At 42.8% G+C, this 72,089-nt stretch overlaps 1 protein-coding gene across 1 annotated transcript; it reads right to left on the bottom strand.

Moving 5' to 3' along the window:
- Nucleotides 1-13,883: 13,883 nt before the first annotated feature.
- LOC131247077 (uncharacterized) lies at nucleotides 13,884-25,072 on the bottom strand. Its single transcript, XM_058247519.1, has 3 exons — nucleotides 24,703-25,072; nucleotides 14,703-14,764; nucleotides 13,884-14,357 (listed from the first exon to the last, which is right to left on the bottom strand). The coding sequence occupies exons 1-3, from the start codon at nucleotides 25,070-25,072 to the stop codon at nucleotides 13,884-13,886; spliced, it is 906 nt and encodes a 301-aa protein (XP_058103502.1).
- Between the last annotated feature and the right edge of the window lie 47,017 nt (nucleotides 25,073-72,089).

The raw sequence follows: 72,089 nt of genomic DNA, 5'->3' as shown, positions 1-72,089 counted from the left end.
TGGGCCAGTCCGGCCCTTGCCATGGTGTACACAGAGGTCCATTGGCCCTGAAATTTGGTAAGTGGGTCCTAGAATGGGTGGAACATATCTCCACAAAATTTCAAAATTTTTAGACATATATAAATATTTTAATTTATTTAAAGAAATCAATCTGTCCTAAAAATCGGACTGATCTGGACACCGTATTGTAATGGGCCAGTCCAGCCACCACCATGGTGTGTACAGGTGCCCATTGGCCCCAAAATTTTGTAGGTGGGTCCTACCATAAGTGAACCACCTCTCTGTAAAATTTTATGATTTTTGGATACTCATAAATATTTTAATTAAATTAAGAATTTCAATCTGTCCAGGAAGGGATGTTGCTGTCCATGCATTGTTTACCCAATAAGGTGGGCCCAACCTTCATCCAAGAGGGGAAAAATGGAGGTTTAGTATTTTCTTCATAAAATAAGGTAAGGTGGGGTCCATAAAAGTGGCCCATCCTTCAGAGAAACCAAGCTCAAGTGTATGTTTTCCTCCATACATGTGGGTTGGACAGCCCAACAAGGTGGACCGCCCACCCCTATGGGCCTCCTTTTGGGTACCATATCATGGACCATCTGAGGTATGACCCATCACACCTCATGGTGGGGTCCACACCTTCTCATTACACTCCATACTTATAAAGAAAATGATGACAATCATGATCCAAAAATCCATGCCAAAGATTGAACATGACAATCCATGCAACAGTCCAAGTTTTTGGACAGCAATACATGGCTGGACACATCAGCCTATATCTCAATAATCTCAGCCATAAAAAGGGTGTGTGGCCTTCCTCAGTGGGCCCCACATAAGTCCAAATCACATACTAGAACTAGGACACTTGCATGCATTTGATTAAGGTGTCCGATGATCATGGAGTTAGGTGATAAGAGCATCCCACCTTGCTGGATTTTTATTTTTATTTATTTTGGGACATCCAAGGCCCACTATAAATGGGCCACACACACACTATCATCCATACATCAGAGAAAAGAGAAGAAGGAAATAGAGTAATCCGGCCATGGGGGTAGGGCCCCGCCACTAGTGGGCCCTCCCAAGAGTGAATCATACCCATACAACTACATTGATTTTACATGCAACAAAAAATCACTACATGCATGATATATAATTGTTATGGATGGTTGGGATGCCATCCCAACATGATCCTTAGGGTCTAGATGACCTTAAGATGGAGTGGATTATAAAATACATCATGATGGGGTCCATGGAGAATGGCCCCATCATGGATCATGACATGCATGTAGGATGGGCCAAAGGGCCACATCCATGGGATCAAATGGGATCCCCACCATGGATTGGTGGGTCCCATATGATCCATCTAGAAAGAAAAAGATCAAAGGTTAGAAAATAAGATCAACAATTATAATCACCCACCTTGAATCTTCAAGCTACCACCAACACTAGGTACTCCAAGCTCCAAGCTTAAAGGTTCAATGGTCAAGATGAGTTTGTGATGGCTAGATGGAGGAAGAAAGGAAGGGAAAGTTGCTGGAAATTGGGAGAGGGAGGGCTGGAAATTCTTCCATGAAAGAGGAAAATGAGAGAATGAAGGAGGAGAGAGAGAAAGGAAAGGTTGTAGGGGAGTCATCATTACTCTCCCTCCTTGGTTAGAGAAAGAAATCATAACCTATGGTGATACAAACAATGCTTGTTAGGGTAGGTTAGGTGTGGGTAGTGTTTAGGATGGGTAGTGTTTATTCCATGGGAATTGTAGTGTGTGTGGGTGGTGTGCATGGGAACTTGTGCCTGAGAGTGGTCCATATGCTTTTGTACAAAAAGTGGGCCACATGATGAAATGCTCACAACTTTTGATCTATAAGTCGGATGAATGCACAAGACGCGTCGTTGGAATCGCAACGACGATGCGGTCACAATGGTATAGGTCTCAACTCGATCCGAGTCGGGTCTTCATGACTGGGCTCATGGATGACCGCAAACACTATCCAAGGGTCACGGGTCGCCGGGATTCGACCGGTAGGACCGCGGGATCAAGATGGACGGAATGCATACTCACACACACACATGCACACATGCGAACTCGGGTCGGGTCTCACAACCCTCCCCACCAACAAAGAAATTTCGTCCTCGAAATTAAACAATCTTAGACAAAATAAAAGACAAAACACCACCATCATATAGCAATCATCATATAAGGAAGGCAATACAAACAATCATATATCAATCAATCAATCATCAAACAAATGGGGATAACGCTCTCTAATCTCGGCCTCACGTTCCCAAGACGCCTCGGCCTCTGAATGATGACCCCATTGCACCTTCACTAAGGGAATGACCTTGGTCCTGAGGACCTGCTCCTTCCGATCAAGGATATGAATCGGCTACTCAATATAGGAAGCATCCTCACGGACCTCAAGTGGCTGCCAATCAATCACAGGAATAGTGTCCGACCCACATCTCCGCAACATAGAAACATGAAACACGTCGTGGATTGCAGACAACTCAGGAGGTAAGGCAAGCCTATAGGCCACAGCGCCCACGCGCTCGGTAATCTCAAAAGGTCCGATGAATCTCGGGGCAAGCTTGCCCTTCACACCAAAGCGAACCACGCCCTTCATAGGCGAGACCTTGAGATACACCATGTCCCTGACTGCGAACTCGAGGGGTCGACGCCGACGATCAGCAAAACTCTTCTACCGGTTCTAACCTGTGCGCATCCTCTGCCTGATAACATCAATAACCTCTGACGTCTGCAGCACAAGCTCGGGACCTACAAGACGACGCTCTCCAACCTCGGTCCAACAACTAGGAGATCTGCACGGTCTGCCATAAAGTGCTTCAAAAGGAGCCATGCCAATAGTCGCCTGATAGCTGTTATTGTATGCGAACTCGGCAAGGCGCATATGCTCGTCCCAACTGCCCGCAAAGTCGATCACACAAGCCCTGAGCATATCCTCAAGGATTTGGTTGACCCTTTCGGTCTGTCCATCTGTCTGCGGATGATAAGCGGTGCTGAGATGCAAAGTGACCCCCAATGCCTGTTGAAAACTCTTCCAAAATCGAGACGTAAATCGAGTCTCGATCCAAACGATCGAAATCGGGATGCCGTGAAGTCTCACTATCTCCTCAAAGAATATCCTCGCTAACCGGTCCATGGACCAGGAGCACGTTCTGGAATGAAATGAGCCGACTTCGTCGACGATCGACGATAACCCGGATGGTATCGTGACCGCGCCGAGTCCTCGGTAAACTGCGATGAAGTCCATCGATACATGCTCCCACTTCCACTGTGGAACGCAACGACCGCAAGGGACCAGGGGGTCTCGATGATCGGCCTTGACACGTTGGCATGTGTCACACTCGGCCACAAAACTCGCAATCTGGCGTTTCATCCCTGAAGTACCGCCTCCTCATATCACGATACATCTTCGTGGAGCCCGGTGGATAGTAAGTCTCGATCGGTGTGCCTCGGTCATCAAATCATGACGCAACTCGGCACATCCGGGACACACAACCGGCCTCTAAAGCGTAATCCACCATCGGAACCAATCGCCGTTTGACGCTCCACGGATGTGGCTTCGCCGATACTCCGAAGTGACTCGTCCGTCTCGAGCCTCGATCACCCTAGCCACTAAAGAGGGTTGAATCGACAAGCTCGAAAGCTGAACAATGGAAGACTGCAGACCGAACTCAAAGTCAAACTCTAATACATCCTCGAGCATTTGCCACTCACGCACCATCATCTGTACCACCAGGCCTCGTGGCTGACGGCTGAGCGCGTCCGCCACCACATTTGCCTTGCCCGGGTGGTACTGAAGGTCAAAATCATAATCTTTCAGCAACTCCATCCATCGCCTCTGCCGCAAGTTCAACTCAGACTGTGAAAATAGATACTTCAAGCTCTTATGATCCGTAAAGAGCTCGAACCTGACCCCGTATAGATAATGCCTCCACACCTTCAGTGCGAAGACAACTGCTGCGAGCTCCAAATCATGAGTGGGGTAGTTCAGCTCATGGACCTTGAGCTGGCGCGAGGCATACGCCACTGGCTTCCCATGCTGCATCAGTACAGCACCCAAGCCAACTCTGGAGGCATCAGTAAAAACAACAAAACCCTCACTCCCATCAGGAATAGTGAGAACAGGAGCGGACGTGAGGCGGTCCTTCAATTCTGTAAATGCCTTCTCGCAAGCGTCACTCCAGATGAACTCGACGCCCTTCCGCGTCAACCGGGTTAGCGGTGCTGCAATACGGGAAAAACTCTCGATAAACCGTCGGTAATATCCCGCTAGACCAAGGAAGCTGCGAATCTCGGACGCGTTCTTGGGCTGGCCCCACTGACGCACTGCATCAACCTTCGAGGGGTCCACAGCGACACCCTCCCTCGTCACCACGTGACCGAGGAACTTCATCTCCTCCTGCCAAAACTCACACTTCTCCAGCTTCGCATACAGCTGGTGGGCACGGAGGGTCTCAAGCACAATCCGCAGGTGCTCAGCATGGTCTTCTCGAGTCCTCGAATATACAAGAATATCATCAATGAATACCACCACGAATTGATCAAGGAACGGTCGAAAAACCTCATTCATCAGCTGCATGAAGATAGCGGGCGCATTGGTCAGTCTGAATGACATGACCGAAAACTCGAAGTGACCATAATGTGTCCGAAAAGCTCTCTTTAGAATGTCCTACTCTTAGACCTGAATTTGATGGTAACCGGAGCGCAAGTCTTTCTTAGAAAAATACTGTGCACCCTACAAATGATCGAACAAATCATCAATATGGGGAAGTGGGTATCAGTTCTTAATGGTGACTCTATTGAGCTCACGATAGTCCACACAAAGCTGCAACGAACCATCCTTCTTCTCACAAATAATACCGGGGTTCCCTAAGGTGAACTACTAGGATGAATGAAACCTAACTCTCGAAGCTCATCCAACTGCTCCTACAGTTCCCTCAACTCAAACGGTGCCATCTAGTAGGGGGCCTTCGAGATAGGCAAGGTACCGGGCACTAGATCAATCTAAAACTCCACTTGCCGATGCGGCGGCAAACCTAGTATCTCTTGGAATACATCTAGGTACTCACAAACAACTAGCAGTTGCTCGATACACTCCGCCACAGAATCCTCGATGACAGAAGCCAAGAAACTAGATAACGGCTCTCCTCTGGGCTAGGCGATAAACTTGAATACTGACAAGCCTGGAATGTGGAACATGACTGTCCTCGCGGCACAGTCCAAGATGGCATGATACTCTGCAAGCCAGTCCATATGCAGAATAATGTCAAAACTCGACATCGGCATCACGAACAGATCGACAGAAGGAATATCTCGCCTACTAACACCGGGCAAGAAGACAGCGACCGGTCAACATAATAGACTTCCCCATGGGAGTCGAAACGGCCAAAGCTTCGAACATGGACTCGATGGAATACCGGTCAATCGACAAAACCGCTCATCTATAAAAGAATGGGAGGCACTAAATCAAATAAAACATGAGCAATGCAGAAGAAACAAGAAGAATACCTCGACGACTCCACCAGTCGATGACTGCGGGTCCTGGCGACGCCCGTGCGAATAGAAGCGCCCGAGCCGGTAGGGGAAGCAACCCGGAAGACCGAGGGTCCTAAGTCTATTGCTGGGCTGCGATACATACTGGACCTAGGGACCGGACATGCGGATATCCCCTCTGCTGTGCGCGGCCGCCTGCTCTCTCGCGCTGCTTTTGCTGCCTCCGCTGAGGAGGTCTGCTCGGCCGCTCGCTGCCGAGGAGGAGCCCTAGGAGCGGCGGGTGGAAGCTGAGCTCTGCTGCTGCCGAGGAGGACGAGGAGGAGGCAACCGCGATGGCCTCTGCTGCTGAATGGGGAGAGGACACTCACGCCTCCGATGCCCGACTGTCCACAGTCGAAGCATACACCGGAAAAGGGGCCGGAAGATGAAGCGGCCGGTGCCGATGATGATGAAGAAGCTACTAATCAACCGCAGTCGCCGAAATCCGATCCCCCTCCTCCTCTCGCCGACGGAGTTGCCTGAGCCGCGGCCGGTGCCCTCCTCTTCCGGTCTCCACGAACTCTGCTCTCTCGACCTCTGGGTCATAGCCCGATCCTCCTCATAAACCAGTGCCCGATGAACGACCTGGTCAAACGTCTCTAAACAATGCCCTACCACACGATTGCGAAGGGCAGGACGTAAACCAGCCACAAAACGACGAGCCCTCATCTTCTCATCGGTGAGATGAGGAGCAAATCTAGATAAGGCTAAGAAACGGGCCTCATTGAGATACGGTCATATCACCCTGTATTAGGGTCTCAAACTCGATCGCCCCCTGGATCGTGCTCCGGGAAGAACTTCTGGTCGAAACGGACCACGAACTCCTCCCATGTCCAAGCAAACCGAGGCCCGACCATCCTAGATACGGATGACCACCAGTGACGGCCCTAAAGAAGATATGTCGCAAGGGATACTCTTTGACCCGCAGGACACCGAATAGTGTCAAAAATCCTCGCAACCTCAGTGCGACAAGCCTCAGTGGCAGAAGGGTCTGATTCACCACTAAACCTTGGGAGATCATGCTGCCGGAACTCTTGAGCTATTACACTAGCTCATGGTAAATCAGACTGCCCAGAAACCTCAGCGGTAGCTGGCTGAAAGGTCTGCAATGCGGTGGCAACAAGGTGCATCAACTGCTAAAAATGCTCGGCTCCTATAGGTACTGTTGGAAAGGCAGGGGTGGCACTCGCCTCAGGCGGAGGCACGGGTGCGATCGGCGGAACAGGAGTCTCCGAAGCCAGAACTGCAGGCTGAGGAGGGGGGATAGTGAGGGAACTGGAGCAACTGAAGGTACAGTCGTTACGGGCTCAACTGGAGGAATAGGTAGGATCGGGACCTCAGGAATCGGATCCTCAACAACGGAGCCGGATGTGCTCGAGTAGAAGGGGTAACTCGGGCACCTCGTCCCACGTGCACCACGACCACGGGTGCCACGACCACGGAACCCATGACCACGGGCGTCACGTCCACGCGGCATCGACTACAAAATAATGACGACTCAAGGAATCAAGACACTTACAGGCTCAATACGGAGCGAAATGAAGGATCTCGGGACACTACTTGTCCCATGTTCTTAGCAGACCTGCGATGTCATCCTTAGTCTTTCCAGAATTACTTGCTATTCTCTGATACCAACTCCTGTCACGCCCCAAGCTCGATAACCGGACTCACAAGGAACCCGATGGCCGATTTTGGCCGCAACAGCCTCCGTAGTACCCCATTCTCGGCTCCTGAGGTAGGTTCCGATCCTGGGATCCTACAAGGAGGATTTTCATAACAATATAATCACTTCCAATGCGAGCATACTCAAGATCACAGCAAGTACATCTGAGAATAACAAAGGCACACATCACAAAATCCACTAAAAATTTAAACTTTTACAATCATCCAAAAGGTCCAAAAGGACATACATGAGAATAAAAGGAAAAGAGAGAGAAATCAACAACACTGGAGTCCTCACTGCTCAACTCTACTCCATGCTCTGCTACGGCGCCTACCTAGAGTCTCCTGCACGTATCAATCGTGCATAAGCTTATAGAAGCTTAGAGGGTGGTGTAAGTGTGTGACAATGGTGCACGAAGAATAGTAGGAGGTATAAGGAGAGAAGCATAATCAATGAACATATCACTAGTCTTACCAAGGCTTACCATGAATGCGATGCAATAAGTAATGAGTGTCATACCAAGGCAATGTATGAAAGGGGGGCTTGTACAGCCAATGCTAATGCGATGTAAGTGATGTCAATGCTCATAACCATAAGTCAAGTACATTTTCAATCATAGGAAAATCACCGGGGTCCATTACACTGCTGAATGACTGCCGCTCTGCAGATCCCGCACAGTCAAACGAGCGTAAGAGACCTCACTACCCGCCTGTGGACAACTAATCACCAACAAGGCCTGAAGGTAGCGGACCCATTTACGAGCTGGTCAGACTCAGCCTAGCAATGCCTCCTCACACCAGGCAGGTAAGGCCACACCCCTATCCAACCGACTACACGACAGTGGGAGTCGCGGCCTAACGGTATAAGGCCCTCGTGCGCTCATGTATTCCACCCGGTCACGGCGTTGGAGCAGATCCTTGGTACCATGGAAGTTTTGGGAATCTCACCCATGGGCATCCTACGCACCCAGTATGCTCAAGTAATATTTCCGGTGTCCACACATGCGGCCATCCACAAATGTCCCTTTGGAGGCAAGGCCCTGATGAAGCAAGGGCAGTATCCTCATGAAATGCAATGCCAATGCATGAGTCGCACACACAGATCATGCACAAGTTTCAGGCACTCAATGTGCAAAAGGGGAGAAACTTCATCCCTGAATGACCACTATACAATGCAATCAATTCATACAGATGATGCATATGGGTCGCAATGATGTAAGTGTGCTACCTGAGGAATATGAAATCGTCTGTCCCAAGGAGGGTCAAGATCTAGGCACATCGACAGGTATTCTAAGAAGAAGAGAAGCCCTCTAGTGGGAGCCCAGTACTTTGGGATGACCCACAAACTAAGAGAGTCAAAATCCTAAGGAGGAACAGTCCTAGCCAGGCCCAAGGTGGGCCTTTAACCACCTATAAGGGCCTCTATGGGCCTACCTTAGGTCCACCAAGGAGGACATCCAACCTCAACTGGGTCCCAAAAGGTAGCCTACTATATATGTAAAGAAAGGTCCAAGGCACAATCAACCCATGGCCTAGTGGGCCATACACTAAGCCCAAAAACAAAGGCAACCTGGTGGGCCCTTAAGCAAGGTTAGGGCCCAACCATAAGGGTCATAAGTTCATTCATTGTAGTAGGCCTAATGGGCAGCCCATTATCCCAACATATGGGAAATTCTTAAATTTTTAACACATGTAAGTTGGGCCTCACATCTCGGCCCAAGTATGAATTTATTATAGTGGGCAAACAAGGGCCCAACTACTTGAGTATTTGGCCCATAAGGCCCATCACAATGACATGGTAAATATAGGACCCAAGGGTTCAATGGGCCTATCAAAAGTTCCACCAACCAAGGCTATAAGGCCCTTACTTGACTAAGAGACTAGCCCAAGAAGAATCCTATTTGGGATGGGCCTTTAATCATACACTAATTAAGCCCAAAAAATAAAAATTAAGATGATAAGATACTGACATAAATCCTCCTCAAATCTAGTGAGCCATATTGCCCCAAAGAACATCTATAGGCAACAATTATTGGGCTCAATGCCAAATTCCAGCCCACCCAAATTTCTGGGTTGGTTGGAGTTCAGTATTAGAAGTATTTCTTAGTATAATTAATTCTGGATGGCTCACACACATCACTGTGGGCCCCACTAGATGAGAGAGGATATACAATACATATATGAAATGGGCCAGACTGTTAGAATGCAAGCCCAGCAGTAGCCTAAGGAAGGGATGTCCCATGTGTAGGCAGCCCTATGGGCCTGGGGTATATGGCCCAAAAATCCACCTAATGTGTTCTAATTGAATAAAAAGGGGGCAAGTATGATCAATCCCCTAAGGACCCTACATGGATGGGTGGTGGGACATTCAACACATCGAGGTGGGCCCACGAAGCAGGCTAGATGCCCCAGCCTGGGCGTCCCTGCCTAGCAGACCACTTCCAGCCACACCACGGGCAACTCAAATGTATTTTGGATCTGAAATTTTACAGAGTGATACTTCCATAGGTGACCTACACCCCCACAAAATTTCAAGATTTTTGGACACTTAGAAATATTTTAATTTATTTAAATAAAATAGACTGTCCAGAAAATCGGACTGACCTGGACGTCCCAACGTGGTGGGCCAGTCCGGCCCTTGCCATGGTGTACACAGAGGTCCATTGGCCCTGAAATTTGGTAAGTGGGTCCTAGAATGGGTGGAACATATCTCCACAAAATTTCAAAATTTTTAGACATATATAAATATTTTAATTTATTTAAAGAATTCAATCTGTCCTAAAAATCGGACTGATCTGGACACCGTATTGTAATGGGCCAGTCCAGCCACCACCATGGTGTGTAAAGGTGTCCATTGGCCCCAAAATTTTGTAGGTGGGTCTTACCATAAGTGAACCACCTCTCTGTAAAATTTTATGATTTTTGGATACTCATAAATATTTTAATTAAATTAAGAATTTCAATCTGTCCAGGAAGGGATGTTGCTGTCCATGCATTGTTTACCCAATAAGGTGGGCCCAACCTTCATCCAAGAGGGGAAAAATGGAGGTTTAGTATTTTCTTCATAAAATAAGGTAAGGTGGGGTCCATAAAAGTGGCCCATCCTTCAGAGAAACCAAGCTCAAGTGTATGTTTTCCCTCCATACATGTGGGTTGGACAGCCCAACAAGGTGGACCGCCCACCCCTATGGGCCTCCTTTTTGGGTACCATATCATGGACCATCTGAGGTATGACCCATCACACCTCATGGTGGGGTCCACACCTTCTCATTACACTCCATACTTATAAAGAAAATGATGACAATCATGATCCAAAAATCCATGCCAAAGATTGAACATGACAATCCATGCAACAGTCCAAGTTTTTGGACAGCAATACATGGCTGGACACATCAGCCTATATCTCAATAATCTCAGCCATAAAAAGGGTGTGTGGCCTTCCTCAGTGGGCCCCACATAAGTCCAAATCACATACTAGAACTAGGACACTTGCATGCATTTGATTAAGGTGTCCGATGATCATGGAGTTAGGTGATAAGAGCATCCCACCTTGCTGGATTTTTATTTTTATTTATTTTGGGACATCCAAGGCCCACTATAAATGGGCCACACACACACTATCATCCATACATCAGAGAAAAGAGAAGAAGGAAATAGAGTAATCCGGCCATGGGGGTAGGGCCCCGCCACTAGTGGGCCCTCCCAAGAGTGAATCATACCCATACAACTACATTGATTTTACATGCAACAAAAAATCACTACATGCATGATATATAATTGTTATGGATGGTTGGGATGCCATCCCAACATGATCCTTAGGGTCTAGATGACCTTAAGATGGAGTGGATTATAAAATACATCATGATGGGGTCCATGGAGAATGGCCCCATCATGGATCATGACATGCATGTAGGATGGGCCAAAGGGCCACATCCATGGGATCAAATGGGATCCCCACCATGGATTGGTGGGTCCCATATGATCCATCTAGAAAGAAAAAGATCAAAGGTTAGAAAATAAGATCAACAATTATAATCACCCACCTTGAATCTTCAAGCTACCACCAACACTAGGTACTCCAAGCTCCAAGCTTAAAGGTTCAATGGTCAAGATGAGTTTGTGATGGCTAGATGGAGGAAGAAAGGAAGGGAAAGTTGCTGGAAATTGGGAGAGGGAGGGCTGGAAATTCTTCCATGAAAGAGGAAAATGAGAGAATGAAGGAGGAGAGAGAGAAAGGAAAGGTTGTAGGGGAGTCATCATTACTCTCCCTCCTTGGTTAGAGAAAGAAATCATAACCTATGGTGATACAAACAATGCTTGCTAGGGTAGGTTAGGTGTGGGTAGTGTTTAGGATGGGTAGTGTTTATTCCATGGGAATTGTAGTGTGTGTGGGTGGTGTGCATGGGAACTTGTGCCTGAGAGTGGTCCATATGCTTTTGTACAAAAAGTGGGCCACATGATGAAATGCTCACAACTTTTGATCTATAAGTCGGATGAATGCACAAGACGCGTCGTTGGAATCGCAACGACGATGCGGTCACAATGGTATAGGTCTCAACTCGATCCGAGTCGGGTCTTCATGACTGGGCTCACGGATGACCGCAAACACTATCCAAGGGTCACGGGTCGCCGGGATTCGACCGGTAGGACCGCGGGATCAAGATGGACGGAATGCATACTCACACACACACATGCACACATGCGAACTCGGGTCGGGTCTCACAGGCCTTGCCAGGATGGTAAGAGACTTCGAACTTGAAGTCCTTCAGTGTCTCCATCCATCGTCGCTGCCTCATATTCAGGTCCCACTGAGTGAATATGTATCTGAGGCTCTTGTGGTCGCAAAAGAGCTCGAACTCCTCTCCGTAGAGGTAATGCCTCCAGATCTTCAAAGCAAAGATAACGGCAGCTAACTCTAAGTCGTGCGTAGGGAGTTTTCCTCATGTTTCCTCAACTGTCATGACAGGTAAGCAATAACCCTGTCCTTCTGCATCAATACACTGCCCAAACCGACGCGAGACGTGTCCGTGTATATCGTATACTTGACCCCTTACTCTGGCAATACTAGCATAGGGGCGGACGTCAACTTGTCCTTCAGCTCCTGAAAAGCTACTTCTACCTTTTCATTCCAGGCGAACTTTAGATCCTTCCATGTCAACTGGGACCAAGGTCTAGCTATCTTCGAGAAATCCTGAATAAATCGGTGATAGTAACCTGCCAGCCCAAGGAGACTCCTCACCTTAGTAACCGAACCGGGCTACTTCCAGTCCTGAACTGCGGCTACCTTGGTAAGGTCCATAGCTATCCCTTCTCTGGACACCACATGTCCCAGAAACTTGACTTCCTTTTTCCAGAAGTCGCACTTCTTGTACTGTGTAAACAACTGGTTCTTCCTCAAAGTATCCAAGACTGCTCGCAGGTGTTCCTCGTGCTCCTCCTGACTCTTGGAGTATATAAGGATGTCATCAATAAACACGATGACGAATCAAAAAAGGAATGGCCAAAATACCCTGTTCATCAAGTCCATGAACACGGCTGATGCGTTCGTAAGGCCGAACGACATTATGAGAAACTCATAGTGTCCAAAATTGGTCCTGAAAGCCGTCTTCTACACGTCCTCATCCCTGACGCGCAACTGGTGATACCCTGACTGAAAGTCAATCTTCGAGAAATACCTTGCCCCCTTCAATTGATCGAACAGATCGTCTATCCTGGGCAAGGGATATTTGTTCTTCACCATCACTTAGCTCAACCTGCGATAATCAATACACAATCGCAGTGAACCATCCTTCTTCATTACAAATAATACAAGTGCTCCCCATGGAGACACATTAAGTCATATAAAACCAGCATCTAACAGATCATCGATCTGTTTCCTCAGCTCCTCCATCTCGCATGGAGCCATGTGATAGGTCGGAAGTGAAATGGGCGTTGCACTAGGTGCTATATGAACGGTGAAATCAATTTCATGCTGAGGGGATAGTCCAGGTATCTTCTTGAACACGTCTGAGAACTCTTGGACCACAGGAGTGTCCTTAAGCGCTGGACCATGAGTGTCCTCCAGCATGGAAGCATAACAATCATGGCGATAGGGTCAACTGACCTGTATTGGAAAAGTAAAGGTCGTACCCTCTAATCCATAAACTGTCACCACTCTACAATCGCGGTCGATCTCTGCCTTCATCTCTGTGACCCAATCCATATCGAGAATGACATCATGTAGATGTAATGGGGTGACAATCAAGTCGAGGAGCGCTATCCCGCTCCCTACATCTATCGAACACCCCTTCCAGATCCTGGTAGTGTCCGAGAAAGTCCTTGTGGCAGTAAGGATTCTCACCCCAACCATAGGACTAGTTTCCAAACCTAGCCGCTTGACTGTTGCGAACAATATGATAAAGACAGTGGACTCGGTGTCCACTAATACAAAGACTGGAGTACCTTGGATATGAGCTGTAACATCAAAATCCATGGGTGGCAGAGGTGTTGCCTCTGATGCCTTTGCTGTAAGTGAATGCACTCGAGCCTACTGAAAACAATTGGGCTGAGGTGCCATAGGCTATTGATGTGGCCTAGATCGAGATGCAAGGGACCTAAAAGAAGGATGTGCAGGTGCTGTCTATAGGGGTAGAGCCGATAGAGCTAGAGGGCGAGTACGGTCGATTCTTTATGGCGGTGAAAACCCACTATCTCTCATGCGTGTAAAATAGCTCTCTGCAGCATGACCTGGTCTGCCACAATATGTACACGTCACTCCAGGTCGCCTCATCGAAACTGATGGCGCCGCGATCCTAGGAGGTGAGTCGGTACGGGATCTCTTACCAAGGAATGGTCTGCTCGGCAAATCTAGTTGTGGCTTAGGGATCATAGGTCCACGAGAATGTGAAAGTCGATCTCCATCCTGCTCCGCCCGCATAGACATGTGTACTAGCTCAACATAGGAGGGTATGCTAGCATAACACATCTTCGAGCAAATCTCAGGTCGTACGCCCTCTGAAAAATACTGCATCCGCATCTGCGCGTCAGCCAGTACTGTTGTGACGTACCTACCCAACTCTGCAAACCGATGCTCGTACTCTGTCACTGACATGCCCCCCTGTCTGAGGCGCAAGAACTCATTCTCCTTCTCGTGCCGATACGTCTGAGGGTAGTACTTCTCATGGAAGCAGAACTCAAAAGCTGCCCACGTCCATACATAGTTGACTGCAACGGTCCGTAAGATACTATCCCACCACAAGTTGGCCTCCTTTTCAAACATAAAGGTGGCCAACTCGACCTGCTCCTGCTCTGTACAATGTAGCATCCTCAGCATCTTAGAGATGCGGTCTAGCCAATATTCGGCCTCCTCGGGTCTGAAAGAACCCGCAAATGTAGGAGGTCGCAAGCACTGAAATTGCTCAAGAAGGCCACTCATACCCAAATTCCCCGTAGGGTATATAGCAGGTGCAGGTGAGGGCACACCCTCATCCTGAGTAGAAGGCCCTACAGCCTTAGCAGGGCGTACAGATGGTGAAGATGGAGCCGCACTTCCACCCTGAGCTAGGGGCCCTGCAATTGTGCTCAAGAGCTGTTGGTGCATCATCATTATCAACTGCTCCAACCTATCAGTAGGTGGGGCCGACTGAGGCTCATGCTGCGTCGACGAAGACGCACGGTTTTGATCGCGAATCAGTGGTGTGTAATGTGGCGGCCCAACTGTAGGACCAATAGAAGGCCGAGGCTCAGGAATAGCCTCACGAACCGGGCCCAAACTAGGGTCCGTACGACCATCACTCTAGGGTGGGGCCTGGTCCATCGAATCAATAAGTGTAAGGCGTGCCTTACTCCGTATGACCCTGGGTGGCATTCTCTATATGAAAATAGGGTTCACTTACGTAAGAGGTAGCATAGCAATACACAATCCTTTAAGCATTCCACATAACTTCTTAGCGAAAAGAGACCGCATGCATTTCATTTTTTCAAAATTGTCACAATACATGAAATACACATTACATGAATCACGACAGGAAATGCATGAAAGCTATTACAGAGCAAGACTACCAACATAAAGCAACTGCCAAACACAAACACACGATCTACCCACGATGCTACTAAGTTCTTAAACATTAAAACACAAACATTCTAAGACAACAAACCAACAAGCTACGGGGCAACGACTTGGATGACTAGGCATCCGAGTCAGGCGATGGAGGAGGTGCACCCTTATCCTGTAGGCAGCACAGGATAGACTTCAAAGTGCGAGTCACCTTCTTGAACTTGTGTTTCACGAGGCCCCGAATATCCATAATGTCCTGTTGTAGGACAGCCTGACCCTCCTCAAGTCGAGCTATACAGGCATCCCTGGCGGCCTGATCCGTGCCCTGCTCCAGTGCCGTAGGAGGAAAACTCTCACTCGTGTCCTGGGCCTCCACTTCTTCCTCGTCTTGCTCTTCTTCTTCTTCTATTTCAGTCCCACCTTCTTCATTACTCTCTTCCTCTTCGTTCTCAGTCTCATCCTCACTTTCTTCAAGTAGAGCTTGTCGTCGTTGTGGCCCGATGTCCGTCTAATTAAGAGTCGTCTCATTGATGTAACGGACAGGTACCGGCCTTTCTGCCCCAAGTCTGTAGCCAAAATCATGTTCAATCTTACATATGAGTCGGCCAAATGGGAGTGATTCAGTCCTTCTATTCAAACACACGATAAGGACTATCTGTCGCAAGATGTACGTAGGCACACACAGCTTCTCTCCTTACCGCACCTGATATAAGAAATCCACCATCAGGCGCGTGCACTCACTATGGTTGTTCCACCTAGGATAGACATTGAATGTGCAAATATGGTGAAGCAAGCGGAAGTCGTCCGTCATGTTGGTTGCTAAAAGGCTTCTGTTAGGTTGTCATTCAACCAGACAACCACAAAGGAACCGCGTGCAATGATCCCTTTCACGCACACTACTCAGATTCTTCTCACTTGCATGAACCTCACCAAGCGGCACGTTCAGAAGTCGGGATATCAAAGCAACGTCAATTGTGGCCTCCCAATCTCTTTCGTAAGGGATCTTGAACTGCAATGGCTCCAGCGAAGGTTCTCGAATGTGAGCATAGAAAGCTCGGACAGTACCCACATTTGCGCGGTATTCGCCCCCAAATAGCGGACCCCACCTGGCCTCTTCCAGGTGCTCAAATAAGAGATATTCCCCAAATAACCGTGCATCTACATGAGCTTTAGAAAGGACCCTATGGCCCTCATATACTCCATGAGAAAGCTCCTCCAATAAAGTCCTTCCAACGGGAGCCTAGGGATCAAGTTCTCGCTTTGTCTGAAACTCTTAAGTGGCGGTTGTGCTCACGGTGGTGCCTCTGGGCCTCCTTGAACGGGTTGGGCGACTAGGCCCAGCTTTATCAACCGGAGCTCTCTTCTTCCCCATGAAAGAGAGAATGGTGGAAATTGAAAATATGGCCGTAATAAGCTCGAAGAAGGCTATGAAAAATGAAAGAAAAGAGGGAAATGAAAGGAATGATGGGCCTTCCACGAATTTGAGACTCAAAGTAGGGATTTGAGTGATCAAATAGAAAGAAAAGAAAGGAAAATCAGTAATGGAGGTGGGTTTTGAGATGGGTAGACTGAGGGTGCACGAAAATGGAAGAAGAAAGGGTTTGGAGAGGGATTGTTGTGGGGTTTTGAGAGAAATTTCATGAAAAGGAAAGCTTGGAGTGGTAGCTTATGAAGGTAAAATGGTTTAGGAGGGGTTTTAAATGACCAACCATGGAGGAGTGGGCCACACTAGGCCCTAAATACGTCGGCCCGAGCAGGCCCGCTGGGCAGCGAGGGCTCGCCGAATCTGCGAGGGCCTCGCTAGTCTTTGGAGTATCTGGTGAGGGCTCGTCATTTGAGCAAGGTCCTCCTGTCCCCAAAGCTAGAAAATGATGTGGGTCCCACCCTGGGTCCTCCCGAAAATGCCCCGATTGGGCCCCTAGTCTGTTTCAACTCATTTCGGGTCACTTTGAATAGAACCTGGTGCAGATTCAAGTTTACCAGATTTTTATCAACTAGGATGGGATGATACACGGTCTAAACCCATCGATAGATGGTCTAGAAGTGATTTGGGGTCGTTGTATGTGATCAAGAGTGTGCACGGACCCGATCTCGGCGATCGTTTTTAGTAAACTTTCGTTGATTGGTGCAACTGGGAATCCTGCATTATTTCTAGATTTATCTCACCCCCTCTTATACTAAGGTGGCATCAGCATGCATTGTGTGACCATAACCCAAGTCCGGTTTAATCCAAATCATGCTCTGATACAAACTTGTAACGCCCTGAAAATCGGGGGTCGAGTATAAGTCCAACTCCCGAGTTCCAACGCTTCACTTATGCAATATATTTAATGATGATTAAATATTGTCTGTGTTAGTGCATTAATCATGAGTGGGATTATACCAAAATAGTAATTCATACTCCAGATCAATTCACATAACGCAAGCGGAAGACTGGAAAATGTATATAAACGTGTATGAACTAAAAGATCATGATCGGTCTCCATAGTATGAATACATCACTGTGTCATCATATACATGTAATAGTTCAAAATAGTTCAACTACCAAAAATAAACCCTGTAGCCCCGTCGATCCGGAAGGTCTAAGCGAAACCCCCCGAGAACTGCATATATGAGAACTCGTCCTGATCATCATAGAAATCAGGCTCCGCCTCCTGAGTTGCATCATCATCTATAACTAAGACAGAGTCTGGTGGGTGTTCAGAACACCGTCCTAGAATGTGGGAGTGAGTGATCAACTTAGTGGAAAAATAAAGCAAAGGTTAGCATGTTATCAATTCAGTCAAGCAGTAATGATAACACAATACAAGCAAACATCCCTAAGTACTGTGATTAATGCAAGAATGATATGAATAATGATGCATGCCCTCGCCTACGCTCCCTCAGTGACTTTATCTTACGTTCGCGCATGCAACACTGCCATAATGCTTGACCTGCTACGCCAAATGCACGCGTAATGCGGTGCATGAGCATTCTCAAACAATGATCCATTCTAGGGTCATGAATCCTAGTAAATCTCATACGATGATATGGTTTTAGGTCGTTGCAAAGGGCTCGTCACCTTATCAGTGCAGGCCTAGTGTACTCTTGTTGCTACGTAAGGGCTTGTCGCCTCTACGCAGTCTTAGTGTACGCTCGAGGTCACTACAAAGGGCTCATCACCTTATCAGTGTAGGTCGACAGCTCGAATACAGTGTCCCATACCACCGTATTCGGCTCACGAGTCTGGGTTACTCACTAGTCACTACGGGGAGGCTCATCACCCCAGCGTAGGCTAACAACTCGACCACAGTGTCCCATACCATCATGTCCGGCTCATGAGTCTTAGCAGATCGAGGTACCAAGGTTAACGGGGTTTCACTAGTGAGTTTGGTACCTTAGATTCAAGCAGTAGCGTCCATACATTGAGTTAATTGGGTTACTTGACAAGCTCGATTAGTAAGAGCGCACATTGAGTTAATCGACATGAAGTGCGTAAGCACTCCGTGTGGCCTAACCACTGTCGACATCCCAAGTACGGCTCCGATTCATCAATCACGTCCTATGTAGCGAGACAACCTCAGCCACCTATTCAGTGCTTGTTACCGATTGCCTGGACTATTCCATAGTCCCAGACACATTAAATTATAACAGATAATCATACAAGCTAATCAAAACAGTAATGGATCAACAATTCCAATCATACAAGCATGTGACCATTTGATGGATTTCAACTAAAACATGAATTCACACATATACAGTGTCTAAGTAAAGCAGACAAAGAATACAAATTACATGGAGGAAATCATACACATCATTAAGGTAGTTAAGATTCTTATCTCAGCACCCATGTAAAGTACAAATACTACATGCCTGATCATTCAGACATTTCTACAAACACTTAGACTACATATTCCAGCGTACATAGATTTATTTACTTAAAATGCATATTATAGCAAATCCCTTCACATGGGAGTTGTGACACATACAACAATCATGTATTAACAAACATCTATCATAACAAGTATTAATCATGATTCCATGTTCACTCAGACATTTCGACAAACACTTAGTTTACACACTTCAACATATATGATGTACATCGGTCATAACATGTATTTGGGTGGATCCTTTCGCCAAGGAGTTGTTATACATACAACTAGCACAAACACACGACAACAAATCATGGCAAATACTTGTTCATATTTCATACATATACGATACTTTTTACATATACATGGAATACACAAATCTCAATATAGTTCATATATATCAGAAACGTAATAAAAACATCGCATTTTGCATGTGAAATTTCACCCACATCAGTACTAAACCATTAACCAACATTGAAAGCCTTGAAAACCATAACCTATACTTTTATAGTCTGCACCTTTCGCTGGTAGACTTGTAATGAACTCAGTTTAAAGTTAAGTCTTTGTCTACGGCAGATTTGGCAACCTATAGGATAATTAGGTTAGCTATTTGATAAGCTACACTATCAAAAACCCTAGAACAGATTAGGGTTAGGTTTTCTTACCTAAGAACGGAATGGAATTTGCCGGAATAGCGATCCAGTAGTGATGAACAAGCATGGGAAAAAGGCAGGGTAGAACACCAAGAATCTTCTCCAAGTTCTCTCTCACTTTCTCTCTTTACTCTCTTCTCTCTCCTAGGGTTTTTCTCAAATTCGTATGGGATATGAGAGAGGGGGTTTAAGGTCCTTATATAGGCCCAGGTTTGATGGAAATGTCCCTAGGGCCAAGGTATACTTAGGTTATAACCAAATATGGGTCATTCCGGTCCAACGGAGCACTTTTGGTGGCCCCTTTTTCACGTGTGGTCGGACTTAAGATCCCTGACCATGGATCTAAGTCATGCTGAGTTTTTGTTCCCATCGAATTTACAGATCAGCCGTGGTGGACTAGTTTCAGTTCAGTGGTCACGGTAACTCGATCAGGGCCACAAGTACATCGACATGTGAGGGACATTTCTCCTGATCCGAGGGTGTATTTGGGTCAGATTCTGACGGTTTGAATCCTTATATTTGACCCACAAGTGACACGACTCAGATTACTTAAATTCGGATTTTATTTCTAAATATTTTCACGTTTCTCATACTCTTCGTTCCGGGCTCAAGTTGTGCATTTCTAGACACAGTTAGGACTTGATTTCCAAGGGGGTTGTGAAGTCCAGTAATGCGGTCATATCTGTATAGTTTCGGGGTAATCGGACTTTTAACATGTGGTCCAGGTTTGATACGAAGTTTCAAGATGCTCTCGAGAGCAACCAGGTTTAAGGATGGATTTTAGATTTCAGGGTAATGTAACGTCAATGATTCTGCACGTTTTGGGTCTTGAAGATCTTATTTAAAGTGATTAGTGTTAATTTCATAAGCACTCTAGCTTAACACTTGCTAATATTAACCTAATTTCTAAAGGATTTGGTTCTGGGTGATTTCTGTCTGAGGTGGTACTTAGGTCTTTGTACGGATTTTTCCCAAGACATTACAATCTACCCCCCTTAAAGAAAAATTTCATCCTCGAAATTTGTACCTTTTCGTACTCCTCGAGAATCTGAGGGTAGTTCTTTCGAACCTCAGCTTCTGTCTCCCAAGTAGCCTCTTCTTCTGTGTGATGCGTCCACAGCACTTTCACAAGTGGAATAACTTTGCTATGCAATACCTGTTCCTTCCTGTCCAGGATACGCGTCGGTCGCAATACATATGCAGCGTCCTCGTTCAACTGTACCTGCTCCCATCTGATAATGTGGGAAGGATCGGGAACGTACTTCTTCAGCATAGATACATGAAATATGTTATGTACGCCCGCAAGTGGTGTAGGCAAAGCAAGGCGATACGCTACCACTCCCACTCGATCCAGTATCTGGAATGGACCAATGAATCGAGGCATAAGCTTCCCCTTCTTGCCAAACCGAAGGACTCCCTTCATAGGGAAACTCTGAGAAATACGTGGTCTCCGACTTCAAACTCTAGTGGTCGCCACCTCGTATCGGCGTAGCTCTTCTGTCTGCACTGCGCTGTCAGCAGTCGGCACCTGATAATGTTGATCTTCTCTGAGGTTTCCTGTACTAACTCCGGGCCAATCAAACTCTTCTCGCCAACCTCTACCCAGCAATGTGGCACTCTGCACGGGCGCCCATACAGTGCCTCGTAAGGAGCGATGTCAATACTCGCTTGGAAGCTGTTATTATAGGCGAACTCTACATAGGGAAGACAGTCATCCCAACTGTCCTTGAAATACAATACACGGGCCCACAACATATCTTCCAGAATCTGATTCACCCGTTCCGTTTGCCCGTCAGTCTGTGGGTGGAACGCGGTACTGAACTTCAACTTCACACCCATCGCTTCCTAGATATGAGTTCAGAAGATATATGTGAATCTCATGTCTCGATTTGACACGATCTCCAAGGGAACTCCATGCAAACGTACAATCTCCTTGATGTACAATCTGGCCAACTCATCTACAGAGTTTGAAACTCTGATAGGGAGGAAATGAGCCAATTTCGTCAACCAGTCCACGATCACCCAAATGGAATCATAACCCTTACTCGTCTTTAGCAAACCTGAAATGAAATCCACAGAGATGAAGTCCCACTTCCATTCTACTATGGGCATGGGCTGAAGCAAACCAGGAGGTCGGCGATGCTTTTCCTTGACCTGCTGGCACGTGAGACAACGGGACACGTAATCTGCTATGTGAGCCTTCATATTATCCCACCAATACGACCTCTTCATGTCACAATACATCTTCGTGCTGCCTGGATGCATAACCATCCTAGAATCGTGAGCGGCTTCAAGAACTTCCTTCCTCAGGTCAGGGAGGTTCAGGACGCATAGGCGGCCACGGTAACATAAGCCTCCATCTGTACCAATGCTCCATGCTGAGTCCTCATCGCTGTTAGCCTGCCTTCTCATCTTCGCTAACAGCTCATTGTCTGCCTGAGCTGCGATAATCCTGTCATCAATGAGGGGTTGTACTCGAATATGTGCAATGCCCTCATACGGCTCCTCCACAATGAGTTTCTGCTCAAAGTCTCGCACAAACTCTACCATGTCCCACTCTATTATCATCAATGGAGCCGCAAATGCTAATGCCTTCTTGTGGCTCCATGCGTCTGCCACAAGGTTGGCCTTGCCAGGATGGTAAGAGACTTCGAACTTGAAATCCTTCAGTGTCTCCATCCATCGTCCCTGCCTCATATTCAGGTCCCGCTGAGTGAATATGTATCTGAGGTTCTTGTGGTCGCAAGAGAGCTCGAACTCCTCTCCATAGAGGTAATGCCTCCAGATCTTCAAACCAAAGATAATGGTAGCTAACTCCAAGTCGTGCGTAGGGTAGTTTTCCTCATGTTTCCTCAACTGTCGTGATAGGTAAGCAATAACCCTGTCCTTTTGCATCAATACACCGCCTAAACCGATGTGAGACGCGTCCGTGTATATCGTATACTTGACCCCTTGCTCTGGCAATACTAGCACAGGGGTGGACGTCAACTTGTCCTTCAGCTCCTGAAAAGCTACTTTTGCTTTTTCATTCCAGGCGAACTTCAGATCCTTCCGTGTCAACGGGGACAAAGGTCTAGCTATCTTCGAGAAATTTTGAATAAATCGGCGATAGTAACCTGCCAGGCCAAGGAGACTCCTCACCTCAGTAACCGAACCAGGCTGCTTTCAGTCCTGAACTATGACTACCTTGGCAAGGTCCATAGTTATCCCTTCTCTGGACACCACATGTCCTAGAAACTTGACTTCCTCGTTCCAGAAGTCGCACTTCTTGTACTGTGCAAATAACTGGTTCTTCCTCAGAGTATCCAAGACTGCTTGTAGGTGCTCCTCGTGCTCCTCCCGACTCTTGGACTATATAAGGATGTCATCAATAAACACGATGATGAATCAGAAAAGGAATGGCCGAAATATCCTGTTCATCAAGTCCATGAACACGGCTGGTGCGTTTGTAAGGCCGAACGACATTATGAGAAACTCATAATGTCCAAAATTGGTCCTGAAAGCCGTCTTCTGCACGTCCTCATCCCTGACACGCAACTGGTGATACCCTGACTGCAAGTCAATCTTCGAGAAATACCTTGCCCCCTTCAATTAATCGAATAGATCGTCTATCCTAGGCAAGGGATACTTGTTCTTCGCCGTCACTTGGCTCAACTTGTGAGAATCAATACATAATCGCAATGAACCATCCTTCTTCTTTACAAACAATACAGGTGCTCCCCATGGAGACACACTGGGTCGTATAAAACTAGCATCTAACAGATCATCGATCTATTTCCTCAGCTCCTCCATCTCGCATGGAGCCATGCGATAGGTCGAAAGTGAAATGGGCATCGCACTAGGTGCTAAATCAATGGTGAAATCAATTTCGTGCTGAGGGGGTAGTCCAGGTATCTTCCTGAACATGTCTGAGAACTCTTAGACCATAGGATTATCCTCAAGCGCTGGACCATGAGCGTCCTCCAGCATGGAAGCATAACAATCAACGCGATAGGGCCAACTGACCTGTATTGGAAAAGTAAAGGTCGTGCCCTCTGATCCATAAACTGTCACCACTCTACAATCGCAGTCGATCTCTGCCTTCATCTCTATGAGCCAATCCATACCGAGAATGACATCATATAGATGTAATGGGGTGACAATCAAGTCGAGGAGCGCTGTCCCGCTCCCTACATCTATCGAACACCCCTTACAGATCCTGGTAGCATCCAAGAAAGTCCTTGTGGTAGTAAGGATTCTCACCCCAACCATAGGACTAGTTTCCAAGCCTAGCCGCTTGACTGTTGTGCACGATATGATAGAGACAGTGGACCCGGTGTCCACGAATACAAAGACTGGAGTACCTTGGATATGAGCTGTAACATCAAAATCCATGGGTGGCAGAGGTGCTGCCTCTGATGCCTTTGCTGTAAGTGAATGCACTCGAGCCTACTGAAAACAATTGGGCTGAGGTGCCATAGGCTATTGAGGTGGCCTAGATCGAGATGCAGGGGGCCTGAAAGAAGGATGTGCAGGTGCTGTCTATAGGGGTGGAGCCGCAGAGCCTGAGGGTGAGTACGGTCGATTCTCTATGGCGGCGAAAATCCATTATCTCTCATGCATGCAAAATAGCTCTTTGCAGCATGACCTGGTCTGCCACAATACGTACACGTCAGTCCAGGTCGCCTCATTGGAACTGATGGTGCCGCGATCCTAGGAGGTGAGTCGGTACGGGATCTCTTGCCAAGGAATGGTCTGCTCGGCAAATCTGGTCGTGACATAGGGATCATAGGTCCACGAGAACGTGACAGTCGATATCCATCTTGCTCCGCCCGCATAAACATGTGTACTAGCTCAGCATAGGAGGGTATGCTAGCACAACACATCTTCGACCGAATCTCAAGTCGCAAGCCCTCTGAAAAATGCCGCATCCGCATCTGCGTATCAGCAAGTACTATAGGGACTTACCTGCCCAACTCTGTAAATGGTTGCTCGTACTCTGTCCCCCCTCTCTGAGGCACAAGAACTCATTCTCCTTCTCGTGCCGGTACGTTTGGGGGTAGTACTCATGGAAGCGGAACTCAAAAGCTGCCCATGTCCATACATATTCGATTGCAATGGTCCGCAGGATACTATCCCACCACAAGCTGGCCTCCTTTTCAAATATAAAGGTGGCTAACTCGACCTGCTCCGGTTCTGTACAATGTAGCATCCTCAACATCTTAGAGATGCGGTCTAGCCAATATTTGGCCTCCTCGTGTCTGTAAGAACCCGCAAATATAGGAAGCCGCAAGTGCTGGAATCGCTCGAGAAGGCCACTCATACCCAAATTCCCCATAGGGTATATAGCAAGTGCAGGTGAGGGCACACCCTCATCCTAGGCAGAAGGCCCTACAGCCTCAGCAGGGCATACAGATGGTGAAGGTGGAGTCTCACTTCTACCCTGAGCTAGGGCCCCTGCAATCGTGGTCAAGAGCTGTTAGTGCTGCTGGTGCATCATCATCATCAACTGCTCCAACCTATCAGTAGGTGGGGCTGACTGAGGCTCATGCTGTGTCGAAGAAGACGCACGGTTTTAATCGCGAATCAGTGGTGTGTAAGGTGGCGGCCCAACTGTAGGACTAGTAGAAGGCCGAGGCTCAGGAATAGCCTCACAAACCGGGCCCAAACCAGGGTCCATACGACCATCACTCTAGGGAGGGGCCTGGTCCATCGAATCAATAAGTGTAAGGCATGCTGTGCTCCATGTGACCTCAGGTGGCATTCTGTTCACTCCCCAAGTATAGGGTTGTGATGTAGTAATAAACTCGGTAAGACCGAGGTCGAATCCACAGGGACTGATACCTGTACGTTATCTGAAATCAAGTAGAACTAGAACTAGACTAAGATGCGATCTAAATCAAGTAAAACTTAGGGAATAATTTGTGGAATAATTATCTAAAACTTAAGTAATTCAAAGGAAGGAAAACTAGGGATTCAGAGGATCCACTCGTAGAGATCAGGGAGATCCTATGCCAGGATCACAAATTATGAAAATTTACTGAACTGCCATTGATATAGGTTTCAAGAGATGAAAGGTGTATGAATTAGAATGGATTCCATCACCAGACCATGCCCAGGAGACAAAGCAAACAACAGAATTAATCTAATTATCAATCAATCAACATGCCGTGAAGGTCAGGAAGGTATTGTCATCCTACCATGCCCAGGAGACAAAGCAAACAACAGGGCTTCCTGACTTCATAAATATAAAAAGAGGAAAGGAATATTCAAAGCCATTGCAAGCCCATTGTAATTTCAGTCACAACATGCCATTAACAACTAAAAATATTCCCATAAAATTAAGTCAAAAATAATCTCTTCAATCTTAATCAAAGGGCACCAGCAACATCTCTCCCATCAGGCTACAAGCTTCAACCCTTAGCCCTAGCTAAGAGGTTTAGCTACACATGAATGGCTGATTAAAATAAAAAAATAAAAGGGAAAAGAAAAGAATAAGAAGGAAGAAGAGAAAACCCAAGACCGAGCACCCCTTTTTCTTCCCGTTTTCTTCCTTTGTCAAAAACTAAAAAAAAAAACGAGCGCTCCTTCCATGCACAGCAGCAGCAAATGCTCCAGTGCTCTCCTCCTTTTTCCTCTGCCTAGCTCTCCCCTGCCTAGCTCTCCCCCTGTCTCAAAAACTTCACGATAGTTCTCTCCGAATCCCCTTTCTTTGTTTCTCTCTTCTTCTTTTATAGACAACAGAGATGGCCGTGGGTGCATGCTGGAGTCGGTGCGAAAGTTAGAAGAGAACAAGGAGTCACGCACTCCTCTTTCGCAGCGAAACTGCAAACAGCGTGATTTTTGGAGTGATTTCTGGAATAGCGAACCTCCTTACCTTGGAATCTGACTCCATGGTGAGGTTGAAGACCCAGCTTTGTAGTGTTTGGACGGTTCGGATTGGCCATCCGACCCTCTCTATGGATACACAATAGCTCGGAAAATCCGGGTTTTTCCGGATTGCGTAAACAGCGCTTGCGTATTCTTTACGCTGTGACAATGGTGGGGTCCACAATAAGCTTCAAATGAGAAATCCAAGCCATCCACCAGATTCCTCTCGAAATTTCGGTCGGGAAAGAGTGGTCTTTGCCGTCCTTTGACGCGGAATCAGAGAAGAAATCACCCAAACATCAATTTGAACGTTGCAGGGCAGTCCACTTATGGCCTCTGTATCGTGCACGTGTGCTTGCATGGGTCCAAAAGTTTAGCATGGGTTTGAAGAACTCATGGCCCTCTACAAGATGGACGGCCTGGATCATTCACTGGAATGATGTGTGGGGCCCACTAGCATCCGCAAAGCCGTCCGTCCGTCTCGCCGCGTGAAACGGCCACCGCCGTATTTGAAAAGGAGATGCGGGTCAGCGCTGCTGACCCGCGTAGCGTGGTTCGGTGCACGGCCAGTGCCGTGTACATGGTGTACACGCACTGGCCCTGTGGGGTCCATCGTGATGTATATGTAACATCCAATCCGTCCATCATCTTTAGTACTTCCATAAAAGGGGTGAGACCAAAAGTGAAGCATATCAAGATGTCAGGTGGGCCCCATATCATTATTTTGGTAGCTGATCTGTCCGTTGGGCTGCTCCCGCGATGATCCGACGGATGAATTTCGACATGTACGGTTCATTTAGAGTCCTCAGGCCCTGTATAGAGTTTTGACCTGAACGGATAGTGGGAACCCTGTGATCTTTCATTATGAACCAATTTTGGGCCACTTGAACTTCAGTTACTTGATTTTCACGGATCTCCGGTGTGTAAATTCGATGATCTTGGTCCCCTGGGGTCCGTCCCTTGCCTTGGTGTCATCAGAGCGTTAAATCCCAGCTTTAAACACCCTTTCTTAGTCTCAGTTCGTAATTACACCTTGCATCACATACACAGTTAAACCAAGCCGTTAAACAGAGTCATGCTCATAAATCCAGGTAATAAATGGGGTCTGATATGCAATATTTGACCCTCAACACATTCCCTATATGAAAATAGGGTTCACTTACGTAAGAAGTAGCATAGCAATACACAATCCTTTAAGCATTCCACACAACTTCTTAGCAAAAAGAGACCGCATGCATTTCATTTTTTCAAAATTGTCACAATACATGAAATACACATTACATGAATCATGACAGAAAATGCATGAAAGCTATTATAGAGCAAGACTACCAACATAGAGCAATTGCCAAACACAAACACACGATCTACCCACGATGCTACTAAGTTCTTAAACATTGAAACACAAACATTCTAAGACAGCAAACAAACAAGCTACGGGGCAACGACTTGGATGACTAGGCATCCGAGTCAGCGATGGAGGAGGTGCACCCTTATCCTGTAGGCAGCACAGGATAGACTTCAAATTGCGAGTCACCTTCTTAAACTTGTGTTTCACGAGGCCCCGAAGATCCATAATGTCCTGTCATAGGCCAGCCTGACCCTCCTCAAGTCAAGCTATACGGGCATCCCTGGTGGCCTGATTCATGCCCTGCTCCAGTGCCGTAGGAGGAAAACTCTCACTCGTGTCCTAGGTCTCCACTTCTTCCTCGTCTTGCTCTTCATCTTCTTCTATTTCAGTCCCACCTTCTTCATTACTCTCTTCCTCTTCGCTCTCAGTCTCATCCTCACTTTCTTTAAGTAGAGCTTGTCATCGTCATGCCCCGATGTCCATCTGATTAAGAGTCGTCTCATTGATGTAACGGACAGGTACCGGCCTTTTTGCCCTAAGTCTGTAGCCAAACTCATGTGCAATCTTACATATGAGTCGGCCAAATGGGAGTGATTCAGTCCTTCTATTTGAACGTGCGATAAGGACTATCTGTCGCAAGATGTACGTAGGCATACACAACTTCTCTCCTTGCTGCACCTGATATAAGAAATCTACCATCAGGCGCGTGCACTCATTCCGGTTGCTCCACCTAGGATTGACGTTGAATGTGCAAATATGGTGAAGCAAGCGGTAGTCGTCCATCATGTTAGTTGCTAAAAGGCTTCTGTTAGGCTGCCATTCAACCAGACGACCACAAAGGAATCGCGTGCGGCGATCCCTTTCACGCGCACTACTCAGATTCTTCTCACTTGCATGAACCTCGCCAAGCGGCACGTTCAGAAGTCGGGATATCAAAGCAACGTCGATTGTGGCCTCCCGATCTCTTCCGCAAGCAATCTTGAACTGCAATGGCTCCAGAGAAGGTTCTCAAATGTGGGCATAGAAAGCTCGGACAGTACCCACATTTGCATGGTATTCGCCCTGAAAGAGCGGATCCCACCTGGCCTCTTCCAGGCGCTCAAATAAGAGATATTCTCCAAATAGCCGCGCATTTACATGAGCTTCAAAAAGGACCCTACGGCCCTCAAATACTCCATGAGATAGCTCCGCCAACAAAGTCCTTCCAACGGGAGCCTGAGGATCAAGTTCCCGCTTTGTTTGAAACTCTCGAGTGGTGGTTGTGCTCACGGCGGTGCCTCTGGGCCTCCTTGAACGGGTTGGGCGACTAGGCCCGGCTTCATCAACGGGAGCTTTCTTCTTCCCCATGAAAAAGAGAATGGTGGAAATGGAAAATATGGCCGTAATAAGCTTAAATAGGGCCATGGAAAATGAAAGAAAAGATGGAAATAGAAGGAATGATGAGGCTTCCACGAATTTGAGACTCAAAGTAGGGATTTGAGTGCTCAAATAGAAAGAAAAGAAAGGGAAATCCGCAATGAAGGTGGGTTTTGAGATGGGTAGAGTAAGGGTGCACGAAAATGGAAGAAGAAAGGATTTAGAGAGGGATTTTTGTGGGGTTTTAAGAGAAATTTCTTGAAAAGGAAAGCTTAGAGTGGTAACTTTTGAGGGGAAAATGATTTGGTAGGGGTTTTAAACGACCAACCATGGAGGAGTGGGCCACACTAGGCCCTAGATGCGTCGGCCCGAGCAGGCCCACCCGGCCAGGCCCTCTAGGCAGCAAGGGCTCACCATTTGGGTGAGGTCCTCCTGTCCCCAAAGCTAGAAAATGATGTGGGTCCCACCCTGGGTCCCCATGAAAATGTCCTGATTGGGCCCCAAGTCTGTTTCGACTCATTTCGAGTCACTTTGAATAGAACCTGGTACAAATTCAAGTTTACCAGATTTTCATCGGCTGGGATGGGATGATACACGGTCTAAACCCGTCGATGAACGGTCTAGAAGTGATTTGAGGTCGTTGTGTGTGATCAAGAGTGTGCACGGACTCGATCTCGGTGATCGTTTTCAGTAAACTTTCGCCGATTGGTGCAATTGGGAATTCTGCATTGTTTCTAGATTTATCTCGCCCCCTCCTATGCTAAGGTGGCATCAGCGTGCATTGTGTGACCATAACCCAGGTTCGGTTTAATCCAAATCATGCTCTGATACCAACTTGTAACGCTCTGAAAATCAGGGGTCGAGTATAAGTCCAACTCCCTAGTTCCAACGCATCACTTATGCAACATATATAATGATGATTAAATGTTGTCTGTGTTAGTGCATTAATCATGAGTGGGATTATACCAAAACAGTAATTCATACTCCAGATCAATTCACATAACGTAAGCGGAAGACTGGAAAATGTATATAAACGTGTATGAACCAAAAGATCATGATCTGTCTCCAGAGTACGAATACATCACTGAATCATCGTATGCATGTAATAGTTCAAAATAGTTCAACTACAAAAAATAAACCCTGTAGCCCCGTCGATTCGGAAGGTCTAAGCGAAACCCCCGGAGAACTGCATATATGAGAACTCGTCCTGATCATCATAGAAATCAGGCTCCGTCTCCTGAGTCGCATCATCATCTGCAACTAAGACAGAGTCAGGTGGGTGTTCAGAACACCATCCCAGAACATGGGAGTGAGTGATCAACTCAGTGGAAAAATAAAGCAAAGGTTAACATGTTATCAATTCAGTCAAGTAGTAATGATAACGTAATACAAGCAAACATTCCTAAGTACTGTGATTAATACAAGAATGATATGAATAATGATGCATGCCCTCGCCTACGCTCCCTCGGCGACTTCATCTTATGTTCGCGCATGAAACACTGCCACAGTGCTTGACCTGCTACGCCAAACACACACGTAATGCGGTGCATGAGCATGATTACCAAGTTCTTATTAGTCCTTTTCATACAGCAAGATTGGGAAGCTAAGGTACCTCCCTTATATCAATTCCCGAACAATGATTCATTCTAGGGTCGTCAATCCTAGTAAATCTCATACGATGATATGGTTCTAGGTCATTGCAAAGGGCTCGTCACCTTATCAGTGCAGGCCTAGTGTACTCTTGTTGCTACGTAAGGGCTCGTTGCCTCTACGCAGTCTTAGTGTACGCTCGAGGTTACTACAAAGGGCTCGTCACCTTATCAGTGTAGGCCGACAGCTCGAATATAATGTCCCATACCACCGTATTCGGCTCATAAGTCTGGGATACACACTGGTCACTATGGGGAGGCTCGTCACCCCAGCGTAGGACGACAGCTCGACCACGGTGTCCTATACCACCATGTCCGACTCATGAGTCTTAGCGGATCGAGGTACCAAGGTTAACGGGGTTTCACTGGTGAGTTTGGTACCTTAGATTCAAGCAGTAGCATCCATACATGGTGAACATATATCGGGTCAATCGGGTTACTTGACGAGCTCGATTAGCAAGAGCGCACGTTGAGTTAATCGACATGAAGTGCGTAAGCACTCCGTGTGGCTTAACCACTGCCGACATCCCAAGTATGGCTCCGATTCATTGATCACGTCCTATGTGGAGAAACAACCTCAGCCACCTATTCAGTGCCTATTACCGATTGCCTGGACTATTCCGTAGTCCCATACACATTCAATTATAATAGATAATCATACTAGCTAATCAAAACAGTAATGGATCAACAATTCCAATCATACAAGCATGTGAGCATTTAATGGATTTCAACTAAAACATGAAATCACACATATGTAGTGTCTAAGTAAAGCAGACAAAGAATACAAATTACATGGAGGAAATCATACACATCATTAAGGTAGTTGAGATTCTTATCTCAACACCCATGTAAAGTACAAATACTACAAGCCTGATCATTCAGACATGTCTACAAACACTTAGACTACATATTCCAACATACATAGATTTATTTACTTAAAACGCATATTATAGCAAATCCCTTCGCATGGGAGTTGTGACACATACAACAATCATGTATTAACAAACATCTATCATAACAAGTATTAATCATGATTCCATGTTCACTCAGACATTTCGACAAACACTTAGTCTACACACTTCAACATACATGACGTACATCGGTCATAACATGTATTTCGGTGGATCCTTTCGCCAAGGAGTTGTTATACATACAACTAGCACAAACACACGACAACAAATCATGGCAAACACTTATTCATATTTCATACGTATACGATACTTTCTACATATACATGGAATGCACAAATCTCAATATAGTTCATATATATCAGAAATGTAATACAAACATCGCAATTTGCATGTGAAATTTCACCCACATTAGTACTAAACCATTATCCAACATTGAAAGCCTTGAAAACCATAACCTATACTTTTATAGTCCACACCTTTCACCGGTAGACTTGTAATGAACTCAGTTTAAAGTTAAGTCTTTGTCTACGGTAGATTTGGCAACCTATAGGATAAATTAGGTTAGCTATTTGATAACCTACACTATCAAAAACCCTAGAACAGATTAGGGTTAGGTTTTCTTACCTAAGAACGGAATGGAATTTGCCAGAATAGCGATCCAGTAGCGATGAACAAGCACGGGAATAAGGCAGGGTAGAACACCAAGATTCTTCTCCAAGTTCTCTCTCACTTTCTCTCTTTACTCTCTTCTCTCTCCTAGGGTTTTTCTCAAATTCGTATGGGATATGAGAGAGGGGGTTTAAGGTCCTTATATAGGCACAGGTTTGATGGAAATGCCCCCAAGGCCAAGGTATACTTAGGTTATAACCAAATATGGGTCGTTTCGGTCCAACGGAGCACTTCTGGTGGCCCTTTTTCATGTGAGGTCGGACTTAAGATCCCTGACCATGGATCTAGGTCAGGCTGAGTTTTTATTCCGATCGGATTTACAGATCAGCTGTGGCGGACTAGTTTCAATTCAGCGGTCACAGTCACTCGATCAGGGCCACAAGTACATCGACATGTGAGGGATATTTCTCCTGATCCGAGGGTGTATTTGGGTCAGATTCTGACGGTCTGAATCCTTATATTTGACCCGCAAGCGACATGACTCAGATTACTTAAATTCAGATTTTATTTCTAAATATTTTCACGTTTCTCACACTCTTCGCTCCGGGCTCAAGTTGTGCATTTCTAGACACGGTTAGGACTTGATTTCCGAGGGGGTTGTCAAGTCCAGTAATGCGGTCATATCCGTATAGTTTCGGGGTAATCGAATTTTCGACGTGCGGTCCAGGTTCAATATGAAGTTTCAAGATGCTCCCGAGAGCAACCAGGTTTAAGGATGGATTTTAGATTTTAGGGTAATGTAGCGTCAATGATTCTGCACATTTTGGGTCTTACAGATCATATTTAATGTGATTAGTGCTAATTTCATAAGCACTCTAGCTTAGCACTTGCCAATATTAACCTAATTTCTAAAGGATTTAGTTCTGGGTGATTTCTGCCTGAGGTGGTACTCGGGTCTTTGTATGGATTTTTCCCGAGATGTTACAAAAACTCACCTCAAAGAGGGTTTTAACTCAAGAATACAACACCTAAATGAGATATACTAGCAAAGATTTACCAAATACTAGAAGGAAATTGGAAGAAAAACACTTACAACCAAGTTTGAGTGATAGATTAGTCGAGTGAGGCATCGATTAGTAGAGGAAAATAAAGAAAAATGAAATAGAAAAAGTAATTTTTCTGCCTTTTGAAGTGAAATCGCCTGTTCCTTGACTGGTCGAGTATGTACATCAACTGGTCGAAAAATCACAAATTCTGATTTTTTCTTTTTTTCTAAAATAAAATTTTATCATAATTATCATTTTATGTATTTAATAGAAATAAACATAAATAAACAATGTATAAAAAGAAACAAGATATTTATTTAACAATGCACAAACAAATATCATGCTTTAAATTGAAAAATCGATTTCTGTCAAGCGGTTTGGTCAGTATGTCTACAAGCTGCTTCTCAGTTTGAATGTATTCAAGCATGATAGACTCATCTTTAACTAATTCTCGAATATAATGGTATCAAATATCGATATGCTTCATACGAGAATATTGGATTAGATTTTTTGAAATATTAATTGCGTTTGAATTATCGTAGTACAACGTCATTGTATCTTGCATAATTTCATAATCAACTTGCATTCTTTTCATCCAAATTAGCTGAGTACAAGTATTTCTAGCTGCAATGTATTTAACTTCAACTATAAAGAGAGATATTGAATTTTATTTATTGCTAAGCCAAGATACTAAGCAGTTTCCTACGTAGAAATATCCACCACTAGTAGATTTTCTATCATCAATATTTCATGCCCAATCTACATCAGTATATCCGGCAATTTATATAGATGTATCATGTGGATACCAAAGTCCTAAGTTAGCAGAACTTGTAGCATATCTTATTATCCGTTTAACAACTATTAAATGTGATTCCTTAGGATTAAATTGATATCTAGCACATATTCTAACACTAAAAGTAATATCAGGTCTAGTAGCAGTTAAGTATAGAGACTACCAATCATACTTCGATACAGACGACAGTCTACACTTTTACCTGATTCATCCTTTGAGAGTTTAAGAGTCGTACTCATTGGAGTCTCAAACTTTTTTCCATTTTCAAACCCAAACCTTTTTATAAGGTTCAAAGCATATTTGGACTATGAGATGAATATACCATCTTCAAGTTGTTTAACTTATAAACCAATAAAATAGTTTAGTTCACCAACCATACTCATTTCAAACTTAGATTTCATTAGATATGCAAACTCAATAGATAAGTTAGTGCATATAGATCCATAAATGATATCGTTAACATAGATCTGAACTATTAGTATACGATTGTTATATTTCTTGATGAATAAAGTTTTATCTACACTGCCCATAATAAAATTATGACTAAGTAAAAATTTAGTCAATTTTTTGTACCATGCCCGGAAGTTTGTTTCAAACCATAAAGTGCCTTTTTAAGATGTTACACATGATTTGGAAGTTTGGGATCTTCAAACCCCTTTGGTTGTTCAACATATATTTCCCCATGTAAATCATCATTTAGAAATGTACTTTTAACATCCATTTGATAAATTTTAAATTTTTATGGCATGTAATTGAAATAAATAATCTTATGGATTTAAGGCGCGCAATTGGTATAAAGGTTTCATCATAATCAATACCTTTTATTTGAGTGTACCCTTGTATAACCAATCAAGCCTTATATCTGATAATATTACCCATTTCATTAGTTTTATTCTTAAAACTTCATTTGGTTCCAATTACATGTTTATTAGTAATTGTAAGACTCCGTCCATTCCGTACCATTTTCTGTGCCCGTGCATGATGATCGACACCCTTAGCCAAACCTAAACTAGCCATGCATAGTGCACACCCAACTGACTAGAACCTCAAGACTTTGAAATGTATTTCATATCGACCGCCTCATCGCCGCAATCCTGTAGGTACCACCCGTACATCTGTATGATGCTCCGTTAGTGAGATACAATGCGAAGAATCATTAGTGTATCATGTGCGCATAGCGCCATATACTCCATTCCACACATGTGCATAGCACATGCCATGCACACATGCACATGCCACACATGGTTGAGAGAATGTCTACCCATGTGTGTGATGTCACCCTCCCATGACATCCCTTTCTCATGTGCTCCCCAAAGTCAACTTCTCTCCATATCATACCCTATGCATGACATTATCACATCATGCCATCTCATGCCCATTTAATCCACCATTAATTACTAATCATGAATTAATTGTCATAATCCTATCCTAAGCTAACATTAATCACATTAGCCTAACTTAACCAAATTTTTAGCTATTTCTCTACAAATACCCCTCAATCCCTTAGGATTTCACCATTTTTCTACACGAGAGAGAGAGTGATCTTGGTGGGCCATTAACTCCATCAATCCCATATATCTCAACCATCCATCCAATCCATCAAGGTGAGTATAGCCCCTCCACTCTTATGGTTTATTTTCTTTTTGATTATTTAGATGATTAATAGTGGTGATGATTTGATAATAATGACGTGATCAATGGTGTGGATGCATAGGAGAATACATATAAAACGATGATTAATAGTGGTGATGATATGATGATGATAATGATGTGATTAATGGTGTGGATTCATGGGAGAATACATATAAAAAGAATAATAATAAAAATAATTTATTATAGACTTTATGTGAGACCCATTGATAGTGGGCCCCATCAGAATTTTGTAGGCCATCCAAACCATTTGAAGTGTGGCCCATTGGGCTGGCCACAAACTCACACATATACACACGTTCACACACACCACATTTAAATAAATAAATAAATAAAAGAGAGTGGACACTGATTACTGCCAGCATCCAAAGGACGCTGCAGCAAGCAACGTCCATCTGCTTTCAACAAAAAGGGGTTGGGGCTGTTGTGAGACCCTTAACCGTAGTATCCATTTTGTTCCGTCAGGTCCCACAGTCCTATCGGTCAAATTTCGGTGACCCGCGACCTACGGTTTGCATTTGTGATGACCCTTAAGTCTCATCATATAAACTTAACCCGGATCGACTCAAAACTAGTGTCATAGCGACCGCATCGTCACCGCGGTTCCAACGCCATGTCTCGTGCGACAATCCAAGTTATACATCAAAAGATGTAGGCCGTACTTGTTTTGGACCGTAAATCACGATTTGTGGGGCCCACCAAGGTTACACGAAATTCCATGCATGTTTGCATCATACTAGGGGTCATGATTAGCCTAGCTACGATAGGTTAGGGTCCCCTAGGTAGCTAAGTCCTAGCTAGCCCTCCCATCATTAGTTACCTTATCTAGGTAGCCACCTTTTTCTTCTCCCATGCTAGAAAGCCTCTTTTTCGCTAACCAAGGTCTGAAAATCTGACCTTTCCCTCTTCTCTAAAGAGAGAAGAAATCATTCACCCTCTTTTCAAGCAACCCAATGATGGGTTTTGGTAAAAACCCCTTTCTCAAGAAATTCTTCCTACCATTCCTTCCATTCTCTCCTCCTCATCTCTCTCTCTCTCTCCTTCTCTAGCAACCTTGGACGTCCCACCCTTTGGTTAGAATCCAGCCCTCCTTCCACCCAAAAACTCCATCATCCAACCCTCTACTATAGATCTAAGCCTTTGAATCTTGTACTTGGGAGCTTGGAGAATCTCTTAGTGGTGGTACCTTGAAGATTGTTAAGGTGGGTCCTTCTTCTTCTTCCCTTTCTTCTTTTCCTTTTACTACATGCATGGAAGCATGTAGGGCCCACCAATCCATGGTGGAGGCCCTACATGGCTCCTAGGATGAAGGCCATGGGCCTAGATCTTACTCATTCCTTCCATGGTGGGCTGTTCTCCATGGACCCACCATGACATACTTCCTCTTCATTCTAGCATCTCATAGGCCATCTAGGCCTTTGCATGCGTAGTGGGGAAAAGTGTCCCAACCCTCCAACAACTTTTCTTGATGTATAGTAGCTTGCATGTAACATATATACATGGTGGATGGCATGGATTGTAGTGTGGAAGGTCCATTAGTGGCAGGACCTTCCACCAATGGCCAAATCTCTCTCCTTCTCTCTCCCTCTCTCTCCTTCTTCTTCTATTTATTACTGATGATATGTGGCCCACTAAGAAGGTTATTAACATCTCAGATCCATCAGGGAGATGGGACGTCCAAGCCCACCTTGATTGAACATCTAGACCCAATCATGCATGCAAGGTTTGGATGGCCTCTGAAATGGATTTTTCATGGAGGCTTGAGAGCTCTGATGGGTCTAGAATTTTGTAAACTTATCAAGGTGGACCCCACATGAGGAATTAGGGCTATGGACCCCTTGATTTATTTGCATGGGCTGAAATATGGACAGCCTATGTTGCTATCCAGATTTCAAGCCCAGTTGGAGCGTGTGTTTTGGGCTACTGTTTAGATCTATTTACAGGCCTTTTTATCCCAAATTTCTTTAGGGGTTTTGTAGTGTGTGGACCCCACTTTAATGTGGTATAGGGCCCACACCCTACCTTCCATGTTTGAGGCCCATGGGTTGGGCCAAAGATGGCTAACTGTCCAGAAATTTCTAGACAGTTCAGCAATACAGTATGGAGAAAAACACTATAGTCACCTAACTTTCTCGAAGAAGTGGGTGGCCCCACTTGTTGTCCAGATGTAGGGCCACCTTTTCCCCCAATTTTCCAAGGGTTTGAGTGGGTCCAGGGCCACTCCATATGGTCCCAAACATAGGGACAGTTATAATTCTAGCAACATTTCACCAGAGATAGATTATAATTTTGAATTTAATTAAAATACTTTTGGGTATCCAAAAATCACAAAATTTTGTGAAGTTGTGGACCACCCATGGTAGGACACACCTACCAATTTTTGGGGCCAAAGGACCCCGTTGTACACCATGGAAAGGTCTGGACCGGCCCACCACGTTGGGACATCCAGGTCAGACAGAATTTATAAACTGTCTGTTTCATTTAAATTAATTAAAATAATTTTAATTATCTAAAAATTAATAAAATTTTTAAAGGTGTGTCTCACCCATGGAAGGACCACTCTAAAAATTTTCAGGGCCATCGGGATCCTGTACCGTCCGTGGTGCAGCCTGGAGTGGCCCACTAGGCCGAGACGCCCAGGCTGGGGCGTCCAGCCTTGGCTGGCCGTCCAGGCCACCTTGTGGGCCCACCATGATGTATTTTGTTGTCACACCACCCATCCAATATTGGTCCATGTGGAAAATGGCCACCTCTCTCTATAGTTTCTATTTTTGGGGTCCATTTGGGTGAGTTATGGGTTAATTACTCAGGCCCATAAGGCTGCCTACACATGGGATGCCCAGCCCATTGGGCTGCTACTGGACGTCCAGTCCAGCAGCACGGCCCACCTTACTCCCTTCATCTGGTGGACCCCCATGTGACATGTATGGGTCACCAAAAACTAAAATAAATATATAAATTAATTACTTTTGAATTTCGAGCACGCATGATTGTGGGTGGGCTGAAATTTCAGCAATAGGCCCATGGTTGCTGCCCATAAATGAATGTTTTGGGGTAAAATGGTCCACCAAATTTGGGGATATTATTATACATATCTTGCCCTATTTTTATTATATTTTGGACTTAATTAGTACCTACTTAAGGCTCACTTCAATTAGAATTTTATTGGAATAATATTCATAGTTAATTGTTGGGTTTCCTAGGTCCAATGTAATGACACTTTCTTGATAGGCCCCTGATCTTTGGGCCTATATTTAATACACTATTGTGATGATTTTTATGGGACAAAATACTTAAGTAGTTGGGCCTTTTCTTGTCCATTAAATTAAATTCATACTTGGGTCGAGATGTGAGGCCCAACTCACTTGTTTTAAATATAAGGATTTTCCATATGGTTGGAAGAATGGGTTTCCATTAGGCCCACCACAATGAGTGGACTTATGATCTTTATGTTTGGGCCTAAACCTTTTTTGAGGGTCCACCATATTGCCTAAGTGTTATAGCCCCACTAGGCCATGGATTGGTTTAGGCCTTGGGCCTTGATTTGTATTTGGTTAGAGGCGGGGTACCTCTTGGAAACCAGTTGAGGTTGGATGTCCTCTTGGGTGGTCCTAAGGTAGGCCCATGGGTTCTTCTATGGATGGTTAAAGGCCCACCATAGGCCCTAGGCCATTTGTTTAAGGCTCAATATGAATGTATGTGGAACCTACCTTAACGCATGTTTGGTCCAGGCCGTCCTAGCCTTGGATCGCCCGATCATGGAGGCAATCTCTGCCTTGGGTTGCTGCTGGATTCACAATCTAGTAGCAGATGCACTTGATCTTTTCTTGATGTATACACACCCTCCATCTGGTGGGGCCCCTTGTGAATATTATTGGCCTTCATGAGATCATTCCCACTTATTTGACTGATTTCTGGGCTTTCACAGGCCTAGGAAGTTGAGTGGGCCGAACGTCTATCAAGGGGCCTTAAATGTACATTGTTATGGTTGAAACTTTATTGGACGTGGGACCCACCATATTGAAAACTTATGTACATGTTACATGCTTATATTTTATAATCATTGGGCTTAATTAGTGCATTCTTTTGGGTCACCTTTAGTGATCATATGAGGACCCTATCTTAAGATCAGAATTTTGGAACATCCAGTGGGCCCAAAGTGGGCAGGGACGTCCAGCTTGGCCTAACCATACATCGGGCCGACTTCCACCATTTTGATAGACTTGTGGGCTGAGATAAGGATGGTATTGGGCGTTTGGTTGCCCGTTTAAATTGTTAGTTATTGGGCTGATGTAGTGGGGGCCCATTTCATCCAAACTTAAACTTATTTTGGACTATACATTATGTATGCAAGTTAACCACCATGTCCAACTTAATGTATGGAATTCTATGGCCATTGGGAATTGGGCCTTTGGCCTTAATTCCCCTCTTGGGGCCCATGTTGTTGAATGTAGCATTAGACCCTTTTTCTTATGGCCCATTATGAGGGTTATATGTATGTGACCACCTATTTTTATCTTGATTATGGGCCCTGGGCCTTCTATCCATATAGTTCGTGGTTGATATGCCTTTTGGGAAATGGTGGTTAAACGTCCCCATTATAGACCCCCCTCTAGGCCCGGTAGTATCTAAGTGTGATTGGATGCCCATCTTAGACTCTTGTTAGGGCCATTTCTGCATTTTTTAGTCCTATAACTTATATGCTTAGTCTCGTGGACTACCCCAGGTAATTAGGCCTCCACTAGAGGTTGGTTCCTTATGGATACTGTCTAAATACCTAGTCTTGGTCCCTTCTTAGGAGGAATGTACCGCATTGTATATTGCCGCATAACACGTCTAGATTTATCTTCATGGCCCATGTGCTTCATTGTATGCTTAAATGACACCGTGTGTGTGTGTGGTTATGATTGTACCATTGGGCATTGCATGATACCTTCCCCGAGGGACGTAGTATCCCCTCTTGAGCACATTGGATGCTTGGAATTGATGCATGGTTGATTGTGTGATTCATGCATCTGACATTTTATAGCATATGAGAATTATTGCCCTTGCTTCATTAGGGTTGTAGCCTCCACAGATACATCGTGGATGGCCATGTTTGGACACCGAAAATGTTACTTGAGCATATAAGGTGCATAAGATGCCCATGGGTGAAATTTTCAAAACTTCCATAGTACCAAGGATCTGCTCCAGCACCGTGACTGGATAGAAATATGAGCGCACAAGGGCCTTACACCTTTAGGCCACGATTCCCACTATCGTGTAGTCGGTTGGATTGAGGTGTGGCCTAACCTATCTGAGGGAAAGAGGGCAATAGCTAGGCTGAGTCTGACCAGCTCGTGAATGAGTCCGCTACCATTAGGTCTTATTAGTGATTAGCTGTCCACAGGCGGGTAGTGAGGTCTCCTATGCTCGTTTACTATGCGCGTCTATAGAGCGGCAGTCATTCTACAGTGTACTAGACCCCGTTGATTTCCTTATAATGGAAATGTACTTGATATGTAGATTGGATATGAGCACTGACATTACTTCGCATTACATTTGCATCGTCTGTATAAGCCTCATATTGCATCGCCTTGGCATGGCACCCAGTACTCATTACATTACAGTACTCATTGCATTATATAGCCCTGATATGGCTTTCTGCATTATTGTACTGCCTTGGTATAGCTTCTTGCATTCATGATAGCCTTGGTAAGGCTGGTGGTGTTGGCTTTGATCATGTTTCCTTCTTGTATCTCCCATTAATCTTCCGTGTACTATTATCACATACCTTCACCACCCTCTAAGCTTCTATTGATGCATGCAGGAGATTCTAGGTTGGTGTCGTAGCAGCTGAGCATGGATTAGAGTTGCACCGAGAACTCCCCATCCCCCTAGTGTTGCAGATCTTCTTCCTACTTCCTTCATTATCAGATGTATTTCTTTTTAGTTATGTACTTGTAAGAGTTCAAATTTATAGTGGATTTTGTAATATGTCCTTTTGTTATTTCTAAAATTTACTTGTTGTGATCTTAGGTATGCTCGTATTGGAAATGGTTATACGGTTATAGAAATCCTCCTTGTGGGATCCCAAGATCGGAACCTGCCTTAGGAGCCGAGAATGGGGTACTATGAAGGCTGTTACAGCCAGAACCGGCTATCGGGTTCCTTATGAGTCCAGTTACCAAGTCTGGGGTATGACAGTTGTGGGTCCACAATGGGCCCCACCCATAATGTATGTATTTAATCCACGTTGTCCATTCAATTTCCCAGTTCATTTTAGGCATTGAGTCAAAAAATGAAACCAATCTAAATCTCTGGTAGGCCACACCACCAAAAAGACTATTTTAATAGTGATAAACTGTCAGGGCCCACTGTGATGTTTCTGTACATAAAAAAAATACTGAATATGGGGCTTGTTAGATCTGTCCCGGGCCATACAATCCAACAGATGGAGTGGATCGTCATGATGTGGGCCCCACCTATAAAACACCATAAGAAAATAAAAAAAATGAAAAAAAATAATAATAAGAAGTGGGGTGATGCTGTTATTGCCAGCATCTCTGGACACTGCAGCAAGCAGCGTCCTAGCGCCTCAACAGGCAGGGACGGTGGACCCCACCATAGGTCCCTACCATGATGTATTTCCAACATCTACACCATGCATTTGATGGGTCTCCTTTAAAAATGGGTCATCCCCAAAAATCAACCGTACACGGAACTCAGGTGGCCCACACCATAAAAAATATATATATATATATTTAAAGCTGGATAAATCAAGATTTGTGGGTTTGATCATGAGGTTTGTGTTATATCCAAACCGTCCATCCATTTGGCAAGCTTGTCTCAAGGCTTTAGAAAAATAAAATAAAATAAAAAATAAAAAATAAAATAAAACAGATCTATCTATCAAGTGGTCCACACTACAAAAGCAACAGAGGATTGAACGTCTACCATTGGAACCCTTTTTGGGTCATAGAAGTTTTGGACTAACATGAAATTTGTTTTTCCTCTTAATCCAAGTCTTTGTGACCTTCTGAATAGATTGGATGGAAAATAAATGTTATGGTGGGTCCTATGAATGGTTTAATGGTGGAATCATTATCTTCACTACTATTTTAGGTGAGGTGCAGATAATCTTTAGATATGATTCATTTTTTTATTATATTTTTAAATGATCTCTAAAAATAGATGAACGGTGTAGGTATAATAAATACATCACTCTGGGACCCATGTAACTTTGATCTCCTTGAACCGTTCGTACAACTCGAAGCTTAAGTATATAAAATCACTTGTTGGGTCCACCTGAAATTTGAAAGTATCTGAAACTTGGTTTGACCCATCAACTAAGTGGGACACACATAATGGATGGGCTGGATTTATGAACCACATCTCTGTGGGCCCAACAAATGATTATGAATGTTTTAAAGGGGGATAAGGAGGTGCTTCTTTTGATACCCATGTAGGGCCCACCAGACCATGGGGCCCACTATGATGTATTGGCTACATCTAAACCATCTGTCTATTTTAGCGGCACAAGAAACGGTGTTGTTGTAATGTCCGCCATTAAAACCTCCTAGAATTTCACCATGATATGTATGTTAGATCCACACCATCTACCTGCTTTTATAGACCTTATAAATATGGCCCTACCACATCAATAGGATTCACCCACTTGGATGAGCCCAATTTGCCCATAGTTGAAACCTTTGAGGGTCCACTTTGATGTTTAGGAGAGATCCAACCTATCCATTTATGTTGCACAGATTGTGACCCTCCAACGTGGCCAACCTCCTTAGGGTCACTTTAATGTTTATTTGTCACCCAAAATTGAGTGGGCCCACCATGTGGGACTCACTATAAAGTTTATTTGCCAACGAAGTTTATTGGGGGCTGTTGTGTTCCCCACCGTAATGTTTATGTATAGACCCATCTGCTTGCAATACCTCTTGGAAGTAGAACCCACTACATTGTATGAGACAAACCCACGTCATCCAACCATGACTAACTCTTATGTGTATATTATATACCCAAGTAGTTCAACGTAGGGCTCACAGTATCTTATGAGGTATACCTGTGCCTTCCAAACCATTATAGAACTACTATGATAATTATTTGCATATCCAACCTACTAACAACCTAATGAAATATCTATCTTGCAAAGGATATGGTGTAATTCTGAATACAATTAATGCTCGTGATTATGATAGTTATGGATGATATTAGTGATGTTAGTGATTATGGTTAATAGAAGTATGTGATTTAATATCTTGATTAATTTTGTTCCACTTCCTAGCATACTAAATTCATCTACTTAACCATGTTGATATTAATCATACTTATGCACCATGGAATGATGGCATGTGCAAGTTTAATTCAATACATTTGTTTATGTGTAAGATATGTCCTCTTCAGTTTGGTTATATGACCATGGATTGATATAGTTGATAGTGGCACATGATGATTATATGTCATTTTTTTATCTTAAAGGTTAAGCAGACCCCAAACTCATGGCATTATATGCATACCACATGCACTTAAACATATGCCTTATCATAATTGCTTGAATTCATGCATAATCATGACATATATGATGATCAAAGTACCACAATCGTGCCGTATAACATGAGTTGGATCTTGACGACGAAATGTACATCTATGATGATGGCTTGGGTTATCCCTGAAAATGAACGGAACACCGGAAGTGTGGAAATAGTAGGGGATGATGTGCCCCTTGGGTTGAAAGTCCTTAAACCCCTATGTTAGCTAGGGATACCTCACCGTCGGGCCGGGTGGATACATGGGTCATGGATTTGACTCTCATCGATAAGGTCGGGTTGAAAGGAGGTGGGTCTAACCTGCTTAAGGGCTGAGGTGTAAACAGGGACCGGTCTGGCTCACCAGCGAGGAGAACCACAAATGAGGTCCGCTACTAACATACGGGTGAAAGTCCACCGCAGGGCGGGTATGCGAGGTCGATTACTGGTGTCTGGTGCATAAGTGTCGACCACGGTGTTTTCTGAGATATACAATTATGATTTGGCATGACAATACGATGATGATGATGTGATTATGGATGCGTGTAATACGGTTATGGCTGTGGTATAGGAGAAATGAAAATATGACTTGGTGATGCTAGTAGCATTGACTCGGAGTATTACTATGATGCATATGCATTGCATTGGCATTGGCATCATACCTTACATACTACACGCCTTTCACCATACATGATTTTTTCGTGGCATATTTATCTTGCTTGCATGTAGGACACACTGCACACATGTGTGTACTCACTAGGCCTTTTGCCTATGCTCCCTATTTCCCTTTTTTTTCAGAGTAGGAGTAGCTTGGAAGACTTAACTTTCTCGATGCATTGTATCTATTTTTTGATTTAGCTATGTTGACGTTGTGTACCTTTTGGAAAGCATGGTACTTGTAACCATCAGGATTTATAAGGGAGAGTGTTGCTTGCTATTTTGATCATGGATCTTCATGCTTAGGTATTATTAAAAAAAATATATATATATTCAATAAAAAATATCTTCCTTGTGGTGCACCGAACTCGAGACTTGGTGTATGAAAGTCGAGTGCCAGATTCGGGGCATCACGGAAGTTGTCTATCCCTGGATTTAGGGCGTGACAGTATGTCTGGAAACCAAGTACCATACATCATTTCTAAGAAATTGATTTAATTCTTCTTACACGGTAATTATCCAACTTTCATCAGCAAGTACTTCATTTGCATTGGCCGATTCAATTTGGGAAGTGAAGCAGACATAATTAAATATATTTTCTAGTTGTCTTCTTATCTGAACACTAGTACGAGGGTTACCAAGTATTTGATTAGTCGGATGGTCTTTGACTAATCTTATCTCAGTATTAACTGATTTAGATGAAGAGTCAGTTATATCAATTACATTGAATTCATCATCATCTTGATTTGGAGTGGGTGTGATTTGTTGATCGTCTACCACAACATTTATAAATTCTTAAATTACCCCAGTTCTTTTGTTAATAACTCAGTATGCCCGCGTATTTAGTGCATAGCCTAAAAATATTCCCTCATCGCTCTTAGATTCGAATTTTCTCAAAATTTCTCGGTCACGTAATATAAAACATTTGCTTCCAAAAGTTTGAAAAAATTTAATTGTGGGCTTCTTATTAAATCATAATTCATAAGTTGTTTTATTTTTAGCTTTTCTAATGTAAACAAGATTTATGGTATACCATGTAATACTAACAGCTTTAGGTCATAAATTTTTTGTAGACTCATGCTATTTAGCATTACACTACCTATTTCTTGTAGAATTACATTTTTTTTCTTTCAATAATACCATTTTTTTGAGGTGTTTTAGAAGCAGAGAATTCATGTGATATACCATGATCATTGTAATAGTTCTCAAAATTGTTATTCTCAAATTTAGTGCTATAATTACTTCTAATTTTGACCACAGATATCTCTTTCTTAGTTTGGATACGTTTTAAAAATATTCTGACTTCATCAAGAGTATCTAATTTCTCTCTTAAAAAGACTACTCATGTATATCTGGTGTAGTCATCAACAATGACCAAAAAATACTTTTTTCCACCTCTACTATCCGTTCTAGGTGGTCTTACTAAATCTATGCGGAGTAGTTCTAGAGGTTTGGCCGTGGCTAAGGAGTTCACTTTCTTGTGACTACTCCTAATCTGTTTGTTAATTTGACATGCGCCATAGACTTTTTCTATCTTTTTCAGCTTGGGTAAGCCACGTAAGTGATCTCTTTTGCTCAATTTATATAGATCTCTATAGTTAACATGTCCAAGACGTTTATGCCATAGTTCAGTCTCGTTTGTTTGAACCACGAGTTATCAATTATATAGCAATTCTCAGATTTCCTGCGACCATTTAATATTACACTACCCTTCTCATTCATAATCTCACATCTGTGATCAGAAAATTTCACACTATACTTATTATCACAGATCTGAGATATGTTCAAAAGATTATGTTCTAATCCTTCAACATAAAGCACATTTTCAAAAGATTATTTTACAATTGCTTCCATCTCTGAAGGTGACTGAGCCGCCATTTACTTCTTTGATATTTGTGAATATCGCGTTATCACCTGTCATGTATCTTGAACATCCACTATCCAGGTACCATCTTAAGTGGCTAATGGCTTTGAAAGTTGTGTGGGCAATAAGACACTTAACCTTTGGAACCCATTTCATTATGGTTCTAGGTTTAGGAGTATCTCTTGATTTTCACTGTATTTAGGAGTTAGAATTTCTGCTTTTTTCTATTAACTCTAATTTCTTCTAAGTTGGATTTCAAAAGCTCTTTAAGCAAGTCCACAAATTTTCAGCTAAGGGTGATTTATTATTCCTTTGATGTTTATAGCTGATGACATTATTATTTAATTTAGGGACTTGAAAGGTTTTTGAGTTTTTGAAATTATTATGATTTGAATCTCTCAAAGTCTTTCCTTTAGAGTTCGAGGATTCTCCTCTTACAAAGATAGGAGCAGAATCCTTAGATTTCAAAGAATTATATGTTTTTTGTATAACCTAGGCTAGACTTGTCACCACATTACCTCGATGAGTTTAACAATTTTTCAAACTTTTGGTCACCAAGGGCATATTTCCAAGTGTCCACTAAACTTTGAAGGGAAGAAACATCAAGTTTTAGTTTCTCATTTTCTGTTTTGATTTTTTGCAATTCAGAATATTTAAAACTTAAATTAAATTATTTTTTTTCAAAATAATAGGAAAAATGAGATTTTTCTAAAACTGCTTTTTCAAGTTCTTCTTTTAGTTTAGCATATTTTTTCTTTTTGGATTTTCAACTTGACAGCAATTTTACGACTCTCTCTTTATAGGGCATTGTAAGCATCTTGAAGATCATCTTCATTATCATTTTCAGGGTCACTTCTGAGATTTTCATAGTCAGACATATTATAGCTATCTGAAGAAGTGACTCTACGTATAATCGTAAAGGTTTTTAACTCATTTGCATTTTCTTGGTCTGATTCATTAGAAGAACTTTCAGAATCAGATGATTCATCCCAAGTAGCTATCATGCCTTTTCTTTTAGACTTATCTTCTTTAGGACATTTATTAGCCAAGTGCCCATATTCATGACAGTTGAAACATTGACTGTCCTTTGTTTTAGATTTTCAAGAATTAGATTTTCCTTTTCTTTTATTAGATGGTTTTTGAAAATTTGTTCTTTTCTTATTTTTGAAAATTCTATAAAATTTCTTAGCTAAAATTGGCATATCATCTTTATTTTCTTCAACATCAGAATTAGTTTATTTTGAAATAGATTTAGAAGATTTAAGAACAATGGAATTAGCTTTAGGAGCCTTAAAATTCAACTCATAAGTTTGAAGAGAACCAATTAACTCCTCAACATTCATAATATCAGTATCCCTTAATTCCTGTATAGCAGTAACATTAGAATTGAACCTATTAGGAAGAGATCATAGTATTTTTACACAAAAACCTTGCTTTCAGGGATTCCATCTCCTAGACCCCACATGGAATTTACTATGTCATTCAGTTTCATATGGAAGTCCACAAAAGATTCATTTTCTTCCATACGTATCTCCTCAAATCTGGTTGTGAGGATTTGTATTTTTGATTTCTTAACAGTAGTTGTTCCATCATGTGTCATTTCGAGAATGTCCCATGCTTGCTTAGCTATATTGAATGAAATAATTCTTTTGAATTCATCAGGCAATAGAGTGTAAGTTATAGCATTAAGGCTTTAACATTAACACTGTTTTCACTTTTCTGACCAAGAACCATAAATAAAATGCAGTTTCTCTAAAAAAATCAGCTCCATCCTCGGCTACTACTTCAGCCATAGGAGGTTTCCATTTAGTCACAGTGACTTGCCACACACTTTCATCTAAAGATTTTAAAAAAATTATCTTTCTAGCTTTCTAGCATGAATAATTAGAGCCATCAAAAGGAGGTGGCTTGGTAATAGATAAACTATCGAAATTTGACATTATAAACTCTGGATCTTAATTCGATGAGGTTAATCCAAATAAAAATAGATTAATCCTCTCTGATACCACTTGAAACAGAGAGCTTAAGAAGTCCTAGAGGGGGGTGAATAGGACTATGCTAAATAGTCGAATAAAGTGCTAAATAATAAATAAATTAGAGATCTCAATTACCTAAGTATGTTGATTTCAAATGATTCGTATGACAAGCTTCACTTAAAAGTTTTAGGCAGCACAATCTCATTTCATGAATACTTTTAAAATCAAAATCTCAAACTTTACAAGAATAAATAAAAATAAATATTGCAATCATTCATAACATTAACTAAAATGTAAATACAACCATTCACCACATAAAAGATAAAAATATTCACCACAAAACACAGAAAATTATAGTAGTTCGATGTGTCAACAACTATTCTAAAACAACCACACCTACTCCACTCCTAAAATTACTATCCAAGTAATCTTAGCTTTCACTATGAAAAAGGTTTTCTCAGGGTCGCCTTAAAACCTGATACAGTTGTGATTTTACTAGGCTATCACAATCAAACTCCTCACTAAGATTTTAAAGTTATCTCAGACAAAACCTACACTGAGATTTTCTAGCTATCTCAGGAAAACTAAAATAAGAATTGAAGGTATACTTATCTTCATCATAGAAGACGTTTCAGAAGTTGTAGCCGAAGAACCGCTTTTCTTGAATGTCGATTGTTCAATGTTCAGTCAAAAAGACAAGGTCCAGGGTTCTATTGATTTTAATTAAGTTCAAACCAATGGCTACTTGAGTTAATTCTCTTAAATCTCAAAAGAAGAGTAGTATTCACTTTCTTTAGAAATAGAATGAAAGAATCAAAGATTAAGGGAATTAAATAAAATTTATAAAAATAATTTATAAATATCATTCAATAGCTTGCTAATAACTGGAGCTTCTCTCTCTCTCTCTCTCTCTCTCTTGTAGAAGGATTTTAATAATAATAATTGATATTTCAGATTGAGAGAGAACCTCAATTTATAGGCAAAGAGGTTGAATCTTCGACTGGCCCAAGGCAATCTTCGACTAGCCCAAGCAACGAATTTTGTTTTAACGGATTTCAGATTTAGGTGAGATAAGATTTTTCCAATCATCGACTAGTTCGAGGACCAGTTCGACTAGTTGAAGAGCTCTGTTTGACTAATTGAATATGGTCTTCGACTGGTTAAAAATCTCAAAAATCCGAACCGATTTAGTTGCTGGACTTCGAGCCGAAATTCCTTGGGCTGGTCAAAGATCAGTCTTCAACTAGTCGAACAAAAAATTCAACTGGTCAAATTTGCAACTAAAAGTTAATTTTGCTTCGACTTGAACTTAGACTAACCGAGAAAACTCAGACTAGTCAAACCAAACCTTAGGTTGGTCGAATTCCAAGCAAACACAAGTGTAAAAACTTAAATAAATTTTAAAAGCATCTAAACCTAATGTCTTTCTATGGTTTTATACTACCTAAGATATGTGAAATATTTGAACTTCTTTGTCTTGAACTTAATCACTACTTCATCTTGACTTTTAAGCTTAATCTTGTACTTCAATATCAGTTTATCATAAGTTGGATCTTCCCTTGAGAATGTATCAGACTTGAGCTTGATCTTCTCTTGAGAGTGTACTAGACTTGAGCTTGATCTACTCTTGCCTTGAGCTTGATCTTTTCTTGATCTTGAGCTTAATCTTCTCTTGATTAAGGACTGGTCTTGAAGATCTCTTGACAAGTTATTTTGATCATACAAAATTTGAGAACTAAAGAGTGCTTTAATCATTTTCCCACTTATAAGAACAAATGTAGTTTCCTCAAGAGACATCCCGCATTCTTCTTCCACTAACTATTGATAAAGAAGGATAAAAACATCAACACTCTAATAGCCTCCCTACTCCTAGAAAGCATTAACACATTTTAAGTTGATGTCAACTACAAAACTGGCATCACTATGATGTACATATAACATGACATTGTTCCGTGTTTGCAAGCACATACATCCTAAAAAAGGCTTTCAATGATACTTGACCAACAGAGACAACAAAGTTTAAATTGCATCGAATACATTAACTGACCATATATTCCTTTGTAGCAACAAATTCAACTATTCTCATGCACAACTCAGGTCTTTCATTAGCATTTATACACCTACCATCAAGTGTTGTATTGCAATAGTAGTCGCGAGGAGTCTCATTGATAAATACTGCAAAATAAAAATATAATAACATGACACATAACTTGAAATCTTAAATAGAAAATCAATGTATCTAAGTCTAAAATGATTGATATAGCCAAAAAATCTAAATGCATTTTCATCAGGTAGGTTTATATGAAAATAGGGATTTACTAGACATCAAATATATGAAGATAGGGATTTATTGGATGCCGAATATGTGACAAAAGCTAATATTAATAAGCTCATACCCTTTCCTATCATCGTCACTAGCAGATACTGTCACGCCTCAAACTCGAAAGAAGGGCTCACAAAATTTTCCATCGCCAAATCTGACGCCGACAGCCTCCATAGTACCCCATTCTTGGCTCCTGGCACCCATATACCAGGTTCTGATCCTAAGATCCTATAAGGAGGATTTTCAATATGAATTTGTTTCATAATAAACATAACCATAAGCATAGCCCACAAACAACAACCAACAACATCACCGCATATCCACTAAGATAAAAAACTTTAAGTACAATGCATAAAGGAAATACAATAGCAATATCGGAAGCTCCAGAAGACAGTTGTACGCTCCAATCTCAATGCTGTTGTGGCATCCTAACGTCACCTGCATGCAATGATTGTGCATAAGCTTATAGTAGGAAGCTTAGAGGGTGGTGTAAGTGTGTGTGCAAGATAAGTTCCAAGTATGCAATATCAGAGCAATGCGGAAACATGCTAGCGAGTCCATGAATACTATCAGTTGTACCAAGGCTATGCAATGCAAGGCATAATGATATCAACCACACCAAGGCGATGCGATGCAAGGCATGAATGTTATCGGCCACCCCAAGACCATGCGATGCAAGTCCTACATGGCCAATGTCATATGCAATGTGCAATCACAAGCATACCAATCCTCATCTGAATCCACATAATAATACAACTCATCTCTGGAATATCACCAGGGTCTAGTACACTCCAAACCAGATTGCCTCCCTATCGCGCACAACAAGGTGAGTGAAAGAGACCTCACTATCTGCCTGCCAATATTAGGCCCGACTCGTCTATAGTGGACCCATTTCTCGAGCTAGTCAAACTCATCCTAACTTTGCCCCCTCTTCTCAGGCTGGTCAAGTCGCACCCCCTTCCAACCGACCATGAAACAATGGGAAGCGCGACCTCTTGGTATTTGGCACTTGGCGCTCATGCATTCACTTGGTCCAGATGTTAGAGTAACCTCCTGGTACCATAAGGGTTTAGGAAATTTCACCCTAGGACATCTATTGTGCCCCATGTAGAACCAAAATATTTTCAGTGTCCAATCCTGCCATTCACGATATGCCTATGGAGGATATGACCCTGATGTCGCTAGGGCGAATAGTAATCATAACACACAATGCAAGATGCATGAGTCACACCATCCAGTCATGCATCAATCCTACGCATATTGCGCGCTCATGTAGGGTCACTCCGTCTATCAGGGAGTCCCATAAATAATCTGTCCAATGAAATATACTATGATTAATCACTTTTCATAACAAGCATGCGTATGGGCATGTATGATAATGCTATGCTAACACATACTTAGTAATAATCGGCCTATATATATGGTGGGGTCCATAGAAGGACAACAGATCCATAACATGAAGGTCAGTCCTTAACTGTGGATATACCAAATCTGACATCGCAGATCCTACCATCTATGGTAATAATATACTCTTCACATGGCAAGGTTGGGCCTAGGGACAAGGAGTGGGCTTCCTCACCCATTCCGACACGTAGCGAATTGGGCTTCCCAATAGGCCCAATATGCACAAGGTGGGCTCTATGACCTTGGACAAATCTACAAGGCATGATGGAAACACTAGCAATAATGGGGGCCCAACAGTTTGGAGTAAGCCCAATGAGATGTGTCATGTTAATATCCATGGGGGCCCAATGGATTGGGATAGCCCAAGAAGATGGATCATACTAATAATAGTGGGAGCTCATAAATTTGGGTTAGCCCACTAAGAGAAGATGAGAATGGGCTTAACAACGGGCCCTAGGGAGGTTCACAATGTGGACATCTAACCACCATTTGTAAGGCTCGTATCCTAGTCTGTACTGTTCCTTAGACTTCTGTGATCTTTCCTGTCGAATTCTGGCAACCCACAACATGTAATTGGTATTTGCGTGTGACCTTAAGTCGCACCCTGTCAACCTGAGTCAACTTAACTTGAGACTTGTACCTTAGCGACTGCGCCGTCGCCGCAGTTCCAACACCGTGTCTTGCACACCGATGCGATACTCAGGCCAAGAGTTGTGAGCCCGCATTTATTTTAAGGAAAACATTGCGCGTTACAAATCCCAAGAGAATCTCTACCATCTATCACATCAATCAATCAATCACAAGTCAAGTATACAACCCATCCCTCTCTTACAGAAGCCTTCCCCAAAGTCTACTCTCTCTCTCTCCACCCATCCCTTTCTTACACTCACCCATCCCTTTCTTACACACACACCCATCTCCCTCTTACACCACCATCCCTCTCTCCCATCCATCACTCCATCTCATCTCATTCTCCACCATTTTCCCAAGCTACCAAGAGAGAAAAAGACTAAGGAGAGAAAATAGAAAGAACCTAAGATCATGGCTCACTTCCTACCACTAAATCTCACTCTCCAACGCCTCAATCTTCTTCATCCTCCATCTAAGTTAAAGCCAATGAGCTAAGAAAGCCATATAACTAAGAAGATTAGCAATCGATGGGTGTTTTGTAGGGTTAGGATTTTATTTTTTCATAATGGGCCTAGTAGGGCCTACCGATCGATGGTATGATCTCGCTTTGGACCCTGGGTGTGGCCGATGGCCCAACATGATTCATATGATCATCCCATGATGGGCCCATTCTCCATGGACCCCATCATGATGTTTATTTCACCATTATGAAAGGTCATCTAGACCTTGCATTTTATTTGGTGGAAAGAGATCTCCACCGTTGATTTTTATGAATTAAGGCCCACATGATTTAGGACCCATTTTGATGTATATATTATATTTGCATGGCCCACCTAGGGAGGGCTCATAGTGGGAGAGCCCCTCCCCTCCATCGCAGTCTCTCCCTCTCCCTCTCTTTCCCTATTGCTGCCCACCTTGATGAATGGATTAGATCCACACTGTCTGATCATGAGGCCCAACTTGCTGATGCCCATTTTTGGGTAGACCCTAGAGGTAAGAAATCACAAATATTAGTTTGATCCACTGGGTGGGCCAGGATCCACTGTGATATATGCATTTCATTCATACCAACCATTAGAGGAGGCTGCTGGACTAACATCCAGCAGCTGTGGGACCCATGTGATATGTGTTATCCCTACACTGTTCATCCATGGGACCCACTTGCAACACGTGTAGGGACCACCACGATGCAAGTGTTTTATCCAGGCCGCCTGTCCAGGGCCTGGACGCTGGGGCATTTGATCAAATAAAAAACTTATTATTATACAATATTATATTATGGTGAGCCCCATGTGGGACCCACCTGCCATGGATATGGATTAGCTGGGGTACCTTACACAGCTATATACCTACTGTTTTGATGCCAGCAAGCTCTATGGGTCCCACTAGCTATCTAGTTGTTGTGATGACATCAGCAGTTCTATGACCTGGTCATGATGTATGTGATTTATCCATACCGTCCGTCCACCTGACAGTAGGTGGGACCCACCATGATGTAGTGTTGTATCCACACCGTCTAGCTTACTGGACGGTGGGCCCCAGCTATATAAGCTGTTGTTTTATGTCAGCAACCTCTGTGGGTCCGGGCATGAGGTATATGTTTCATCCTAACCGTCCATCTAACGGTGGACCACACTGTGATGTCAGTGTTTTATCCACATCGTCCATTCGCTGGATGGGTGGGACCCACTTTAATGTATGTGTTTTGTAGTCGTCCGTCCCTGTGTGGACCCCAACTATGATGTATGGGTTTTATCCCTACCGTCCATCCGTGTGGGACCCACCCCACACTGCTACACATGTGAAGGTGGGGCCCACTAGATGTATGCATTGTATTTTACACCATCCAATGCTGAACAGTGATAGGTGGGGCCCACTTTAATGTATGTATTTTATATCAATGTCGTCCATTCTTGGACATGCCGTGTGGGGCCGACCGTGATGTATGGATCATATCCACACCATCTGTTTACTGGACGGGTGGGGCCCACCTTTGATTTATGTATTTTATCCACGCCGTCTAGTGGTCTGGATGGTGGGGACCACCGTGATGTATGTGTTTTAGCCATGTTGCCTGTCCGTTTGACGGACGGGCGAGGCCCACCTTTTGATGTGTTGTATATTCATACCGTCAATCCTCGTGGACCCCATGATGTATGTGTTCTTCCAACCTTCCATCTGTATGGACGTCAGCAAGTTCGGTGGGTCCCATCTGATGTAGTGTTTTATCCATCATCCAGTCCATTGGACGTGGACCCCACTATGATTTTTATATTTCATCCACACCGTCCAGCCATTTGGGACGGTGCTGGACACTCATGATGTACGTGTTATATCCATGCCGTCCAAAGGCTGGACACGGGACCCACTGATGTATCTATTTCACTCATATCGTCCATCCATGTAGCCCATGTGATGCAGGGCCCATTGTGATGTATTTGAGGCCCAAATACGAGGCCCATCGTGATGTATTTGAGGCCCATGAGTGAGGCCCATTGTGATGTATATGTGGCCCATTTAGTGAGGCCCATTATGATGTATGAGAGGCCCATTTGGTGAGGCCCAATGTGATGTATATGTGGCCCATGAGTGAGGCGCAATGTGATGTATATGAAGCCCATATGGCGAGGCCCAATGTGATGTATATGTGGCCCTTGAGTGAGGCCCATTGTGATGTATATTAGGCCTTGTGTGAGGCCATGAGCCCACTATATATTCAGCTCTATGAGGGCCACTCCTTGGGAGCAATGTTGGTTAAATGTCCACATTGATGGGCTATGATGGTTAAATATCCACATTGTGACCTTCCCTTGGGCCTTTATTAGGCCCATTCTCATCATTCTGGGTCAACCCAAATCATTGGGCCCATTGATGTTTACATGTCTATCTATTCGTATTGGGATATCCTAAGATGTTGGGCCCCCATTTGTTATTAGTAGGATTATTTCTTTTATCGTAGAGTCCATCTAGGACTTATTTAGGCCCCTTGGGGCATCTAGCAGGGCTATATGATAGTATGGAGAAGGAACCCTTTTCGAATCCTAAGGAATTTAGGTAGGCCACCTAGGCACAATCTTGATGTGAGGAGAGTTCATCATTGTTGTAGATGGAGGGATCCGTGCTATCAGATTTGGTATATCCACAGTTGAGGATTGACCCTTATGTTATGGATCTGTTGTCTATCTATGGACACCTCCTTGTGTATAGGTCGATTATCGATGTCAACTATGAGTACGTGTTAGTATAACATCATGATACAAGCCATTGAGATGGTATGAGGCCCATTATGACTGTATTAGGCTCATTCTCATTTCTCCTTAGTGGGCTAACCCAAATTGATGGGCCCCTATTATTATTAGTATGATCCACCTCACCTTATTAGGCTATCCCAATTCTTTGGGTCCCCATTGATGCTAGTAAAAGTACCTAAACCTGAAAGCCCACTATTAAGCCTATGAGTAGACCATCTAGACCCATCCTGCTTATGAGGAGAAATCGTTATCACCTCTGGCCATAGGTAGAAGAATTTATGGTATTAGATTTGGTATATCCACTGTTGAGGACTGATCCTCATGTTGTGGATTAGATCTACTGTCCTTCTATGGACCTTGCCATATATAAGCCGATTATTGATTACGACTATATTAGTATACGCACTGAGTATGTGTTAGTATAACATTATGATTATATAAGGTCATTGTAAGGTTAACTGTTATATGAGGACCATTGTGGCCTTGTGAGGCCCGTTGTGATTGTATGAGGCCATCGTGATGATATGAGGCCCATTGTGATTGTATGAGACTCATTATGATGGTATGAGATCCATTGTGATGGTACGAGGCACGTTGTGATTGTATGAGGCTCATTGTGATTGTATAAGGTCATTATGATTGTATGAGGCCTAATTGTGATGTAAGAGGCCCATCATATGTGCGAGGACCATTATATGCATGAGGCCCATTGTATGTGTGAGACCCACCATGTGTAGGTGATTATTACACTCCACCCATTCACTTATACGGGCCATGGGCCATCTTATACTGGCCCACTATGATGTATGTGATTGTAATCATGCTTGGTATACTTCATGATACATGCTCATACGCATCATCCGCATGCTTGTATGAGAAGTGATTGAGCAAAGCATGTGCCATTGGGCTGATTGTTTATGAGACTCCCTGAGAAATGGAGTTACCCCACATGCGTGCGTGGTATGTGCAGGTTTGATGCATGACTGGATGGTATGACTCATGCATCTCACATTTTGTGATATGACCATCGTACGCCCTAGCGACATTAGGGTCGTAGCCTCCACAAGAATATCGTGGATGGCCAGATGGGACACCAAAAATCTTTTTCTACATAGGGTGTTATAAATGTCCCTGGGTGAAATTCCCTAAACCCTCTTAGTACCAAAAGACGCTCGAACGTCTAGACCGAGTGGAAATACATGAGCGCATGAGGGCCGTATACCAGTAAGTCGCGTCTCCCACTATGTTGTGGTCGGTTGGAAGGAGATGTGGCCTTACCTGCCCGAGGGAGTAGGTAATGTTAGGCTGAGTCTGACCAGCTCATAAATGGGTCTACTATCAATGAGCCGGTCCGATATTATTAGGTGGATAGTGAGGTCTCTTCCACTTACCCAGTTATACGCTTGATAGGGTGGTAGGTGACGTAGAGTATACTAGACCCCGGTGATGATCCCAAAGATGTATGGTACTAATATATGAAATTTTTGAGCAGGAGATGCATACTCAACATTTTACTCATTTATTCAATCATTCACTATCCACTCGGGCTGGTGGTGCATAACTAATTTGTTATGTGTACCTTCGCAATGGCTAAGATTTCGGTTGGGGCGTATGACCAACCTGAGATCAGGAGTTCACCACATTGAGTCTGGCTATCCAAATTTAGGTATGGGACTGGTTTGGATAGAAGTCCCTTGTGATGGACCCCATACCCTGCGATGCTATGTACTATCATCCCGACTTCACACTCCAGCTTGGTCATTTCATTTGCACAACATATTACATTGCATCCTCAACAAATAGCATTTGGTTTACTATGCTTCTGTTTTGCATAGCTCGAATAAGATTGATGGTATTATGGACTCGCCAAGATTTGCATATTGCATTACATCCACGGCATATGGCATTTGCGTTGCTATGTTTCAACATTTATATGGCCTAGATGAGGTTGATGGTATTTTGTGACTATTTAGAATTGCATATTATATTGCATCCTCGGTATATGATATTTGGCTCACTATGATCTGCATTGCATACTCCGATATTGAATGACTTATAGCCTTGCTAATATTCTGCTTACGCTGATATTTGTACGCTTGACACTTATCTTACACACACACGTACACTACCCTCTAAGCTTTCTATAAGATTATGCACAATAGATGCGTGCAGGTGAAGATAGGATGCAGTCGAGTTAAGGCAGGAGCGTGCGACAGAGCTTCTGGAGCTTTTAACATTTATCTTATATTTTTCCTTCATGTATTACACTCAAGTTTTTTATATTAGTGGATATGTGATGATGATGTTGCCTTTGTTATTTAGGTACACTTGTGGTTACGGTCCTTTATTTACAAAAAAAAATCATATTAAAAATCCTCCTTGTAGGATCCCAGAATTGGAACCTTGCATATGGGCGCTAGGAGTCGAGAATGGGGTACTGCGGAGGCTGTCGACACCGGATTCAGCGATCGGGAATTCTGTGAGCCCTTTTTCTGTGTTTGGGGCTTGACACCATTGCTCTTACAATGTGGACATTTAACTATCATTACTCCCAAGGCTAGGCCCATTTAGAATCAATCCTATAATGGGGGCCCAAGCCTTATTCTAGCCAAGGGATTGATGGGCATCATAATCATTATCACATACATCATGGTGGAATCACTCGTCATAATTAGGCCTCACACAAGGGCCTCATGCACATTATAATGGGCCTTACACAAAGGCCTCTTATACATCATAATGGGCCTCACATAAGGGCCTCATGTACATCACATTGGGCCTCACACAAAGGCCTCATATACGTCACATTGGGCCTCATACACATCACAACTGGGCCTCATGAAACAGCCCATGATCTAATAAAATAGATGGTCCAGAAAAATAGATGGATAGTGTGCTTACAATACGCACATCAAGATGGGTCTTATGCATCACAAAATGGGCCCCACCAGCTGGATACACAATGCATACATCATTCTTGGTTCCACTATCCAGCAGACTAGATGGTGTGGAGTAAAATACATAAATTATGGTGGGATCCATGTCCCACGTGGATGGCATGGATAAAACATGTATAGCATGGTGGGCCCACGTCCAGTAAGCTGGATGTTGAGGGTCAAATATTGCATATTAGACCCCAATTATGACCTGAATTTATGAACATGATACTATTTAACGGCCTATTTTAATCATGTTTGTGTTGCAAGGTGAATTTAGGAGCATAGACTGAAAAAGGGTACTAAAAGCAAGGATTTAATGCTCAGAAGTCACCAAGGCAATGGACGAACCCCAGGGGACCGAGATCGAAGAATTTACACGCCAAAGATTTGAGAAAATCAAGTCCAAGAGGCCTAAAAGTCGTCCTAAATGCAATATCACAAGGTTCCCACCATCCGTTTGGTTCAAAACTTTATATATAGCCTGAGGACCCTAAATTAATGGTACACGTCGAATTTCAGCCATTGGATTTTTGTGAAAGTAGCCCAATGGAGAGAATAGAGGGCGCTAGCCATTAAAGAACATCTTGGTAATCCATAAGCGACCAAGGTTTAAACTTAGGCATTAGAAAGAGTGTGAAATATAATAAGTACTGGTGAAATTTCATCTCATTTGCACGATGCAGTCAGGAGATACGGACGACAGAAGTTATAACAAAAGAGAAGGGCAAATTTGAAATTATAAAGCCCTGTTTACACAACCAGTGTTGCATGTCAAACCCACGTAAGTTCTACGTGTGAGTTTCACTTGGATGTTTTGCAACGTGTGGGCCATAAAGGCTCAGATCTAGTTCATATTCGAGCCCATAACATAAAATAACCCTGTAGCTCTAGTGAATGGAGCGGGTTACTCATCAAACATCACAGTAGACCCCACCTTCGCCCCAATCATTCATGAAACTAAAAATCTACGTAAATGATTTTCCACGAATGGCTAATACAGTCCTCATGTTGGCTAATGTTGTGGCCCACTCAAAGTTCAAATCTACTTCAAACTTGGGGCTATGGTCCTATATAGCGAGCTAAAGTCGGTATAGGGAGTGAATTTTTAGAAAGCCATAGTGGACCCCACCAGATGCCATGGTGAAACACGTACCTTGTTACGATAGCTAGCCAATCACGTGTATCTTATTACGTGATTTTAGTCAAATTCAAACACGAAAAGGCTCATATTAGCAAGGGGTTGTGACTCACTAAAGACTTTAAATTCCTTCATTTTTTAGCTCATGGCCTAACGTGGCCCTACAGAGCCAATGAAGGGAGTGGATTCCTCAAACAATCATTAGGAGTGGACCAAATATCACACCAATCTCGATCGGACTTAAGACATTCTCCCTATTTTCACTATGTAGGAACTAGGTTCCGCAAACTGGACTTGCAAAAGTTTTCGCAAGAAGAGTCTGGAAGCACCGAAAGGTGGAAGCAGGAGGGGGAGCATCGGTTAGGAGAGCAACAACGTGGATAAGCTATCCTCAAGAGTTTTCTTTCTTCCTTCCCTTAGTAACTTTTCTTTGTGTTTTTAAGAGATTTTAGTTCAATCATGTTTACGGTTGCCTAAACCTCTTAGATAGGGTTAAGAGGTGAAGCTTATAGCATGATGGGGTGTTTTTATGGTTTTGATTCATGTTTACAATGTGTTGAGGCACAAAAAATATTTCATTGCATTTGGTCAGAGAATTCCATGGTGTGGATCTTTTCCAGGGTTATTCACTCCGTATTTTGGTAAAAATCAGTCTCCAGGGTATTTTGGGTATTTTGGTAAAAATCAGTCTCCAAGGGTATTTTGGGTATTTTGGTAAAAATCAATCTCTGGGGATATTTTGGGTATTTTGGTAAAAATCAGTCTCCGAGGGTATTTTGGGTATTTTAGTAAAAATCAGTCTCCAGGGCTATTTTGGGTATTTTGGTAAAAATCAGCCTCCGGGGGTATTTTGGCAAAAATCAGTGTTTGGGGGTAGTTTAGGTATTTTGGTAAAAATCAGTGTTCGGGGGTAGTTTAGGTATTTTGGTAAAAATCAGTGTCCAGGGGTAGTTTAGGTATTTCAGTAAAAGGCAGTAAAGAGGGTGGTTTGGTAAAAAAGGGTGCCTAGGTGTCATTTTAATGAATAAGTGGTTGTACACCACCATTTAAAGGAGAGCTTGGGGGACGTTGTTGTTTAAGAAAGGAAGATGGGCATTATGTGAAGGGAAAAGTGGTGGTGATCACCACTACGTAAGAGAGTGGGACCTATAAATACCCCTCCCCATGCCTCATTTCGGAGGTTGGTCAGTTGGTGGGCCAGAAAATGGGAGAGAAGAAAGATAGGAGAGGGTGAGAGGGAGTCCCTACGTGGACCCGCACAACTGAAGTTGCCTGTGCGCAACCGCGCAACTAAAGTTGCTTACGCGCAACCGCGCAATGAAAGTGGAGAGAGGGCCTTGCGCCACTTTTCAAGAAGACCTGAAGAAAGGCCTTTGCGTGGACTGTTGGAATGGAAGTGGGATGGGCGCCACCTTTTGTGGAACCCTGTCTTAAAGATAGGCTCCGATCTCACGCAATTGAAGATGGAGTAAACTCTTAAGCGCCACCTTTCAAGGGGGAATTGTCATGGAGGAAGTCCTTTGCGGGGTTGAGCGCAACATCAAGAAGCACTTGCGCCACTTTTAGAGGAGGGTGCCACCTATTGTGGAATGCTAACCTAAGGTCCTTTGCACGGTGTGGTTCCACGCAACCTCTTTGACAAAAGCCTGGACACCACCTCTTATGCATAACCATGTTTGCAAATATTACATAACCATATGTGTAAATATTGCACAACCATTGCTGTAAGGAAACCTCATGCACCATTTCATGTGGAACTTGTCCTGATGCAAGGCGTCCAAGGCCATTTCATGTGGAACATGTCCTGATGCAAGGCTTCCAATGCCATTTCATGTGGAACATGTCCTGATGCAAGGCTTCCAACACCATTTCATGTGGAACATGTCCTGATGGAAGGCTTCCAACGCCACTTTCTATGGGGGTTGTCCTAAGACAAGCCTTATGTTGTCTTAACGGATATTCCATGTGCCACATCAAGAGAAGTTTGTCCTGAGACAAGCCTGACGTTGTCTTAAAGGAAACTCTATGTGACACCTTGCCTGTGTACTCCTACCCTCAGACAGATTGCTCCACATTTCAAGGAATGATGATGATCGCTCCACATTTCAAGGGATTGTCTCTCCACATTTCATGGGATGATCATCGCTCCAACAGAAAGATGATCAGAATTGATTTCAATGGTCAGATCAAGGAAGAATGAACGGAAAGATGATCAGAATTAATCTTAACAGTCATATCAAGGGTTTCAAGCCCGCACAACCCATCTCCCTTAGAGATGTGATAAAAAAAAAGTATCGAAATGCTACTGAAATTGCCATCAGACTGTTTTATCTTTCATTCATTGCTTTGATTGATTGTACTCTGTTTACAGATCAAGGGAATTCGAGGATGTAAATGAACTCGGAATAAATGTGATCATTGTTCCCTCATTCTTTCTTTATTATCACCGAATAAATCCCTCAAATCAAATGCATTTGTTTTCTTGTCGAAACAAAATAGTGACTCTGCTGGGAATTTTTATTATTCAATGGTAACTTAGAAAATATTTAGAGAACATTTATCACTTTTTGGCGTCTGTATAGATGCCAAAATGGCGACTCTCAGTGGGAACATCCTCCCCTTCATCTCTAAAAACAAAGTACAGTTTTATTTAATCAAAATAACTAACATTCTGTTCTGAATGACAAGTATATCGCAATGACCTTTCTCCCGACTAACATGATTACCTACTTCAAATCTAATAGATTTCCACCAGAAAGCATCAGAGATGATCAAATCAATTGCGATCAAAGACATACAATGCCAGGTAATGTCCAGAGTAGTTTCTACTTCATTAGTAGCGTAACAAGATGATGAAGGATAGATGATAACGTGTTGGCGCACAAAATGTACGAAGTCTCCATCGTGTGTTGATTTTGGGAGATGGGAAGATATCAGAGATAAGGAAGAAAGAAGAGAGAAGATTAAAAAGAAAGGGTACATAAAGAAGAATGAAGCAAAGAGTAGGAATTCATGTGTTTGCATTCGCTCGCGCAAGCTATGACCGATTGTGCGGGGCCACGCAAATGGTAGAGGATGTCGCACGCACCTGCACAACATCGGACTGACAAGTGCATTGAGACCTTTGCGCTGACTCGTGCAAACCATGATTGGTTGTGCAGACCCACACAAAGGGTATAGGGTATTGCGCATACAGGGACAATGGTGATTCAATCAAGCTGATGGAGACGGTTGATTTGATGAAAGGTGGGCCTGTGGTATGCATATCAAGAGTTCATACGTATGGAGGTCTTAAAAAAATGAAACATAGTGATATATGAAAAATGAAGGGTTCGATCTTCTTTTACAAGGAATATCATCCTACCGAGTACGAATAACAGTACATTTGAAGTGTGCAGAAATAGAAAATTCGCCAACAGATATTAATCTGCCTTCACTGGATGAACATGTTACTAAGGGCCCTAATTTTCCAACAGTGACTACCGTGAGCAACAGTAAACCTTGAGGAAAACCTTCAGATGAGAAGTTAGTTCGACTGAATCAAGTGTAGCTCGCCAACAAGTAGACGAATCAATTAATGAATTAACGAATTCATCATCATGACTTGCCAGAGTAGAAGAGCAAGTTAAACTTGCAATTTGAAAAGAGTCAAAGTGAAGCTACTCAACTCTCATATGAATCAGCTATTTGAAAGTCTTAAAAGAGAGGCAGCAGATACTGCCGAAGAAAGAAAGCAAAACAAAGGATTGTCAAAGGTAAAGAGTTGAAATTCTGCTAAAGAGAACATTAACAATTTTACAAATAAGAAAGTAAAAGAAGGGTTTGGACAATTCAAGGACTACTGGAAATATACATTTGAAAAAGACGACATACTCTTTATGATTGTTAGTTATAGAGAAAGTCGAATTGCCATGTCTAAAGTATTAAAGGAAATAAAGAAAAGAAGAAAAGAAGAACATGTAAGAAGAAATCAAGACAAGTTTATTCATCATGGGGGCAAATTTTCATCAATATATCTGCCGTTTCAGCAAAATATATCATTCCTGAATACCAAGAAGAATCGCTACGTTTTGATCAAGAAGATTCACGGCGTTTTAACTTAAAAGATGAACGGTGTAATTATTCAGGGGGCAGACAAAGGCATACAAAATACGTCATCCTTGAAGATAAACTATAGTTTTGATTTCGAAGATTATTAGCATAATGCTTCCAAATCAAAAAGGGGCAAGATATGCAAAGTCTCAGAATGCCAAAATCTCAGAATCCCAAATGAGGTAATCGTTGATTCCCCAAGATGATAATTGTTTATATCAATTTTGTAGGTCAAAATTGGGGCAAAAGCAAGCATTGATGATATCAAGCATTGATGATTGCTATCAAGCATTGACGATTATCACCAACAAGTAGAGGAGCAAAAGGATTGTGAAAAACAAAGTCATATACTCTCCCTTACGTGAATGAATAAAAGCACAAATTTTCAATTGACTTCGAATCTTAGGAGAAATTCAAGAGATATAATTGAAGAAGAAAGAAAAGTGAATGGCTTGAAGAATAAGTTACAGAAGACGATTGATAAAGGCGAAATTGTTAAGGTGTACGAAATAAGAGAGGAAATAAGAGTACACAGGCCTGATTAGTTTGAGACTAGGGGCAAAGCTAATCTTAGGTAAAAATTATGAGATGATGCAGTGTTAGTATACTTGTTAAAGGTTGTAACATCGTGATTTTGATTACAAAGATTCCAAGAGCAAAGCTTCCTAATCAAAAGGGGGAAAGACAAGTGAGTAAAAAATTGTGAAATGTATTTCTCACCATAGAATGTATTTCTTTTGTGTATATGAATAAAATGCAGGCTTTCAAGCATATCAAGTCATCACCAAATGAAAAGCATTGATGATTGTTGCCAAGCATTGATGATAGCATGGATGATCGAGGCTAAGCATTGATGATTGCTGTCAAGCATTGATGATTGTCACTGACACTGAAGATTTCCATCAGAATTGCCAGGTACCGATGATTATCACCAAAATTAGCAACTATCGCTGTCGCCATCAATCGCTTTTCAAAATTGCTATCATCGCCAAGCTGATACACTATTTTAAACATAATATGAATGTTCTCAGAACATTATCAGCAGTGGCGAAATATCAATTATTGATCCACCATCTTTTGGCAGTGGAATAAACTATATAGCTAACCACATATAAAGTTAATGACAACAATGGTTGCTCATCATTGAAGGGAGCCTAGCCAAGCTTATACGGCCAACTACGCATAAGACCCATCATTTTCACCATTCGGGTAGCAGTGAGAAGCCAGTGGCCCTAAAAAGCCTGTGAAGGCCATCATACGCATACTCATGCGAGCAGCTGACAGAGCCAGCGACTAAAAGCCTAAAAGGCCAAAAAGTCCTCAATGGTCAGTCACGCGTGAGACCAACGCTGTCTGTATAGCTTTTCGGTAGTGTCACAGGGAACGGAGGAAAATGCCCTACCGTGAATGGGCTCGACCTTGCAGACGAAGGAAAAGTGGGCCGCAGTGTGAGCTCTTTGGCCATGTTCATAGATAGGTCAACCATGCGTAAGACCCCCTAGATCTTTGGCTTGATTTCAGTACTAACACATGAGGAAGGGTTTAAACCTACTCATTGATGGACTGGAAGCCCTAGATTTGGTACCCCAAAGGTCGCCTTATGAGCGCCATGAACCCTAGAGAGTTACTGCGGCCAACCTGGTGCGTAATTCCAATCGAGTTCACGGCCCCAGTAGCTTCACTGGGTCCCTCTGATGGATCTTGGTTTATGAACTCACTAAGCAGTGAGAAGTCCAGCGAACTCATAAGAGTTACAGAGACCATCACGTGAGACCCAACTCCACTACTCAAGAGTTTTAAAAACTGCGTGGGCTCCACTACTCAAGAGCTTAAACTGTGCGTGGCTCCAACTACTCAAGAGCTTAAATTATGTGTGTAAGTGTCAGTCCAGTTAACTCTAGTAGTGTCAGTCTAGTCAAGTCCAGTATAATCCAGTCTAGTTCAATCTAGACTAGTCAAGTCAAGTCCAGTCAAGTTAGGTCAAGTTCAGTCTTGTATAGTCAAGTATGGTCAGTCAAAAGTACACTAGCTCCACTGCTTAAAAAGCATAAACTATGTGTAGCATCAATATGCTGCAGATACATATTTCACTTTAGATATGCTCAAATATGCAATTGCCTAATGAAAATTTAAAATATTGAGTAAACAATATACAAAAATGTGTTTCTCTTGAATCAGGTTCAAATTACAGCAACAGCAAATGCCTTCTTGATGACAAAGAAATATTATCGCACAAGATTCTCAAAAGGGGGCAGAGAATAAACTAGTGAAGAATTATCATTCTCTTCCAGAAAATATAAAGATTCAGATATATTCTTTGGATTCGTTAAAGTAGCAGAGAAAATTATCCATCTTTTAAGGGTATCAGCAGCCTTCACTTCGAAAATATTATCTTCTGAAGAAATCATTACGCGAAGATTGACCTGGAGAAGGGGCAGGATTTATGTCTTCAAAGTAATCTATGCATTGGTCTTTCTAATAATCTCTTATGCATGGCGAAGGAATTCATATGCCGATGCCATAGCTTCTTGTTATCCTAGTAATGATATCGCAAGATTCTAAGTACCAGATCTAATGGAGACAAAGAACAAACGGAATTATCATCAGTAACTTCAATGGCCTTTGGAAAGCTAGTAAATGAAAATTGAAAGAAGACTTGTCTATTTTTCAGAATCAACAAAGATCCAAGGAAAAGTCTATGAAGAAGTGTTAAGGAGCACAAGCTAGAAAAGATTCAGTGATTGAGCCTTTGGAGTTGAAGATGACATTCTTAAAAGCACGATATAATGAGCAAAGAATATAATGCGATGCACGATGACAAGCGCAAAGATGAAATGATTAAATCATATTGCGAATATCACAATCAGTCTAAAAAAAGAGAAGAAACTCTCAATCTATTTCAAAATTATCAATACTTCATTATAATGTATTGAGATATTAATTCTAATTAATTTGGCAGGAAAGGCTATCATCTGAAGCTTAGGTTATGCAGATCATGAATAAAGGAAACAATAGAAAAGTCATTGCGGTAGGAGCAGCATTAAAGGACAACTCTCTAGACACAAAATTGAAGGAAAGAGTCGCTGGAGTTAATCAAAGAGACCGTTGCAGGAGCAGCTGTGTTGAAAGAAAGTTCTCTAATCAAGTTGCTCAAAGATGAAGTCACCACAACTATTACAGTGACAAGTTTTGATGACCAAGATAGTTCTATCTAGTGAAGCATTTGCTCAACATTACTAGCAGGGGGCATTCAAGTGTTCCGTTCGAGCACAATCATTCAAGTGTTCCATCTGAGTGCAATCATTCAAGTGTTCCATCTGAGCGCAATAATTCAAGTGTTCCGTCCGAGCGCGATCATTCAAGTCTTCTATTCATGATCATCTAGTCATCCTTCAGTTGTAGTTCATTCGGTTCTTTGGTCAGAAGAAGATCGATCCTCCATTTGATTTCATGAATCAATCAAAAAAGAATCGAGGGGGCATTTGTTGAGGCACAAAAAATATTTCATTGCATTTGGTCAGAGAATTCCATGGTGTGGATCTTTCCAAGGTCATTCACTCCATATTTTGGTAAAAATTAGACTCCTGGGGTATTTTGGTAAAAATCAATCTTCGGGGTATTTTGGTAAAAATCAGTCTCCGGGGGTATTTTGGTAAAAATCAGTCTCCAGGGTATTTTGGTAAAAATCAGTCTCCGGGGGGTATTTTGGTAAAAATAAACCTCCGAGGGTATTTTGGCAAAAATTAGTGTTCAGGGGGTAGTTTAGGTATTTTGGTAAAAATCATGTTCGAGGGTAGTTTAGGTATTTTGGTAAAAATCAATGTCCAGGGGTAGTTTAGGTATTTCAGTAAAAGGCAGTAAAGAGGGTGTTTTGGTAGAAAAGGGTGCACAGGTGTCATTTTAATGAAGAAGTGGTTGTACACCACCATTTAAAGGAGAGCTTAGTAGACACCGTTGTTTAAGAAAGGAAGATGGGCATTATGTGATGGGAAAAGTGGTGGTGATCACCACTATGTAAGAGAGTGGGGCCTATAAATACCCCTCCCCATGCCTCATTTGGGAGGTTAGTCAGTTGGTGGGCCAGAAAATGGGAGAGAAGCAAGATAGGAGAGGGAGAGAGGGGAGTCCTTGCGCGGACCCTCGAAACTAAAGTTGCATGCGCGCAACCGCACAATGAATGTGGAGAGAGGGCCTTGCGCCACTTTTCAAGGAGACCTGAAGAAAGGCCTTTGCGTGGACTGTCGCAATGGAAGTGGGATGGGCACCACCCTTTGCGGAACCCTGTCTTAAAGACAGGCTCCGATCTTGTGCAATTGAAGATGGAGTAAACTCGTGGGCGCCACCTTTCAAGGGGGAATTAGAGGAGGGCACCACCGATTGTGGAATGTTGTCCTACGATCCTTTGCGCGGTTCGGAGCAAACGAAGTTAAGGAAGAATGTGTTGTGCGCGGTTCCGTGCAAACTCTTTGACAAATGCCTAGATGCCACCTCTTGTACATAACCATGTTTGCAAATATTGCATAACCATGTGTGCAAATATTGCTTAACCATGTTTGCAAATATTGCACAACCATTGCTGCAAAGGAAACCTCATGCGCCATTTCATGTGGAACATGTCCTGATGCAAGGCTTTTAACGCCATTTCTTGTGGAACATGTCCTGATGCAAGGCTTCCAACGCCATTTCATGTGAAACATGTCCTGATGCAAGGCTTCCAATGCCACTTTCCATGCGGATTGTCCGAAGACAAGCCTTATGTTGTCTTAACGGATATTCCATGCACCACATCAAGAGGAGTTTGTCTTGAGACAAGCCTAATGTTGTTTTAAAGGAAACTCTATGTGCCACCTTGCCTGTGTACTCCTACCCTCAGATAGATTGCTCCACATTTCAAGGAATGATGATGATCGCTCCACATTTCAAGGGATTGTTTCTCCACATTTCAAGGGATGATCATTGCTCCAACGGAAAGACGATCAGAATTGATCTCAACGGTCAGATCAAGGAAGAATGAATGGAAAGATGATTGGAATTAATCTTAACGGTCAGATCAAGGGTTTCAAGCCCGCACAACCCATCTCCCCTAAAGATGTGATTAAAAAGTGTCGAAATGCTACTGAATTTGCCATCAGACTATTTTCTCTTTCATTCATTGCTTTGATTGATTGTACTCTGTTTTCAGAATCAAGAGAATCCGAGGATGTAAATGAACTCGGAATAAATGTGATCTTTGTTCTCTCATTCTTTCCTTGTTATCGTTGAATGAATCCCCCAAATCAAACGCATTTGTTTTTTTGTCAAAACACAATGAACTCTCTTTAATTATAGTTTGATATTAAGGAAAGCTTTTAGTTTTTAATGGTTTGTTGTGACTTAAATTACAATGGATCTACGATAGCTTTGAGCATGTTCTTAGCATTATAGGTGATGTGAATTTAGGAGTCCCTGTTGTTCACCATCGTCTCCTGGGCATGGTTGGATGATGGAACCCTTCCTAACGTTCATAGCTCTCTTAGATTGGATGTGGATTGGCTATATTTTGTTGTTTGCTTTGTCTCATGGGCATGCTTTTGTGATGGAACCAATTGTAATTCTTATACCTATCATCTCTTGAAAACTTGATCAAAGGATGTTCAGATTTGGTTTTTAAGGTTATATCTTCAAACTAGATGAGGATGGGACTCTAAATCGAGTTGTGTTTATGAATCAAGCATAGATCTCCCTGATCTCTACAAGTGGATCCTTGTCACCCTAGTTTCCCACCTTTGAATTTTACAAGTTTTAGTTAAAGTTTTTCATCATTATTCCCTTAAAATCCCTGATTTAGATTACATCTTCTCCTAGTTCTAGTTCAAGTTACTTTCATATTACGTACAAGGTTCAGTCCTTGTGGATTTGACTTCGGTCTTACTAAGATTATTACTACATCATAAACCTATACTTGGGGTGTGAACAAGTTTTTGGCGCCATTGCCAGGGATTGATGATTACGTTTTTCTGAGATTAACTCATTTTAGAATTAGGTTAAGATTAGGGTTTTCTAACTTAGGTTTATGTTTTCTATTTATTTTATTTTATTTTATTTATTATTATTATTTTTTTAGAAACTAACCTAATTTTCTAATTTTGTACGACTCTGAGATAGACTTTCTAAATTGGTAATCTCTTTCCAATTCTCTATTCTTCTATTTTTAGATTAGGTTTTCTTTTTTATTTTTAGAAATTTTCTATTCTAGGATTTCTTTTATTTTTTTTAGAAACTAACTTTCTATTTTAGAACTTTCTAGCTTTATTTTAGAAACTTTCTATTTTTAAAAATTTTTCTCTTCTTAGAAACTAGTTTACTTTCTATTTTAGGAACTTTCTAACTTTAGACTTCCTATTTTTAGAAACTGACTTGTTTTGTTTTGTTTTGCAGGTTTTTAACTTAGGAACTTCGAATTTGGTAACTTCTTTCCAACTCTTTTCTCTTTATTTCTAGATTTCTATTTATTTTCTTATTTTTTAGGTTTATGTTTAGAATTTGAATTGAGGGCTGCGAGTGTTGCATGCCCAAGTGGGTCTGTGACAATACTCAACGTCTCTTGACTGAAGGAGGATTGGTTGATGGGTTGACTATCCATTGCAGGACTAGACACCACTCAAGATCCCCAGAGTTAATTGAAGTAATGGCTGCAAACCAACCTCTTCTACCCCAACCTAGGGTGGAGGATATCCTAGATGAGAATGAGGTGCATCAAGCACCCCCGCATCATACTTTGAGAGATTATTTACAAAAGGTGGTGGTGAGCATGCCCTTATGCATTGTTTTTCTATAAAATACAGGACACATGAATATCAAGCCAGGGGTGATCCAACTCCTTCCAAAATTTCATGGGCTTGAATTTGAAAATCCATATCTACACTTGAAAGAATTTGATGAAATTATAACCACTTTATACTTTCTAATCGTGTTTGAGGACACGGTCAGGCTGAAAGTCTTTCCCTTTTCTTTGAAAGAGAAAGTTAAGATGTGGTTACATTCACTACATCCCCGACCTATTGACACATGGAATGACATGACAAGGGAGTTCATAAAGAAATTTTTTTCATATCACAAAACGAACACCCTTAGAAAGTCTATCATGAACTTCGCCCAAAAGGAGGATGAAACATTCTTCCATTGTTAGAAGTGGTTCAAAGATCTTGTCAGCTCATGCACACAACACGAATTTGAAACTTGGCGCATTATACACTTTTTCTATGATGGACTGACATCTTCCATGCGCCAATTGGTTGAGACAATGTGCAATGGAGAATTCATGAATAAAAATGTCGATGATGTGTGGGAC

This window comes from Magnolia sinica, chromosome 5 (assembly GCF_029962835.1).
Source record: "Magnolia sinica isolate HGM2019 chromosome 5, MsV1, whole genome shotgun sequence".
NCBI lineage: Eukaryota > Viridiplantae > Streptophyta > Magnoliopsida > Magnoliales > Magnoliaceae > Magnolia > Magnolia sinica.
This window is presented reverse-complemented; position numbering and strand designations above follow the sequence as displayed.

Bases quoted from the DNA above. Each gene is read 5' to 3' on its own strand.
- LOC131247077 (XM_058247519.1), bottom strand. From the start codon at position 25,072: ATGGGGAATTTGGGTATGAGTGGCCTTCTCGAGCGATTCCAGCACTTG. The intron at 14,765-24,702 runs GTAAGTCCCTAT...GCACAATTGCAG, and splicing joins CCATTTACAGAGTTGGGCAG to GGCCCCTAGCTCAGGGTGGA. The intron at 14,358-14,702 runs GTAGGGCCTTCT...TACTACCCTCAG, and splicing joins CTGTACGCCCTGCTAAGGCT to ACGTATCGGCACGAGAAGGA.